Source organism: Hydra vulgaris, chromosome 08 (genome assembly GCF_038396675.1).
Source record: "Hydra vulgaris chromosome 08, alternate assembly HydraT2T_AEP".
NCBI classification, from domain to species: Eukaryota; Metazoa; Cnidaria; class Hydrozoa; order Anthoathecata; family Hydridae; genus Hydra; species Hydra vulgaris.
This window is the reverse complement of record NC_088927.1, coordinates 8,671,995-8,744,083: the sequence shown is the minus strand read 5'-3', so window position 1 is coordinate 8,744,083 and position 72,089 is coordinate 8,671,995. Positions and strand designations below refer to the sequence as shown.

Below are 72,089 nucleotides of genomic sequence, written 5' to 3'. Positions count from 1 at the left end.
TTTAAGGTAAAATCATATATATGAACTAAATAAAATAAAATAATATATAAATCATATATTATAAATAAGTAAGAACTGTTACGGACTGTTTCCTTTTAATAACGCCATAAAGATAAAAACCAAACCAAATGTTCTTTAAATGAGGAACAGTTTTCAACCATTTTTTTTATACTTTAACGTAATTTATACTAAAAAGCAAGTATCCAGCAGCCGTGTCGGTAAAACTCAGTGATGCGATTAATTAAGTATTTTTGGCTTAATGTACAAAAATTTTGACCTTATAATTTACAAACGCGTTTTAAAAAAAGAAAGTTTAATTATTGCAAAAAAAAAAGTGCTTCATATTGTTTTTTAAAAAACGGTTTAATTAAACTTCTCATATATTTTAAAGTTTTTCAATTAAAATATTCCACGTAATCTTTCAAGTTCCACGTAATCTTTCGAGTTCACGTAATCTTTCGAGTTACACGTAAATTTTCGAGTTAACTTAAGAGTCTTTTTTATCTTTTGCGGTATAAGTATATATTTTAGAAGATCTAAAAAATATAAAGTTTGATATAGGATTTTTTGATTCATGTTTTTATGTTTATAGATACCAACTGTGTTTCTTTGTGAACATTAAAATTCTTTTTGATTTTGGTGGAAGTTCTCAATTTGTCAATATCACACCGGGTTATTCGCTCATTCAAAATTAATTAAGATGGTGTTTAATGTCAAAAAATGGCTTTTAAGCGAGTTTAAAAAGTTTAACCTCCGTTTTGTTTTAATTTTCAAATGAAATTTTAAGGACTTAAAAATAAATTTTAAATGTAAAATTTTTTTTTTTTTATTTATTTATTTATTTCGTCATTAAAAAGAAATAAGCTTTTACAATGTTTTTACAACATAAAAATATAACGACCGGAGCCGGCAGAAGACATGGTCTAATCATCCAGCCCCGTTAATATAACTAAAAAATTCAGCCGATAAAAATGAAAAAGGAAAGTAGAAACTAAAGAGAAAACTGATTTAACAATCAATTTACTATTTGCAGAAAAAAAAGAAGAAAAAAAAAAAAAAATTTTAATTATTTTTTGAAATTATTATTATTTTTAATTCTCTATTTTATTCTACTTTTATTTTTATTATACACGCACACACACACACACACACACACACACACACACACACACACACACACACACACACACACACACAAACACACACACACATACATGCAAATATAAGTCCGTTCATATATACATACAAAACCAAATAAATTCTGTTTTATATTCCATCTACAAATGGCGTAAGTTATAATAAATATTGCATTTACAAATTGCGTTATTATTATAATATAGAATAATATCAAACATGTTTTAAGTACCATACAATATAATTAACATGTTGCGTCAATCTATTAGATATTAATTAAATAACATTATCAAAATTTTTAATAAAAGGATAGTAATTGCTTTGTATCAAAATCAAATAAGTGTTGTTTTGTTGCACGTTTAAATTGTTGAGTTGAGGTTAAAGTTTTTATATTACTCGTTAAAACCAAGTTCCATAACCGCGGCCCTCGGCAAGATATCAAAAAATCAGCTTGTTTTAATAATGTTTTATTAAAACAAATATTTCAAAAGCAAATGTTAAGTTTTTCCGAAAAGTCCTTACGGTCTTATAACGGAGCACCGCGGGAGAGCCTTTAACTAGAAGTTTACGCCTCCTTCCTTACCGCTTATTGGGCTAGAGCCGGCGTCGAACCCGGGGTCTTTAGCTTCTAAGCTAGAACTCTAACCACTGCGCCATTGCTGCTCAATTTAAATAAGTGTTACCTGATTAGTAGTTTATCAGTCGAGATATTTCGGCTTTGGCGTGATACTATGTCGGGAAACTATGTCAAGATGTGTTATCAAGTACGCCATTTCTAGCACATTTTAAAAAATTAAATAAAGTGTGTTTGCAGCTTATTTTTCCCTTCAAAGTTGTAAAAGTCTTTGAAATTGTAATAGTGGTTAAAAGTTTTCGTAGGAATTTTATAGGTTATGCATAATCGATACATAGTTAAAAGTTATACATTAAAATTAGTTCCAGGAAAAATTCCCCTTTGGAAAAAATCCCCTGGAAATACTATCCCCGAAAAAATCCCCCAAGAAAAAATCCCCGGAAAAAATAATTTTTTTAACACATTATTAAAAAATTTTTTAACACGTTGAAATTGATAGTTTGCTTGCCCAAACCACAACCGTCCGTAAATTTAGTGTCACCCTTTGCATGTTCTACCTATATGTCAGTCGATGTATGTATACTTCTTGCATGCTCTACCTATTTGTCGGTCGAATTATGAAAAATAAAGGATTAAGGTCTTGCTCGAAACATAATATGTATGTATAAAATATTTATATTATAAACAACTACTATATTCACATATCGTTTATTTTATGCGCTGTAAAAAAAAATCCTGGCGGACTTTTTTCCGTGGGGATTTTTACCTACTAACATAAAAGATAATAAAGCACTTAAAAACTGAAAAATATTTATAGTATTATTAATTCTTATAAAACTTAACCGCGAACAAGTGCTGGACACTAGTTGTACTGCGCATTTAAAAGGAAGGGCACTAGTTGTACTGCACACTTTTTAAGTGACAATTAATCTTTTCAAAATAAAGTTTTAAGTGAATGTGACGCAAATTTTTAACTTTATTTTTCTTTAACCCCTCGCTCCTTTCAAATATATAAATTTAAAATTAGATAAGGATTAAGGGTTTTCTGGATTTTTTTTTTTTTTTTCATCAAGTACAGCATAATGTCATTTTCTTAAACGTGTTTTTTATTTTAAGTTCATTTTTAAAAAAAAATTATTCAGTTTAGGGTTTTTAATATCGTTTTATTTAAAAAAATCACGGTCATATTAAAAACGGGCATACTAAAAAAAATCACGGTCATATTAAAAACGGACATACTAAAAAAAATCACGGTCATATTAAAAAAAGGTATAAAATCAAAACTATTTCATGACGTTGTCATCCTACGTCATTAATTCAATCAACATTTGTCAATGCCCTTAATATAAATCAATATCACAAAGTACGTAAAAAAATACGTTAATGTCGCCAAGGTAGATGAGGAGATTTGCAAAACGAGTTTATAAAAAAAAGAATTTTTTGGTTACAAAATCTAATTAACATTAAAACAAAAGACTTATTCGTCAAGATTATCCAATGCGATTGTTCATTTCCAGCATTTTCTTTTCCAGTACTTAAGTGTAGACGGTACTGTCAATATTTGCTTATTTCTGGTAGATTATTATTTTAAGCATGCCACGATTGGTTTTGAATAAAATAGCAACAAAATTTGTATTACATATTGTAGAAAAAATTGTAAAAAGATGGTAAATAAATAAATACCTTCAAAAGACGTTACTGAAGTATATTAAATCGTAAGTCTTTACGCATCTATATGCAAACGCACATTACACACATACACACACACACACACACACACACACACATACACACACACATACACACACACACACTTACACACACACACATATACACATACACACATACATACACACACACATACACACACACACACACACACACACACACACACACACACACACACACACACACACACACATACACATACACATACACACACACGCACACGCACCTTTGTTGGTGCGTGTGCGTGTATATATTTTTAAACATCAAACGAATTATCTTAGACGTTTTCTTTTAATTGCATGTTTATATATATATATATATATATATATATATATATATATATATATATATATATATATATATATATATGTACATATATACATATATACATATATATATATATATATATATATATATATATATATATATATATATATATATATATATATATATATATATATATATTTATATATACATGTAATATATAAAATAAAACTGCTTTTCAGTTAAAAACAAACTACAACATTTGTACAAAAATTCTATTGTTTAATAATTACCATAAATATAAAACACGAAACAAATAAATAGTGTCACTACCATTATTAAACATTTATTATAGGATATTTATAGATCAATGAAACAAACTGAACAAAAGTATAAAGTATATATATATATATATACATGTAATATATAAAATAAAACTGCTTTTCAGTTAAAAACAAACTACAACATTTGTACAATAATTCTATTGTTTAATAATTACCATAAATATAAAACACGAAACAAATAAATAGTGTCACTACCATTATTAAACATTTATTATAGGATATTTATAGATCAATGAAACCAACTCAACAATAGTATAATAAAACACAAAGGCAGTGTTATGAGTTTAATTTATTATATAAGTAATATTTTAAAAACAATATCAAAAAATTGTCTCAGTTACTGAAATAAGGTTTGAAACACTATTTTAAAAAACAGTAGTTTTGTAGTTTAAAATTTACATAAACAAAAATTTCTTTAAGTAAAATAAAGATGTCAAAATTTAAGTTTACAAAAGTTTTTGGAAAAAATGTTTTTGATTTACAAATATTTTTGTGTACCTCAAGAAACGTTTATTCAAAATTTAAAGTAAATTTTTGACATGAATCGTGTCGCGTGATAATCTCATTAAAAGAAAAAAAAGGTTTTAAAATTGATTGAATTAGCGCGGATTTATTACTAATAAGAATTGTTTTTTACTTTTTTTAGAATCAAAGAATTTAAAGTAAGCCAAAAACAAATATTCGGTTTTTTTAATATGGCAAAAGATATTCAAACAGCTATTTTGACAAGCTTGAACTCTTTCATTGTTGTTGGTGGCGTTATTGGAAATATGTTCATTGTTGTTTTGATTGCTCAAAAGAAGAAACTTCAGAACATTACCAATATTTTAGTTACCAACCTTGCAGTAGCAAGTATTGCCATATCTGCTATTGTTATACCGTTTTCAATGGCAATGGGTTTAAAATACTGGACACCAAATAAGCTTAAATGCAAAATATTGATGCCAATTTTCGAACATTTTGCAGGTGTTTGTGTTTTGACACACACTGCAATAAGTATTTCTCGGTATATGATAGTTAATCAATTGAGAATCATTCAAGAAATAAAAGTTCGGTCTGTTGCCTTGATTATTGCCCTCCTCTGGGCAATATCATTTATAATTATATCTGTTCCATTGATGGGATTATTAGGTGAATTTACTAATATCAATGGTCTGAAATTTAATAATACAACGCATGCATCTCAGGAAAGTGGAACCTGCGAACTTGATTTTCCTAAAAATACTGACAACGAACAAATTTATGCCGTGATGATATTTTCACTAACCTATCTAATACCAATGGTATGTACGGGCTTTTCATATCTTAAAATACAGAGAGTAGTTGCCGATAATGCAAAGAGTCTTAAAGGACATGTCCCTGGAGATTTAATTGCTTTAAGGAAACGTAGCTCTAAACGCCTAAATCGTACTCTTTTGACAATGTATTTATTTTTTGGATTAACAACGTTACCCATTCAAGCTTTGTACCTTGTAAATGCCTTTATAAAAGACAAATTTTTTAATCGTATGTGGAATATATCATTTACGCTTTTCTATTTGCAAGTTGTAACAAACCCTCTTGTTTTTTTATACAAGGGTGCCATGTATCGAAAAGAACTATACAAACTATCTGTGTGCTTTTTTTTACCTAAGCGTGTGCATAATGCTTCAAGAAAACTGAAAGGTAGTTTAAGAATCTCAGGGGGTAAGTATTTTAGAAAAACGTCAATGAACGATATTAAAAAACTTTTAAATGACAGAGGAAGTCCTATAGCAAGAAATTCTTATGAAAATAGAAACAAAAATAAAAACTATCCATTGAAACCTGAACTGAATATATCAGAAAAGCTAAATCCCAAAGCACCTGCAAATAACAATATTTTCTCTACTTTAAACGTATACCAATCTCAAAGTAAAGATATGAAGAGCAACTTGAGTCTTGATTTCCCAAACTATTATTCACCAATTTTAGAAAGTCATAGTTCTTCGCTGTCTTTTAATCAAAATCAATTTTATTCAAGTAAGACTTCAATCAAAAATAAAGAAATAAGTGATACAGTTTGCGAAGAACAACGTATTAATGAACTTTTAATTTTTATTGAATCATTAAGCAATGAAGAAAATAGCTATTTAGAAAATATTGAAAGTGTTCTGCGTAAAGAAGACTCTTTAAAAAGAGAAACTGTTTTGTAAAATGCTTTAGTAATATCAATTTTGTTAATATGTAGAAATATTTTGTACATATATTATATAATTTGAATGAAAGAAATTTAAATATAAAATAAAAAAAAGCCACGTTCCATTTGCGGATTAAATAATAATTTGTCTTCTGAGAAAATCTTTTATTACGGAGACGCTAATATGAGTTTCACGTCAACCGGAACCTAATGTTTTTCTCTTTAAATTTAAAACTTTAGGGTAGTTAATTTAAATTTATATTTTACTCTATTTTTAAAAAAAATTTTAAAAATGAGTTTTCTCGAAACATTAAAATTCTTGTTTAAAAGTTATAAATAATGAACGAAGAAAATGTCCACTTTAAACAATAAAAAAATGTTAAACTTTCATTAAATTTGTTAAGAAATCTATTATTTAGATTTGTGATTTAAATTGCTAATTTTAAAAAATGTTGGTTGAAAAAAATCTCAATATGTAAAATAATAATACTATAGTATAATTAAAGTTTTTGTAATGTTTTAAAGCCAATCCGTTAAATGACAAGTAATAAAGATTTGCAAAAAAAGAAAAAAAAAAGTTTTTCAAAATTTGATTTTGATGTTTTTATCATCATCATGCTTCTCTTATTCCCATGCGAATCGCTTCCCAATTTTTAGTTTTAATCACATTCTCTCTCTCTTCTTATTATATGTTCAACAATTATTCCCACCGCAATATTCTATATCTGTTCTTGGCAGCAAGCATCCAACATTTAAGACGAGATAATTATCAGAAAGCAAAAAATTAAAAAACGGTAATTTCTATGATGATATAATCACAAGACTTACAGTTTATACCAAAGTGTCTAAAATGTTGTTTATTTTTTTAATTATAAGAAAATTATAATATTGTTTAATCAACGAAATAATAAGTTATAATAATAATAAAATAGTGATTTAGAAAAGCAAGAAGATAGAAGAGAATTTCAAAGCATTGATGTTTCAGAAAAAAACTAAGTAAATAAAAATCTTTTAAACATGGAGAAACAATAACATTTAAATAGAACATTTTTTAAACAAGAGATAAAAGCTTGCTTAAGCAGCGTCGATGAACTACTGATTTAAACAGTAATATATGTAAGAACTAATGATGTACCAGAATTCGCGGTTCCCATATGGGTATACCCGACAGGATCTTGTATGGGTCCGAGTCAAATTTCGTATTTTAGAACCGTAAGGGGCCATTTGTAAACATTGTAAATTTGTATCAGTTATATAGAATCAACAACATTGTGAAGATAAAAGAACAAAAAAAAAAAAAAAAACTTGGGTGAGCAACTGGGACACATATGGATCTTAGCCGCGTTTTTCGTCAGGGTCCCATATGGATATGCCCGCCGGCTATCCTGTATGGTTCCCACGAGGTTTATTTATTTAAACCCTGCAAAACTACTTTTAAAATGTTTAAAATTTACAAAAAAAGCAAATTTATATATAACTTGATTGGTTAATTTCAAACGAAATTATTAAAGTTACCCTGTTGAAATTAAGCAAACTTTTAAAAGATTCTTTAATCGTGTATCAAATACTTTCACGGTTATCTCGCAAATTGGAAGATTTTCCATTGATGTTAAAACGTCTTTTTTGAAAACCTCTTTCTTTACACAAATTCTCGTAAATATAATTTGTTTACCGATCATATCTTTAATGAGCTGTCAACAAATTAAATTTAATTGTTTGACTTAATTTTTATCGGTAACGTATACATTAATTCTAATACTTTATAAAACTCTTATGAATTAACCCCAACACTCTTCAAATAAAAAATGTAATTTGCACCATGGAAAGTAGAAAAATTTGACTCTTAATTTTATATTCGTCATTAATTTTGACGTTTTAAAATGTACTTGTAATAAATAAGCACACGGTTGTGATTCATATAGTAAATTTTTAACATTCTTTAGTTGCTGATAAATAAATTAAATAAAACTATTATATAAATAAAATTTTATATTCATATTGTATATAATTTTATATTTATATTGGATATTTATACTTATAAGACACACTTTTTTGTGTACCTATTATTTTTTTAATTTTTTATCCCCGTAAGCATCCTTTTATACAAAGCAAAAAGTACATACATCTACTATCAAATAGCCTGACGCGTAAGGGAGTGCTGCTACATCAACTGAGCGTTTGGTTAGGGTCAGCATCAAGGTCAGACTAAGGGTTAAGGTTATGGCAAGGTTTTAATATGGTTATATTACTGTAATTAATCGTTTTTGAAAAAAAAAGGAAAAAAATAAAAGAATTATAATATATAATAAATCTATAAAAATAACATAAAAAAAAATAACTTTAAAAATGTATAAATAAAAATAGTAATAAAATAAAAATTTAAAAAATATGTTAAAAATAGTCGAAAAAAATCAAAAAAAAAAAAAAAAAATGCGTAAAGAAAACAAAAATACGTATTCCCGTAAAGGCCGACAAGGAGTGTATTCATACGCGTATATATATATATATATATATATATATATATATATATATCTATATTATATATATATATATATATATACACTCCAACTCCCCAAAAGAAGGCGATTTTCAAGTAATAGTCGGTTTTTTTACGAATATAATTAGCTTTATTAGACTCAATTCATTCGGGTAAATTTTAGTATATATATTTTTTATGTGTGTGTATATATATATATATATATATATATATATATATATATATATATATATATATATATATATATATATATATATATATATATATATATATATATATATATATATATATATATATATATATATATATATATATATATATATATATAAAAGAATATTGATTCAGGCTGTAAGATAGTCGATGAAGAAACACTCCGTCGCGAGTCAGGCTATTTGTCAGTCGATGTAACAGCACATGGTTGCGAGTCAGGCTATAAGATAGTCGATGTAGCAACACTCCGTTGCAAGTCACGCTATTTTTCAGTCGATGTAGCAGCACTCTGTTGCGAGTCAGGCTGTTTATCAGTCGATGTAGCAGCATTTTGTTGCGAGTCAGGCTATAAGATAGTTGAGTAGCAACACTCCGCGCATGATTTGCAGTAAAAAAAATAAAATAAAAACATTTTATTAAAAAAAATAAAAATAAAAACATTGTTTATTTTATTAAAAACATTCATAATCAGAAAATTCAAAAATTCAAAAACAGCATAATAGTTGAAAACAGCTATATATAAAAATTAAAGATGAGGTCAGGCCCGTACGGTGAGAATATTTAAGAGAAGGGGAGGGAGGAGTTAAATATAAAGGCACTTTTAAAATGCCAATTTAAATAAATATCATGCTAGATTGCCATTATAAAAACTCCGTGTAAACATAATTAAACTTGCGCAAAATATAGATTGATCTATTGCATCATAAATCCAATTTTGTTTAAAACTAATTTATAACTTATGCCCATATTTAATGTCATCTTTATACCTTGTATAGTTAAATTATGGGTACAAAAAGTACTATTTGTAAAATCTTTTTACATTTTTTACTCAAAAACAAAGCTTTTTTCATGCAATTTTTTAGGATGTAAAGAAAAGAATCATTTTGAGACATGTTTAAAATCAACTATTTTGTTGTTGTTGATTATTCATAATTGCTAATAAACCAAATCTTTCTGCAGTCAGACAGGTTCTTGACCATGTTCATAATCATTACATCGCAGGAAAACGGCGCTCGCATTAGGAAGACGTTACTGGCAGTGTGCTTCAAATCCTTAGGAGCTCAAAGAGATTAGGGTATATATTGCATTTTTCGATGGTGTCGAAAAAAATGATGGCGTCGAAAAAATGATGGTGTCAAGAAAATGATGCTGTCAAGAAAATGATGATGTAATGAAAAGACATGACTATACCTCTCTTGTAGTATTTATGGAGATTTTCTTCTGGTAAGTTTTCTTCACGCCTACCTCATAGCAATTCTGGGAATCATTGGGTCCGCAAATAATTTTTCTTGCCTTACGTGTAGCTTGTTGATATGCTACATTGGTTTTTTTTTTCCACATTTCCCTTTAAATGTTTCAAACCATTAATTGTCTCTTGATTGCTTCAGTATGCATAACTGCGTCTTGTTCTGTACGTCTTATTTTAAACTTCCCAATCAAAATCTTTTTTCTTTTGGTTAATTAACAAATGAGCTCTGCAACATGTTCCAGTAACTGCTTACTTATCAGAGAGGTAGTGGAAGAAATTCATATACTTTTGTAGACCTCAAAAATGATGACAACAATTAACTTTTTTGAAAATTTTAAATTGATAAATTTAAATTATGAGAGCTACAACTTGTTATTATTGCTTTTGATGATTCTTTTGAAATGTTGCTTACATTACCTTTTTTAACTTTAAAGATTGCATGCTTGCGACACCATCGTAATACTGATCTCTATGTGAAGTTACACCAATTCTGCTTTTCCAATATAATTTTATCAAACTTTTGCCAATATTACTATACAGTTATTTCAATATACAGTTATTTCTAACAGATTCAAGTCTACTTAAACTTAACTTCTCTAATCTCTTTTTCTGCACTTATCTCATACTTCCGGATAGTACATCCGGACATCATACTTCAGGATTATATTGGTTTAAACTTGTTACCTCGTCTATTGAAATTGAGTGGTACTTTGCAGCTTCGATTTCATTAATTAGTATTTCATGTATGCTTTTTTTTTCCGATGACTTAATTCATTTTGACTTTTGGGCCAAGGTAGCTGACATCTTTAAGTAATGATGTTTGTGTATTTTTCTAAGTTCCGGATAAAAGAGAGCTATTTCTCGCATAATTGCAAGTTTCCTGGGTTACCTCTTTGGGCTGATTTTTTCATTCACTTTTCAGAGTTTCACGAAATGCTAGCCTTTGTTTCCCTATCAAGTGCATTGCTCTATTTAATGTTGCAACAATATACGGGTATATCTTATGTCGGTTTGTGATGGGATTACCTAACTTGGGTCTTCAAACGACAACAGTGTGAGTTATTTGTTCTGTGGCTTCTTTATGGTATATATTGTCTATATGTATTTTTTGTTTTTCTAAAATACTATGCCATTCATTAAATCAACGGCTAACAAATGCTCCCTGGGATTTTTTATGTATTCTGCCTTAAAATTAAAGTGCATTATATGCAGAACGTTGCTTCTTCGCTTTCGCTGTAAATAAATACATTTTGTAGATTCGGCCTTTACAAGCACGTTTGCAAGCATGTTTTAATGTTTTTAGAAAATGAAACTTCATCTTCTGTTTTAGTTCTGATCTTAAATTTTTCGTATTTTTTATGTGGAGATAATTCTTAATTTTTACATAAATGTTCGTCAACATCATATCGTTTTTTTTCTTCATAAAGATCTTTTCTTTTTAGAAGCCCCATATCCTTACAGACTTACCACTGAGCACCGCGGAAGAGAATTTAATAAGAAGTTTACGCCTCCTTCCTAATATTCTATAATTTTTGTAATATTAAACAAAAACTATAAAAAATTAGGCAGGAGGAGGGCGCATGAAACCGCATGATAAACTTCTTATTCACATTCTCCATCGTTATTGACTTTCTCTTTTTTTTCTATTTTGGACAACGTTTTTCATATTATGAATGCTGAGATAAAAAAAAACTTGAAAAACATAAAATTATTAATAAACATTATGCTCTTAAACTCAAAAAACTCTTTAAAACCAATTTTTAAAGAAAGTTTGAATTTTTAAGAACTTAAGTCGAACCCTTTAAGAACTTTTATGTCATAAACATTTAAGGTAAAAAATATTACAAAATGATTTAAACAAAGATTTAAATGTAATAAAAAACAGTAAAGATTTCAATTATAAACGTAAAAACTTTAAAAAAAACAACACCAAGAGTACTTTTTTTATCCAAAATATCAAGCTTGTGGTTTGCTTGTGGTTTGCATTTCTTTGCGGCATTTTAAAGCTCTTTTATTTCAACTACTTTTATTTTGAATTAATATTTTATTTTATTTTGCACCTAGCTTATTTAAAATAGTGTATTAAATTATTTACTTAAAAATTTTGTGAATCAACTGATATACTTACACATTTTTAGTTTAAAAAATTTTTTGAATTTAATTTTTGTTGTCAAATTAAATAAGGCACATAATACATAAGTTTGATTGGTTACACCCAAAAACTCCCTTCCTTCCTTATATAATACGCTCCAAGAAATGCATATCTCAATCAGGCTGCATGGCAAAATCAAATCATCGCTATATTTCTTTGTATTTAAAAATAAAAAATCATGAACCTTCTATTCATCTTCTCGGAAAAAGCAGAGATATCGAAATCAATAATGAATTACCCTGATATGTATATAAAAGAGATAAAAATTAATCTTGTTATGCTTTTAGATATTTAGCAACAAACCCTATATCTAATAGAGATAACATCAAACCTATCTATTAGAGATAACCATCAAACCTATCTATTAGAGATAACACCAAACCTATCTATTAGAGATAACACCAAACCTATCTAATAGAGATAACATCAAACCTATCTATTAGAGATAACCATCAAACTTATCCACTAGAGATAACACCAAACCTATCTATTAGAGATGACCATCAAACCTATCTATTAGAGATAACCACCAAGCCTATCTAATAGAGATAACCATCAAACCTATCTATTAGAGATAACAACTACCTGTTTTTAAAGTTAATGGCAACTCAGAGAAGTTTTCTTTAACAATCAATTAAAAACTCAATTAGATTTCTTGGCTATAAACTTTGATTTCGTATTTTATACTCAGTTTACAGTTTTTTATAAATTAAAATGATTTATAACTTATTGAATTTTCGATAAAAAGTTATTTTTAACTAATTGATTGTATATTTAACTCATTTTGTAGCAGAACTTGCAGCTTTTGGTTATGACAGCAAAAGATAAGCTTTTCACTTCTTTTTTAAAAACATTTACAAAAATATATATATGAATATATATATACATATATATATATATATATATATATATATATATATATATATATATATATATATATATAATATATATATATATATATATATATGAATATATATACATATATATATATATATATATATATATATATATATATATATATATATATATATATATATATATATATATATATATATATATATATATATATATGTACATATTCGCATTTGCCATAAATGTGTATGGATAAAGTTTAAAACAATTTTTTAATCCTTATTTTTTACAAATGAAGTTATTTTTTAGTTTTTAAGCATTAAACAGTTGATTATTTCATCATAACATTCTAAATTATAAATAAATGTAAAATTATAAACTTAAATAACAATTATACAAGTACAAAAAGTCACTGTGTATACCAAAAAATGTTGTGTAGTATTCAGCTTAATTTTTTATTATTTAAAAAATGTTGTGTAGTATTCAGCCTTTTTCTTATAAATTTTTAATATTATGGTATTAAAAGCTGACTCAGTTTTAGAAAAAGCAATCAAAGCTAAAGACGACCAATTAATTGAAAAAAACCAACAAAAAAAAGAATTAATAAAAAAGTTAGAAGATAAAAACTGTAATGATGAAAAAGGTAACTAGGAACTTTGGACTGATGATGTAAAAGGTAAACAGAAGAGAAAATCAATAAATCAACTCAACCTGATTAATGCAGTAGCCAAAGAATCAAAAGAACGAAAAATGCGAGAAAAGAATGTAATTATTTTTGGTTTAGCAGCATCTACGAATAAAAATAAAGATAATGCATTTGACGAGGATAAAAAAAATGTGATAACTATTTTTAACAAAATTGATACAAATGTTAATATAGAACAAATTATCAAGTTAAAAACAAGGAACGAAAATCAACCAGCTTTTATCGTTGTCTTAAAAGATAAACATGAAAGAAATAAAGTTTTAAAGTCTTCAAAATTGTTAAAAGACGATGACTCGTTCTCGAAAGTATTCATAAATCCTGATCTTACAGAAGCAGAAAGACATGAAGCAAACCTCTTAAGAGAAGAATGTCACCGATTGAACACTGAAAGAAAACAAAGAAATGAAAATAATTATTATTTCAGTATCAGATATGATCGAGTAGTGAAAATCACTGTATAGTAATTACCAAAAAACAATAAGAATAACAAAATCGAATATCATAAATCAACGAACAGGAACAAAAAAATCATCAATGAAGTATTTAAAAAAATAAACTACGAGTCAAAATCAATTGAGTCAATAAACATATTATCTGAAAATACAAAAAAACTAACAATTAATAATAACGACGTAATAGAAAATTTTTTATCATGTTGGTATACAAATGCTACATCATTAAATTGTAAATACAATGAATTTATTGCTGAAATAGCCACATCTTACCCACAAATACTTTTTATAAGTGAAACATGGTTTAATGAAAAGTCATTAAGTAATGTTCCTGGTTATAATATATTTCGCAAAGATCGAGTAGGTAAACGAGGAGGGGGAGTATGCATATATATCAAAGAAAATATTAAATCTGTTACAGTTTCTGATAAAATGTTAAATGATGACGACTTAGAGCAAGTTTGGACATCACTGCATATTGGCAATGAAAAGATACTTTGCGGATGCATTTATAGACCAGGCACAATTGACTATGAATCTAATCTAAAAATAATAAATTCAATTAAACGAAGTTACAATCTATTGATAAAAAGTAAGTATTCCGGCCTATTGATATGTGGATATTTTAACTACTTTTCAATTAAATGGAATAAAGAAAACATCGGTGAACTTATTAATAATTCAGATATTTCTGCTAAAGAGTTCTTAAAATGTTTAAATGATTGTTTTATAACACAAAACGTAATTAAACCAACTTTTCAAATTAATGAATTTAAATCCACTAATGTTCTTGACCTAATATTAACAGAGTCAAACAAAAGAATAGTTGATTTGAATCATTTTGATAATTTGGGTGCACTTAGTCACGGTCAGATCCTAAGGTTTTTGTATTGCTTTAGAAATAATTTAAAAAAAACGGAAACAGAAAAAAAATATAACTCTGTACAAATACGGCAATTATAATGGCTTTTCAGTTAATTAGAAAGAAAAGAAACCTCTAGAGAAAATGTTTACATAATCGTTTTTTAAACAAAGGAAATGTATTAGAATACAAATCAATTAGAAATAAAGTAAAAAAAGAAATTAAGAGCCATTGTCTGAGAAATCTAAGCAAAGTCTGGAAGTGATGTCTTCAAATTGTACTCATTTTCAAAAAATTTTATTAATTACGGAGATATTGGGTCCCAAAATTTGGCCCGTTTTAAGAAAATTTTGCGCGTGGAGTGCAATTGCTACTTTGAGGAGTAGTTTTAGCAACATGAATATGACAGAAACATTTCTTTTTAATTTTTTTACTTATCTGGGTAGGTTTCTACAGTAAAAGTAAAAATTCAACATGATTACATTTTCAGTTGTCTAGAAATCGTGGTTTGAAACCACAACATTTGAAATTTTACCCTAACTTTGAGTTCTAATATCTTTTAAGGCCAATACTTGCACGTAGTTTTTTAGGTGTTTTTGAAAGACACTAAGACATACATTGATTTTTTCAAACAAAAACCATGTGCATGCACGGACCTAGGAAGGAGTAACCTGCCAAAAATCACTTTTGCGTTCAACGCGCTTTGATAGATTACCCATAACAACTGTGGCCTTAGGTCCACCATAAACAGTATAAGTTATTTATTTTCCTTAAATATGCATCTTCCAATATATGAAAAAAAATCCATGTGCTCTGGTGATAAAAAGCCTACAGAAGTCCTAGAAGTAGCCTTATTTTGCCAATTTTTTAACTAAAAAAATACCCTAGCAACGGTATAGATATACTTAGCAACGGCTACTTTAAAGCCTTATTAATTAGTACTGCTATTAAAAATTTTAACTTGATACTTTTTTATAAAGGAACTGTACAAGAGAACTTGAAAAAAAAATTTTTTTTTAACTTTATCAATCAAAGAAAGAACCATTAAACTTCAAGATCGTTTTTTCCGTTTAAAACTGATGGGAAATACAGTTTTCTAAGAATTAAGAAAAATATATAACAAATTTATTAATGGCCGATCTGAATCTCCACGTTGTCAATATCGTCTTTGGAGAGTGAATAATCACCTTTTTCATTAGTTGGTGTTGGTGCATCAATCTTACAAACAACGTCAAGAGACAAACATTGGAGAATATTTTCTTTGGTTGGCCACTTGAAGCAGTTCTTTTCAGGTGTAACAGAATATTCCATACAAGAAACATATATATCATCATCATTGACCTAATGGTTAAGGTAAAGTAACGTCTAATTATTGCTGCTTCCTAAATATTCCTTGAAATTAGTTAATATGGTTAATAAACCAATAATTTTGTAATAGATCTCAATACACAAAAATACAATATCATAGTGTTAAAACTTCTTACATTTTTAATTTTTGCAGGATACCATTGCATAAAGTATGGAACAACAATCCAATCACCAATTTGAAAATCAACTGCTAACTCCTTTGCAATCAACTGAATATCATTGTTTAAATCATCTTCTTCGTTTTCAAGTGCGTCTTTCATATCAACAGTTTCATCAATCACATCATCAGTTAAGTTAACCTCTTCACAAAAAGTGGTTGCCAACCTTCCTGTTCTTTTTTGCTTACTCCATCTAAAAAATTACACTTGAAGGATAAAGGAAATTGCTAAATATTTATCTCAAGTCCCAAGAAAAGAAAAAAGTAACATTTTTTAGCATACATACTTTGGGTATTTGTAAATATACAAGTTAATTTACTTGCCTACAGAATAATGATCGAATTTGTTGAGTTGTCACATATTCACATGGCTTTAACATTGTCCTCAGCTGTTGGTGAACTTGCTCTGGATTCATTTTCTTCCCACATTCTTCTCCAGCCATAAACATCTGCATTAGCAATGTTTTTTGCTTTGAAGAATATCTAAATACTTTTCTTTTTGGTAATGCCCATCCAGTGATGCTTGTGAAGTTTTCAATCCCTTGTTTAATGATAGAATGGGATAATAGCAGGTGATCAGAAGAATTAAGGTTCGAATTTAGGTTCATTTTGTTGACATAGGAAAATCTTGCTCTGTCTACCATAGATTTTGCCACAGATTGAGAAGTGTGGTTTTCTGAAAGTATATGCTCTGCTAATAATTCAGTATCATAAAATGATTCAGCACAAGCAATTTGTGTACAAAACTTAAGAGTATTAACACTTCTATCAACACGTTTTTTTTTGGAAACTGATGGCGCAGTATAACTTTTGCAAGTTGAACTATAGGGCTTAACAATTTGAACTGAAGAATGGAATGTCACATTAGTATAGTTCCATTTTTTACCTTTTCCAATTCGGAAGTATCTCCACATTATCATGTGATCAGAGACAAACTGAAAAGAATGATAGCTATTAATGCTGGGAATCAGATTTGTTCCTGATAAAGTAGAAGCTTTGGAGTCTATTGTAATTACAGCGACATCAGCATTTTGAATTCCATTGCCATAATGAAGAGCCTCATAAATATCTTCTGCAGTCAACATATTGTTTCCAGCATTAATAAAACTCCTTATGACACATTTCGCTCCTGCTGACTCTCTGTCACATTGATCTTTTCCACGTGACGGCTCATTATAATCATACCTTTTAAGAAAGAATTGTTTTGCTTTGCAAACTTGGTAAAGAGCTTCTAAGTAGAAGTTGCCATGATAAGATGATGCATTATCTGACTTAGCATAAAGGTTTTTTAAACAAGGAAAATCATTTCGAACTTTGGTTAAAACAACATCAGCTAAACAGAGTACATCAACAAGGCTTTGCTGACATCTATAGACAGCAGTGAAATAGACTTTTTTTTTCATTTGACCATTTTCATGGAAGAAGAAGACATCAACATGTAGAGTCATTCCTTTCTTTCCGAAATAATCCTTTTGGCTTTCACGGAATTTAGCTGGCAAAATTTTCTGAAAAAAAATTTTCAGCCAAAAACCAGTTTCCTCATCAAGTTGCTCAAAAGCCATTATTTTGGCCATTTTTTGTTGTGCATCACGTATTTGATGCTTCATATAGGCTTCAACATCTTCAGTAGCCACATTTAAATCATATAGAAGATCTTCATCTTTTCTTTCTATAACTAACTCACGAACCTGGTTGATTGCTGAAATGAGGTTTGCACAGTCAAAATATTGTTCATTTTCAGCAGCTATAAAGGGTTGATTCAAGTCTGGATCTATATCTGAAAGAGCAAAAGAAGTAAAGTGACTATGCAAAGTGGAACTTTTACTACACTTGAAAGGATAATTACTCTTCAAATACCTTTTACCCTTTTCAAGGAACTTAGTATTATTTTTATACTTCCACTTTTCAGAAATAGCAATCAAAGTTTGAAACCCATCCATGCCAGCTGCCGTGACATCAACAAGACCAGCCTAAGCTTTCCTTTGAGAAGGTTTTATTCCACGAAGAATTCTCCATAATGAAGTATCTGACATAGGGAGATAATTAGTTTCTTGGCAAACTTCTTTATAAAATGTGATTGTATGGCTAAACTTCATCATTAAAATGGCATTAGCCACTTTTTTTTCCTCTCCATTGTCAAACTTTATTTTATTTACACCATAAGCTACATCTTGCAGCAAACCTCGACAAAACATAAATTCTAAAAAATGTTCTATTTTTTCCTGTGGCATTCGGCATATGTTTACCTTTTCCTTTTTTGGTATGGAAAATTCTCTGTTTTGTTTTTGCAACTTGCGTGCTTTTTCAATTTGATGTTTTTTGCAATTAAAGATTTTCATTAATGCTTCTTTAGTGTACTTTTAATGGTTAATAACTGAAAGCAAAAAAATTTGTCCTACAGAATCGCTTTCTTGAAACATCTTAACTGGTACAACAAGGTCTTCTGGAACCAATTGTGTTGAACCATCTTCATCCTCATTGTGTAACACTTGAGAAATTAGTACCTCTGATTGACCTGGTGCAATTGCTTCAGCAAATATCTTCTCAAGCTGCATTTAAAATTTTTCAAATTTCTTCTTAACTTTCTGTTTGGTTCCTGGGGTTAAGTCTTCTATTCGCTTTTGCTTTATCTGAGAGGACAGTGGACTTGCTCTAAACGATTCACACAAAGAGCTAGCTGCTGTTTTTGATTCTTCGATAGTTTCATCTGAAATGATTGTTATATCTGGAACATATATGTCATCAGCAGGAAAGCAAGACTTTATTGGTGTTGGAGCTGGTTCTAACATGTCAATACTGTTACCTGTAGAAATACTTTTTAGGTGGCTGAAGCAAAATACGGCTCCAACAGGAAGTGATAAATTCTTTTCATTATAAGCAGCAAGGGTGTTCAAAGGGATGGATCTAATTTTTGGTGCTTTTTTACCGATTTGAAATTCATGTCTTGGGTGTTGACAACTGTTTGGCTGCTTCCAGCCAATACCAAAAGAAAAACGATGGTACGCACATAATGAGTCATAGCGTGAAAGATAAGCTTGTAGTCGGCTTTCAATCAAGGTTTTTTCATTCTACTGGTTTGTCGGTAGAAGCTATAAAACAGTAACGTTAGATTTTCCACCTATGGAGAAAGAAATCCTGTTTCTTTTAATAAAAAAGCAAATAATACTCTAATATTATTCATACCTTTAAAGCATGTAAATAATTAGTTATGTCAACAGTTAATTCATTAACTTGAAAGATTCCATCTTTGTTCCAACGCTTAAAGGGACCACAAGAAGTCTTCTCTTTATTAAAATATATGCATTTCTCATAAGGACTGACTTTATTCTTGCTCTCTGACATATTTTGTTTATTGATAATTATTTATTAACTAATATTAAAATAATGCAGTTTTTACTAACAAATTTTAATTCTTCTACTGAAAACTGCTGAAAAAAAATTATGTTATGTAATTCAAGTAAACCATGGTATGTACCAAGTAGTCATTAACAAAAATGTCATACTAAGTCGGCAGTAATTTCGTCCCCGCAGTATTATCTCGTTCTATCTACAAATGAAATAAATAAAATGTTCTGTTTAATATATAAAATAAACACAAATATAAATATATATATATATATATATATATATATATATATATATATATATATATATATATATATATATATATATATATATATATATATATATATATATATATATATATATATATACAATGTTCCACCTGATATAATATATTATATTAGATAGAACATTGTATTTATTTATATATAGTTTTTATTTGTTTTTATTTTAAGTGCTATATGTATTTTTTTCAATTTCTCTTGTACAGTTTCTTTATAAAAAAGTATTATATTAAAATTTTCAATAGCAGCACTAATTGATATGGCTGTAAAGTAGCCGTTGCTAAGTATATCTATACCGTTGCTAGGGTATTTTTTTAGTTAAAAAATTGGCAAAATAAGGCTACTTCTAGGACTTCTTTTTATCACCAGAGCACATGGATTTTTTTTCATATATTGGAAGATGCATATTTAAGGAAAATAAATAACTTATACTGTTTATGGTGGACCTAAGGCCACAGTTGTTATGGGTAATCTATCAAAGCGCGTTGAACGCAAAAGTGATTTTTGGCAGGTTACTACTTCCCAGGTCCTTGCATGCACATGGTTTTTGTTTGAAAAAATCAATGTTGTGGTTTCGGACCACAATTTCTAGACAACTGAAAATGTAATCATGTTGAATTTTTACTTTTACTGTAGAAACCTACCCAGATAAGTAAAAAAATTAAAAAGAAATGTTTCTGTCATATTCATGTTGCTAAAACTACTCCTCAAAGTAGCAATTGCACTCCACGCACAAAATTTTCTCAAAACGGGCCAAATTTTGGGACCCAAAATCTCGGTAACTAATAAAAATTTTTGAAAAAAAAATTACCAGTGGCCCATTTTCATTGTATTTTACAAAATATCTAAAATTGAGTACAATTTGAAAACATCACTTCCAAAATTTGCTTATTTTGCCTACATTTCTCAGACAATGGCTCTTAAGAACCAAATTAAATTATATGAAACAACCATCGCCTTAAACGTTAAAAATAACCCAAAAGCAATTTATGCATATATAAACAAAAAATCAAAAGTTAAAGAAGGAATTAACGCATTAAATGTAAACGGCAAACATGAAACAAATTATTTATCAATAGCGCATTCATTAAATAACAATTTTAGCTCTGTTTTCACCAATGAAACTAGTGACAATATGCCATTCTTTAAAAATAGGACAAACATTATTTGTGATAACCCTACATTTTCACCGGACACAGTTTATATAATCTTGAAGTCACTAAATCCAAATAAATGTACAGGAGTAGATGGAGTTCACCCATTTCCTTTAATGTGTTGCGCAGATGCGTTCTCACTTCCTTTATCACTTATTTTTAATAAATCGTATGACACTGGAATAACTCCATCGATGTGGTTAAATGCTAATATAACACCATTATTTAAAAGTGGAGATAAATCGGAACCATCAAGTTATCGACCAGTATCACTTAATTCACTTATAACGTATCTTAAAAGCTACATTTATGTCGCACTTAGAAAATAACAATCTCTTGACTAAGAAACAACATGGATTTTCTAAAAAAAAAAACTGTTGTACAAACCTTATAGAATTTATGGATCTAATAACTCAAGCAATGGAAGATAATTTACCAGTAGATATCATTTTCCTAGATATGAAAAAAGCTTTCGATTCCGTGCCTCACAACAGATTGTGTCTTAAACTAAAAAGTTATGGATTTAACAAAAAAGCAGTTAGATGGTGCAAAAATTTCGTAAGTAACAGAGTGCAACGTGTCGTCTGCAACAGCGGATTTTCAAATTGGTCTCCAGTTACAAGTGGGGTACCGAAAGGGTCTGTCTTGGGTCCGTTTATGTTTATTGTTTACATAAACGACTTACCGAATGAGTTATCAACGAACTGTAAAATGTATGCTGATGATATTAAACTAATTAACATAATTAGATCATCTTCTTACATAGAAAAGACTCAAACAGATCTAAACAACTTAATAACATGATCACAATTATGGCTATTAAAATTTAATGTCAGCAAATGTAAACGCATGCATATAGGTAGCAAAAATACTAGGCATAAATACACAATATATGATTCAGTGCTAAATAGAGTTGAACTACCAGAAACAAAAATTGAAAAAGATTTAGGAATTATGATCTCAAACGACTTAAAATGGTCTAGTCAAGTTAGTTATGCGTATGGTAAAGCTAATAAAATGTTAGGAATAATAAAACATTCATTTAAAAACTTAGACATAAATGCATCTAAATTATTGTACACCTCTCTTGTAAGACCGCATCTAGACTACGCAAATTCAGTGTGGTGTCCTTACTTAGAACAAGATAAAAAAAAAATTGAATCGATACAACGTAAAGCAACACGAATAAAATGTCTTCAAGGGAAAAACTATGAAAGTAGACTAACCTACTTTAAATTAACGACTCTTGAAAAAAGACGCGAACGTAATGACTTAATCTAACTTTTCAAAATAGTAAAAAAAATAGATAACTTAACATTGGAATACCCACCAGATTTAATAACTTCAAATACGAGAGGTCACAATTTGAGGTTTCATAGACAGTTAATTAAAAATCCAAAGAGGTACTATTTCTTAACAAACCGTGTGATTAACAGCTGGAATAATTTAGATCAAAACATTGTAGATTCTAAAACACTTAAACAATGTAAATCAAAGTTGGACTTATTTTTAACATAAATTGGCTGTTAGAGCCTAGATTACCTAGGCTCCGTACATTGTCATTGTACATGTACACAGTTATTATTAAATTAAATTAAATTAATCAAAGCATAATATAAAGTTCCCATGCTTTGTTAAACATAATAAATCTAAGCTGGAGGTTTTCTTTCTTTTTACAGATGTCAAAAAGATCCTGAAGAAACTTGATTGTTGATCTGCACACTTAAAGGAAGTCTAGTCTAGATGGTTCCTAATTCCAAATATTTTCATTGAGTTTAACGCTTTTTCGTGAACGTGCAAGATACTATATAGCTTCCGATAATAATCTGCATTGTACACTTGGTACGTAAACCGTTGGTTCTCCTATCGGCAAGAGATGACTCTATAAATTGTCAAATAGTGAGTTTCTTTTCTCTGGTAGTAAAATAAATTCCAAAAGAGCAAGTATTGCTCGGGAACTCCATCTTGCATTAATTAGTTTAAGTATTTTTTGAAACTTCACATTAGGTAATACTTCAGATTCTTCAAAAAAGTGGAGTTAGGAGATAAAATAGAGATTTCATGACATCATCTTATCCTATTGTTTCAGTAATCACTTCTTTACCATTCTTAGAATTTTTCCTTAGCTGTTCATAGTTCTTTACTAGTTCCGGGATAAACGGATATTTGATATTAGGCGACATTTTTTTCCTCCAAGTTGTTCATTCATTACTACGCAAAGGACTCGGTCAAAAAAGTATTGTTGAAAAACAATAAATTTTTTCCAGTTTCTTTTTAGTAAATCGTCTTTGTAACTGACTGACAACATCATTCTTTCTTCCAGTGTTTACATTCTTAATTTCCGCTACTGTTCCATAAGCTGTAATCATAAAGAAAAGCTGTTTTATACTTTTAACAACAGTACCTGATTTTCTGCCTGGTTGTTCTAGTACTTGTAACTTAACTTTTTTTTTTATTCTTTATTACTAACACTTGATATTCTTGATGACTAATACCTTTTCCATCAAAGTACAGTGACCAACTTTTTAAATTTTAACAGCTTCTTTAATAGTTAATTTGAATATACCAGACTGTTAAGTTACTAATTTAGACGCAGGTTTGGTTTTAATGTAGTTCTTGCTGGTACTTGCGGACTGCGTTTCTGAATCTTCAGACTCTTAAGATCTTTGTGCTTCTTTTCAGAAATGAATTATAAAATTGTATAAGATAAAATCTTATATTTTCCAGATTATTTGGTTTCTTTCAGTAGTTAATTCACTTTTATAGGACATATTAATTCGGTCCTGTAAGATCAGTACCGTCGGTCCTGTCCTTACGACTACATAAAATAAGATTTTTGATATTTTACTTAGTGGGCATAAGACCTAAAAAAAGACGTATTGAACGTTCAAAAGACGTTCAAAAAAAGTTTTAAGACGTCTTTTCAACTTTTTTTACGTTCCGTCAATACTTTATAGCAATCCATGATATATCAATATAACTGCTACTTTTTGTAGCAAATTGAACAGGGTCTTGATCCAAGAAAATCAACTATAGATGGTAAAAATGCAAGTATTTTTATTTAACATAATATCGCATTATACTTTTTATAATACTTGTAATCATTATAAGATAAAAATGAAATGAGACACCTGATGAAATTTGAAATTATAAATGACAACGTCTCATTTATATTTTCTATTAAGTAAAGAAGGCTTTTAATAAAAAATAGTCGCTGCACAGTCTTTAGAAATGTTACTAAGTAAAAAAAAGGTTTGATGTCATCAATAACCAACGTTTATAGGGAAGAAGACATGAACTTTTTGGAAAAATGCTTCTCCGCGGTGTTCTGTGTGAAAACCTTTAAGGCTTTTTGAAGCAACTAAACTATAAAAAAAATGTATTTTCTAAATTATTTTTATTATTTAAATTCTGATACATAAATAAGTTTTAACAAAGAGCATACCCTGGATAAGCAATCCTTTGTTTGAATCTTTTCAAGTGAGTACTGCAGACAGGGCTGCCGAGAGCCGTCACGCCGCCTGGAACAGCATCCCTGATTAGCGCCCTTATTTATTAAAAATTTTTCTATATGATAGATAAAGGACCTTTTTATTTTTTTTATTTTTTTAGGTAACTTCATTTCATTTGGCGCCCCTTAGATATCTGCCGCTCGGATCAAACTGTCCCTCTCGCCCCCTCCCCTCCCCTCCTTCTCTCACCTCGGCGGTCCTGACTGCAGATATAATTATTAATTTATAACCGATGTTATAAAACTTGTCCTGTCGTTGAACCACAGTTCTCTAGCTTATTAGGATAGTGCGCTAACCACTGCGTTACGGTTGCTCCAAAATGCCACCATCTCTATCAACTCAAAGTTTTTAATAATTAAATTTCACTGTTCGTTCATAAAGAAAATGATCAGTCAGATTTGCAAGGATAATGTGGTAAACAACAACATTATTAGTTCCATTTTTCCAATCTTGTAAACTAGGTTTAAGTTGATTTGGACTGGGAACAAGGTCTTCAGTAAACAATCTTAGTTCACTAAAAAGCCCCTGCGTGTTTAATTTTCCTGCAACTAAATATTGTATAAAAGCATTTGTATAAAAATGTATCTATGTAATGAAATCTATAAACAAATACATTGTTTAGATATTCTGATAAAACTGCACATTTGAGAAAACATTGAAATTTTTAAACTTAAACTTTTTTTATTTTTATTTTTAACACAACTTATGTTTAGGAAACTACATTAAAGTTTTAACATTTTTAGAAACAAAAAAATTTAATTCCAACTGTATATTTCCTTGGTAAACATGTTTCTTTGCACAGCCGTTCCCGACACATCGAATTTTTTGCATTGCAACATTTCTGTGTGTAGCTGTACTCTACACTTTTTACATTTTGCAACTTTTATTCGTTTGGCTGCCGGTACGTGTACTTCATTATTGTTTTGCTAAGATTGCTCAGCATTGTTATGCTCAGGCATTTGAGTACTTGGCATAGGGAGCCTACGCTTTGCGTCAAGTTTAACAACCTACACGGCTTCCTTTTTTGCTTTTTCTTCATCTTTTTGATTGAGGAACTTGATCACATTTTCTTCGATAATACATTTTCCGCTCAACACTGCAGCGGCTGTTGAAGATGATTAAGCTCTGTCTGAGCAAGATCGTGTAGGTGTTGTGAAGGCTGCTAAAGTTGATGAAGGTAGATTAAACGTTTGTGTGATTGCTAACGCCTTATGGTTTATGTTATTTTGATTAAGTGGAAATAAGCCAGTGTACTGGAAACCAGCGATTGCATGCAAGCGTGTAAAACATTTATTACTCTTGTACAGCAGTTTAAGCAACAGTGAAAAATTGTGTTTATCTAAATTCTAACATTTTGAGTCTTTGTAATACTTTGTAAGAATTTTTTTCCATGCTTGTTTGACATGACAATAGACGCCTCAATCCAATGGTTGTAGAATATGTAAAAAATGCTCTGGCATACAAATTGAGATAATATTGTGTTTTTTGCACAGCAATACCGTTTCCAAAGCTATGTGAGTTGTATAACCATCTGATACTAAAATATGAATATTATCAATTTGTTCAGTTATGGGTATAAATACTTCTTTCAGCCATTCAATAAACGTATCGTGCTTTACCCGATCTGATTTTGAAATTAAATATTTGGTGTCAACTGGACTACCTCTTACCCAGGAAGGATGAAAATTTTTTTTGGCAGTGTATAACACAAATAATGGTGCAAAATTTCTATCAGCGTTGCAGCAATTGCTTAGAGTGTAATGCATTTTTTTCATTGTTGCCAGTAAGTTTAAATGCACGTCTTGTCCCTTTTCGACACACTACGGTTGCTTTGCCTTTATCACCCGAAAAAACCTGTTTCATCACAATTCCAAATATGCAACCCAGAAGTTATACCAGTCTGTTGATACTACTTGGCGACGCATTCAAAATAACAATCAATTATTTCTAACGTACAAGAAGCGGCTCTTTTTGATGCTAAGTTATCGGCTTTTCTTGTTGAAATTTCTCTTGACCATCTCTTCATAAAGGCATAAAACCAGTCTTTACCAGGTTTGCCATTTTTGAATAAGTGCTATTGATCTTCGCGTTTAAGGTAGCCACATACAAATTCTAGGATTTCATTTCGGTTTAAACCATAACCCCAGTCACCAAGTAATTGGAACGCATGCACCATCAATCTTTCTGTTTTGAGAAAGATTGATAGTTCATTTGAGAGTACCGTTGTTGTACCTGAGCCATGGAAGCCTTTGTTGTTGTTATTTTTGCAATCTTTGAGCGTTGAGAATGGAACGTCATGTTTGAATGCAGCTTTTCTCAGTGATGTTTTATTTTCTTTCGTATCAGTTAATGCGGCTAGTATATCGTCTTCCTTGAATACTTTTGTTTTTTTAGTTGACATGTTATAGTGAGTTAAATTGAATTGAGTGAGTGATGATTATATTGAGAAATAATATAATAATTGGTTTTTAATGAGTAAGAGATGATTATATTAACAAATAACATTATATTTTATTCATAGTTAAACTGGAGTTAACACTATGTTAATTAGATATAGGTAGGCGCTTTGTCACTTGCGAAAAACTAAACTAAGTAATTAATCGAGTGTGCGGTGTTACCTGAAAAAAGAGTTTTTTTTACTTTTTTTATTTTTTATGTAACTTTGTTCTAGCTGCATAAAAATTATACTATCAGTATTAAAATTAAAATTCCAACAAGACAGTGCTAAAATCCTTTTTATATCAGTTTCGGTTCAAGCGCTATTTTGTTCGCAATGATAAAAAGTGTATTAAAAATTTTGATTCCCCGTTAAAGTTGCGAAAAAAAGAAAAAAATGGAGTTGAATCGGCATATAATTGTATCAACTCGAATAGAGGAAATAAAATTATATGCCGAGGAGAGTTCTGTATTCCAATCTATTTTTATTTTCTTCATAGCCATACCCGTTTAGTTTTTATTTGATAATTTCGATCAGTGTGCGGAATGATATGGTGTGCAGTTTGACCCGGTTTTACTCAAGTTTTTCTTAGAATTTTTTTTAATTTCAAACAAGTTTTTACAATTAATTCGAAATTAAATATCCGAGAAATACTTAACTATTCGTTGTCTTTTTTACGGTTACCGCAGATCTATTATTAGGGTATTGACCAATTTCTGGCCACTTAGCATTTATTGTGTAGGAAAATAAATTTGTATCGCGTAATATTAACAAACCAATTTGAATTTAAATAAGACACTTAATGATGAATACAATTATATAAAGTTTTTAACAAAATTAAAGTTAACTTGTGTTTAGGCATCATTTTTTTAGATGCTAGCGAAAAGGCCGTTTGAATTTAATTCTGATTGTATAAAGAAATTCACAAATTAAAAGAATTAATGATAATATAGTTTTATACTGATAATAAACTTTTAACTAAATTATTTTCTAATATTATTTGTGATTCGAGCAATTTACAAACGTTTAAGAATATAAATGTAATCATAAAATCTTTGAATATACCGAACATTGAGTTAGAAAATACCGGACATTGAATTTAAAAATACCGAACATTGAGTTTGAAAATAACGAACATTGAGTTTAACAATACGGAACATTGAGTTTACGGAGACAAAAAGTTTATTAAATACTTCAAGTATGTTTTTGAAGCATTGGAAAATCTTCGTATATTTTAAATTAAATGTTTAAAAATTAGCTTAAATACTATATTTTATTTATATCTGAACAATCCCACTCATTATTAAAGAATTTTGTGCTTTTGAAAATCGGCTAGAATTAGGACGTGGCCAGAAATAGGTCAATTCACCATAAACCATATATTTCGGCATTTCGGCTTTTCGGCGTTTTAGAATTCGGTTTTTTAGGCTGTCCCCTAAAATTATTTAAAAAAAAAAAAACATCAAGTAAATGTTTATTTATAAAAACTAATAATTTTTATTTTAAAGTTAAACAATGAACAACAATATATTCCTTGAAAGGTAATAAAAATTTATCAGCACTATTTTGCTTGGAAACCTTGCTTAAAAGACCCCGTGAGCATTAAGAAACGCGTTGAAAAAATGACGTCAGACGACGTTAAACGTTAAATGGTAAACTTTGACTGGAGGATTGATATTTAAATAAGATTTAGAATATAACGTTATGGTAAATAAAAAAATGAACAAAAAATGACAAGTTCAAAAAAACTTTGATCAAAATCTGACAATTTATTGATTTTTTTTACTCAGAGCACGAAAGTAAAATTTACAATTTTTAACTTTTGTTTTGAAAATTAAACTACTAATTTCGATAGTTAAAGAAAATTTTTTTTGAAATAGTCAAAGGTTTGACAATAAACCAACGTAACAATCTCAAGTTTTTTAAATTTTTGTTAACTTAAAAACAAAGTTTTAAGTGAAAATCTTTTTTCTTTACTTCTAATATATGAATTTTCAGAAAAAAAAAAACATGTATGATTTAAGAAACTAATCATAGAAGTATATAAGTATTTTTAGTTTTAGTAAATTTTATTTATAATGAAAAAAAAAAAAAAATTAAATTAAAAAAATTATTTCATTGAGTTTGTTACAAATGTATAACAATTAATCTTTTTGTTAAATGATAAGAAAAACTTTTTAAATATATTGTTTAATAAAATGATAAATTTTGAAGATTAAGCTAAAGTATTTAAAATATTTTAAAAAGTTTAAACTATATGTTGTATTTGCGTTAATAAGGTTTAAAAATTCACAACAAGAGGTAATCTACTTTTATTCAGGGTAGTAATCCTTTAAGCTAGTATTTTTTAATTTAACAGTCAGAGGTAATTTGATGTAATTCAAGGTGGTAAATTGTTCATTAATGACGAAACAAACAAAAAGCGATTTAGGGTGGAATGCAAGAAGCGAACTTGAGTCAAGTTCGACTTGAACTTTACATTGTAACCAATAGCGACAGAGTATGGGCTTCCCACTATGAAAAATACTCTGCCGCTATTGTTTGCAAAGAAAAGTTCAAGTCGAACTTGACTCAAGTTCGCTTCTTGCATTCCACCCTAAAACGTAATTTGACTTCTGTTTTAATAAACGGACAAAAATGACTTATCAGTTATCAGTGACGACTATAAGGCTCAAGAGCTGGTTTCAGTCGATTGAAACAACAATTGGATTTTTTCTGAAAAAATATCAGCACCTGAAATGGAAAATTTTAAACTTGAATTGCAATAATTTAATGAACATCAAATAGTAAGGGTGGAATGCAAGAGGCAAACTTGAGTCAAGTTCGATTTGAACTTTACATTGTAAACAATAGCGGCAGAGAATGGGTTTTTCCCTCAAAAATACTCTGCCTCTATTGCTTACAATGTAAAGTTTAGGTCGAACTTGAATAAAGTATGCTTCTTGCATTCCACCCTAAGAATTGTTTCATAAAGGTGAAGCAATTGTTATTGTTTCGACAAATTTGCTAAGACTATCGCGAGGGTAATTTAAAAAAACAATAATATACAAAGCATTATAATAAAATGATTTGCATAAATGATATGCAAATCATTTAGTCATTTATTGTCTTTCTAGCACAAAAAATCATTATGACATTACGACGAAGTGACCGTAACCACTCAATGAATTATTTTCCATTTAAAGACGCAGAAACAAGAAGCAAGAAGCAGTATAATTGTTGCTGCATAAAACAAGTTCCTTTAAACAAACAAAAAACAGAAAAAACAACCTAAATTAAATTAAAAAAAAAATTTTTAATTGATCAAAAAACTAAATTAAAATGCATTGAAAATATTTAAATAAATGATGCTTTATTTTTCTTTCATTTTATCAACCATATGCAGCATAATTAGCGGAGATTCGGGCAACTTGAGCATCTTGCTAATATGAGCACATCAAAAAATTTTCAAATGTGATTAATGAAATGTGATTCAAATGTGATTCAGGTTGTTTTGTTCTTTTCTAACTGACTTTATGCGTGATAACAGAAAGCAGGATAAGTAGCGCATATTTATACGCAGTAATTAGCGGCCCTCATTTACATTTACGCAATTACATTTTGATTTTTTAAAATATTATTACACATGAAAGAATCTGTGGCGCAAAATCTTGACGTTGAAATATAGATGTTTACTTTTTCATAAAGAAAAACATGTTAGCTAAAAATCCATTCCAAATTTGTTCGGAAAACACTGCACTGAAACATTTATTTTTGACTTGATTTAAATATTTAATAACTAATATTTAAATTTAATAACTTTTTAGTAAAAAAAAATTGTTTCTAATTGCTTTTTGAATAAAAGTAAAAAATGTTAATATTATAGCAATTTTAAGTATCTTATCTGTTTAATTTAAAAAAAATTTGTATTTTATCGTTAAAAAGTTGGAGTTAAAATTGAAATAAAATCGGAAAAAAAACGAATTAACTTTCTTTTTTTTTTTTGCGTAAAAACAAAGCAGAATTGTTTCAATAAAAAGTAAAATTTGACCTTTTAATGAAGAGTATTGTTAATAAAGAACCATTATATTCAACAAATTAGTTCTAAATGTCAAGTTGGTATTTCTTTACTCAATTAATATTATTTTTTTGAGCTAATTTAAAGTGCTCATGTTACCATGTAGACTGGTTAAATGAGCACTTCTCCAACATTTTTAAAGTCTTTGTGTATTTAAGGAAAACTTCTGGTACTCAAATATTTAAATGCATCATGGTAGCGAGTCTAAAAACTATTTATTCGCAATTACTTTGGATCACGCATAATTGTTTTTGAAAACGATTTCAATTTTTGTCTATGGCGCTCAAAATAACCTTATCTACTCTATGTCAACTTTTTTTTATCAGAAAATAGTTGTTAATGATCTACTTTTTTAATTTTTTTTATTTATTTGTCAGAATAACATGTAGAAGGCAATGTTAAAACGCATATATTACTGGCAGGACTTCTAAAAGATCGAAGGATCATTCTAAAAAGAACTAAAATTCTAAAAGATCGTTCTAAAAGATTTAAAGTTTTAAAATATTAAAAGATCATACTAAAAGATCAAAGGATCTAATCGTAAAGCTCTTTAAAAGAAGAAGTTTTCTTTAAAAATTTAATTTTCAATTAATAGGTCAGGCACGATATTTTTATTTTTATTTTAAGAAGTTGGATAAAAAAGTGTCCATTTTGATTAATCGGTATGTAAAGACAATCTTTTTTTTCAGACCAGTATGAAATTTTTTTTTTTGGTTCATAAGTCATATTATCAAAAAGTATGGTTATGGGAAAATATATTAAACAAGTGACTTCAGTCACTTGTTTTATATATTTTAATCCATGGAATAAATTCGTGTCATCACTTTTTAAAAAATACCGTTTGCAAAGGTTTTGGTCATTAATTTGGAAGCTATTTACCAGGCTTCTAATTTAAAGACCATAACTTTTGTTAATGGTATAAATTTATTCCATTTACAAGTAGACATAAACATACTTTTTAATAATGTAATGGATAAATTAAAAAAATCCTCAAGGATTCATTCTTGGGTCACTCTTATTTTTGATATACATAAATGATCTTTGTAACAATAAAGATCATTTATATATTTAAAAAAAAAGAGTGACCGTTGTAAGAATATTTTTTATAATATTATTTAGATTTATTATATTTAGATATAATATTATATTTATTATTTTTAGATATAATATTATATTTAGATATTTAGATATAATATTATATTTATTATTTTTAATAATATTATTAAGAATATTATTTATGTCATATTTTTTAATAATTGTAACGAAGATTTTTTGTTATTAACAAAATGTTTACGTTTACTAAGATAACGTTTGATCCAATTTAGGATTTAACACTGAGTTTTAAATATTTTTGTTTTCAGACCTTGCAGAATACAAGTTACAATAGTTTTAAATAGATACCGTTTAAAGAACAGCATCATCGTTTCTGCTCATTTTGAAATAATTTTGACATCATTAAACTCCTTAAAGCATCATTAAATTCCCTAAAGATGAATTTTTAACTTTACAAAACATGGCAGTATTTTAGCAATTGGCATGACAAATCAACAAGCACAAATAATCCTCTTATAATGATTTCGTCATAAAATCTCTAAATTTCTCATAATAATAATATGAGTCTAAATTTTGGACAATTTGTACCAAGCTATAAAAAATTGTAGTTACTTTGATATCTATAGGTAATATACTTCTGATATCAAGCATTTTTCTTAATCCAAGTCCGAACTACACCTTTATAATCTTTTACAAAAATATCCTGATGTAGTAAAATCAAGACTAGGATCAATTGCAATAATAGGTTTGGCTTTTTAATACCAGCTTTCTCTTGTATTTATTGTACAGCAACAAAATATATAGTATACCAAAGTATACCAAAGAATCGTAGACGAGAGAAACTTTGACAAATCCACAACGCCAATACAAGTATGATCGAGACAATTTAAGTATGATCGTGACTTTGAAAAGTATCTTTATTGAAGCTTTAAAAACGAACTTTAGATACAAAAATACAGCCCAGATTACTAAATAATCGATTTTGATTATTTTTTAAAAAGATTATTTACGGATATTATTTACGATTTCTAAAATGTTAATGACACGAATCGTAATATTTATTCAGAGAGTTATAACAATTATTCACAGAAACTAACCTTTCAAAAAAACTAAATAGTTTAATTACTAACCTTCCTATCACTAAAAATAAATCAATCAGAAGAAAAGTTTACTTAGAATATCAAATAGCCATATTTTTAAATAATTTAAATTCAAATAGTTTTAGTTTTATCAGTAAACTAATACTTATTATCAGTTTTAAACCAAATAATTCTCGGCTCTCGGTTATACGACCATATTGTCTTCGAGTTTCTGCGTTCTTTATTCTTTAGTTTTTATTTTTAACGATATATTTATTTGTAAATTTTCTCTTTTTTATATATGTATCGCCCATAGGAAAAAGTTGCTCATTCATTAATTATTTTTTTTTACTGTTTATCCGATGTTTAGAAAATAAGCTGCTTCTTCAATACGTGACCATTTATTCAATATGGTAGTTTAAAAAATTAAAAATGGTATTCATGTTCTGTGAGACTGAGCTTATAAAACAGTAAAAAGATTCACAGTGGCAATTATTGTTTGTTCAACTTCATTAAAGTTGCAGTTTGTTGTGGTTGTTTTTAGACCATTAAAAACTAAATCTTTTAAATTAAAAGCAATTTGTTAGATTGAACAACATGTTTTTGCCACTAATCTTGAGGTAGATTCATGGTAAAATAAATGCAAAAAAATGATTTTTTTGTTATTATTATTTTATTTGATAAACTACCTATCTTTCAGAAAAAAGTGATTTTTATTCATTGTTTACATTAATTGCAATAGTAATAGTAGTTAAACTGTTGCTGCATAAACAGCGAATGAGTTAAAAACTCACTTTGACAGCTTTTTATAATAGGGTAAATTAGGGTAAAATGAGCACCTTTAACGAAAATTGGAATATTTTCAAAAATAATTATGCTGGGTCCAATGTTTTTGCGAAAAAATATTGGACCCAGCATAATTGAAACAATTTTTAGGGATTCCGACTCATGATCCACTATGATATTTGGGCAACCGAAATTTTTTCTAAAAAACACAGAGGTTTTAAAAAAGTAGCAAAATTGCCCATATTACCCAGACCACTTAATATGAGCATTTTAAATTAGCTCAAAAAAATAATATTAATTTATGAAAAAAGTACCAACCTGAAAATTACAACTAATTTTTGGAATATAATGATTCGTTATTAACAAAGCTTAATTAAAACTCATTAAAAGATCAAATTTTATGCCACTTTTTATTGAAATATTTTTTTTGTTGTTGAAAATTGGTTTGTTTTGTTTTTTTAATTTTATATTTTTTGTGAACTCTTAATACCTCTAAACAAAATTTCTAAGAAATGTGAAACGTTATCTTCATATAAATATTGCATACAGAGAGCACAAAAGATGGTGGAGATTGCAATAGCAATATTCGTAATAATTGCTATTGCTCCGTGGTATTTACCAGCATTGCAACTGTTTGTATTCAGATTAACTGTAAAAACACTATCTACATAACCATAGTATTGACAAAATTTTAAAAACTTTTTTACCTATGTAATATGCATTTCCCTTTGAATTTTTATTTTTGTGGACACTTAACAGAACGACTTCTGAATTTGGAGCATCTGAAGGGATAATATATTACTTTTTTGTTTCTAAACATCTTAAAATTGTCATATTTTAATAATAATGTTTCTTATATGATACCGTTTCTATTGGGGCTAGACGATAAGGCTAATTTATGCCTTCTTCTTATTCTAGCCATTTTTGTTTTTTTTTATATTTTTGCACATTGTAAACATTTTTAAACGGTAAAATTAAAGCTAAGGCTAAATCGCAGATTTTTTAACAATTCCCATATTTGTTTTCTGTTTTTCATTTTTTGTTTTAAGGCCACATTTTATTTGTTATTTGTTTATTTACACCTTTTGAGTACAAATTTTAATATCCATTAAGTTTTTTTTTCATTAATAACAATATTTACCAAATCCGTGAGATCCGTGGTACAAGACCACCATTGGGCAAGTTTTATGACATTTTTTTTTTTTTTTTTTTTTTTTTTTTTGTTATCTCACCTCCCCAAGGCCCAGAAGGCCACTACAGATAAGGAGGCTACTTAATTGTGGTTATAACCCTCTCTCAACTCTATAACTCCGAAACACAAACCTTGACGAACAAGGCCGCTGCGCGGAGAAACAAGTTGTAAGAAAGAAGGCGTACTTTCATTCGAATGCTTTTCCGCGGTGCTTTGTGATCGTAAGACCGTAAGGACTTCTTGGGTCAAGTAAAACAAAAAAATAAGAAAAAAAAAAGTTAGAAGAAAAGCACCTAATTTCTTGTTGACCTCTAAATCAATATGTTAATGTTGCCGTTGTAAGAGATTTTTTGCAAAAACAATCTATTATTTAATTCGCAAACAGAACATGGTTATGTTTTATTTTATTAGATATACTTATAAAAACTTTTTTTATATACAAAATATTTCTACGTATCAACAAAACTAATATTACTAAAGCCTTTTTGCGCAGAAAATTTTTAACATTTTATAAATCTGAAAGACACATGCATAGGTTTAAAAAAAAGCACGTAGTTTTTACTATTTTTTAGATAAAAGGCACCTTTGTATTAAAAAACAAGAGGATTTATTACAACTTGCAAATAGAAAAGCGTAAATGATATATTCCACAAATGATTAAAAAACTTGTCTTTTATAAATGCATTTAGAAGGTTCAAAGCTTAAATGGGTAATGTTGTTAATCCAAAAAATAAATACATAGTCAAAAGAGTACGATTTAGGCGTTTAGAGCTACGTTTCCTTAAAGCAATTAAATCTCCAGGGACATGGCCTTTAATATTTTTTGCATTATCGGCAACTTCTCCTAGTATTTTAAAATAAGACAAGCCCGTTCATACCATTGGTATTAGAAAGGTTAGTGAAAATATCATCACCGCTTATATATTCGTTCGTTGCCAGTATTTTTATTAAAAGTAAGTTTGCAGATGCATACGTTGTATTATTAAATTTCAGACCATTTAGTAAATTCACCGAATAATCCCCTGTTCCATGGAACAGATATAATTATAAACGATATTGCCCAGAGAAAGCAATCAAATTTTTATTTTTTGAATGACTCTCGATTGATTAACTATCATATAGAAATTCTTATTGCAGAAATTCTTATTGCAGTCAAAACCTCAAAAACAAAATGTTCAAAAATTGGCATCAATATTTTGCATTTGTAATTTGCTTATTTGGTGTCCAGTATTTTAAATCCATTGCCATTGAAAACGGCATAACAATAGAAGATATGGTAATACTTGCTACTGCAAGGTTCGTAACAAAAAATTTTGGTAATGTTTTGAAGTTTCTTCTTTTGACCAATCAAGACAACAATAAAAATATTTCCAATAACACCACCAACAACAACGAAAAAGCTCAAACTTGTCAAAACAATTTTTTAAATAATATCTTTTGCCATACACAAAAAATATTTGTTTTTAGCTTTTTTAAAAATTATTTAATTCCAAAAAAAGTAAACATATTTCTATTAGTATTAAATCCCCCGCTAATTCAAACAACAATTAAAACTGATTTTTGTTTAATGAGATTATCACGCCACACAGATGCTTGTAAAAGTTTACGTTTCAATTTTGAATAAAATTTTTTGAGAGTATATATAAAGCTTTGTGACTTAAAACATTTTTCCAAAAAATTTTTGTAAATTTCAGTTTCGATATCTTTATTATTATTATTTTTATAAAGATGAAACTTTAAAAATAATTTTGATAAAATAGTCATACCTTTTTTCTGTAACTAGCCAATTTATTTGACATTGTTTAGCAATTTTTGTTTATGTAACTAATTGAACTCTTAAATCTGCTTATGTTTACTTTTGCTTTTTTCATTGCTTTTATGAATATATAATAATAGGCCTATAAATATTGTCAAGTAATTATTTGAAATCAATTATAATACTAATTAATTTTATTATGTTTTATTTTATTGTAATTATTGAACAATAGTATTATTGGATAAATTTTGTAGTAGTAAGTTTTATTTCTGATCATATTGACCAAGCCCTCTCTTTTTATCCATTAGCCAATATTGTAGTTGTTGGTGATTTTAATGCTTATCACACGGAATAGCTTGGCTCTAAAGTCAGTGATTCTGCAGGCGTTAAAACCCACAACTTTTGCCTTTCTCAATCTCCGATGTAGGTAGTTAACTTTTAAATTCGCTTTCCAGACAACCCGAATCATTTACCTTCTCTACTTGACTTATGTCTTATTTCTGAGTCAGTGCTCAGTCTCTCCACATTCACCTATAGGTGCTTCTGATCACGGTTTGATCTCTCTAAAACTATTATCTCATTCTTCTTCATCATCTGAACCCCTCTACCATTGTACCTCTAACAACTACCTTAAAGCTGACTGGGGCTCCGTGATTTTCTTCGTGATAGAAATCTTTCGTCTCCTGCTGACAAATGTGCTTATTACATAACTTAGTGATTCAGGCTGACATGAAATTTTTTATTCCGTCTCAACAATTCCAGGTCAAGCCTTTTTCTTCTCCATAGTTTTTCTCACATTTGGCTGCTGCAACTTCCAATTGAAACCGTTACTACCATATATATCAGCAAAACAATTCTCCAGAAAACAGACGTCTGTTAATAACTGCTGGAAACCATTGTAAAAAGGTTTTGTCTAACACCAATGCCCGCTATTCTTAGGTTTTGAAATTTCGTATTTCATCACAAAAATTAGGCTCTCGCGACTTCTGGAGAATCTTTAATAGTATCAATAATAAGGGCAGATCTGTTGTTCCACCTCTCTTGTATGGTTCAGACTTTGTCAATTCACCTAAAGACAAAGCTGAATTGTTTACTAAAAACTTTTCATCAATATCATCTCTTGACTCCACTAGTTGCGTTCTACCTAAGTTAGTCGTCAAACAAGTTGATCCATTGCTTGACATTCGTATCACTCCAGCTTTTGTATCTAAAGTGATTTCCTGCTTTGACTCTTCTACAGCTTGTGGTCCGGACAATATAACTGTTATAGTCTTGCAAAAGTGTTCTCCGGAGCTGTCGTTTATACTTTTAAAACTATTTAACAAGTGCTTATCAGAGTCTTGTTTTCCAGCCTGCTGGAAAGCGGCATTTGCTATCCCTATATTCAAAAGTTCTGGAGAGCGATCTAATTTGTCTAACTACCGTCCCATAAGCCTTCTTCTTATCATAAGTAAGGTTTTTAAATTACTTTAATTAACTAATTAATTAATTAATCTAATGTCTCATCTTGAATCTAATAACTTACTTTTTGATCATCAATATGGATTTCGATCTTTTCATTTTACAGCTGATTTGCTAGAGTAACAAATGATAGGTTTTATCGTGCATTAGATAAAGGTGGAGAGGTTAAGGCCATCGCTTTTGACATTTCTAAAGCTTTTGATAAAGTTTGGCATGCTGGTCTTTTCCATAAGCTTTTTTCTTACGGTGTATCTGGTAATATCTTTAAGATTATTGAATCCTTCCTTTCCAATTGTAGTATAAAAGTTGTCCTCAATGAACAGCACTCTTCTTCATATTCGTAACTTCAGGGGTTCCTCAAGATTCAACCTATGGCCCCATACTGTTTTTAATTTACATTAACAATCTTCCAGATATTTTCACATCTAAAGTGGCATTGTTCGCTGATGATGCTACCATTTATTCTATTTATGATAAGAAGCCAACACTCTCTGATTGCTTGGAGGGGGCATTTAAGCTCGAAAAGGATCTCACTTCTGCTACAGCATGGGGTTCACAGTGGCTGGTGAACTTTAATTAAGATAAAACTCAAATATTTTTAGCCAATCGTTATTGCAGTAATTTAGATCTTCCTATATTTCAGAACGATAATATAGTCGATGAGTGTTCTACTATTCATCTTCTAGAATTAAATCTTACTTCCGATCTTTCTTGGAAACCGTATATCAAATCAATTGCAAAGTTATCATCCGCTAAGATTGCATCGCTTTATTGAGCTTGACACTTTCTTACTCTGGATTCTATTCTTTATCTCTATAAATCTCAAATCCGGTCTTGTGTGGAATAGCGTTGCCATATCTGGGGCGGATCTTCTAATGATGTCTTTTATCTTTTAGTCAAGGTGAAAAAGCGCATAGTAAACATAGTTAAACCTGCTTTTGCAGCCAACCTTCAACCATTATCGTGCTGTCATAATGTTGCTTCTCTTTCTTTTTTCTACAAATACTAGATTGGGCACTGCTCAAATGAGCTCACGTCTCTTGTGCCATCTACTAAAATTCATTCTCGTGTTACTCGTCATTCAATTAAGTCTCATCCTTTTTCTGTAATTGTTCCTAAATGCTCCATTAACTCTTATTATGTAGCTTCCCTTCTACAAATCAAAACCTATAACAATTGTCTCAAGACTAGTTCTTAAACTTTCAACTACTTCCAGCTCATCACCAGACAACCTGAGTTTTTCTAAACTGAAATCCATCAGAGATTTACCAACTGCTTTTGAAACTTTAATAGATCTTTTAATCATGGCCAGCATTGAGTTCCAACGAGTTTATAAATCTAAAATATATCCTAGCTCTTGTCCATATTCACTTTTAGAATAACGTTTCAAAGTATGCAGATCTTTTAAAAGTTAAAACAATTTTACGAACTCTAATCAGAACCTCATGAAGCTCAGGAGCAAGATCAGATGAGCTTGGTAACTAATTTCATTTTCATCCTTATTTTTATTTTCGTCATCAAAATCATTTTCAATATCTTCTTCATTAGATATCTGATTATTTTCAACTTTTTTTTTATAAATAACATCAACTGAATGTATTGCATAGAGAAAACAAAGTTGAAATTCAGCAGGAGAAAAATTTATAAATTTTTCCATAATGGATCTGTTGTGGATCACTATCTGTTTTTATGCAAACTACATCACTGGAAAGTATTACATTAAGCATACCTCATTTTTTAATAAGTAGTTTAAGGCAATCATTTGCATTAAAGATCCTATTATTCTCTCTAATCCAAGATTTATAAAACCACTATTAAAGCGAATATTTATATTTATAAACCTTCTGCCATATTTTAAATGCTCCTCAAGATTTATGATAAACTTGAATTTTATTTTTTTTTATTTTCAAGTATTTTTTTTTTTTCTTTACCTATTTCAATATAATATTTATAGATAAGGTTCATGGCATTAAGGTTCAGACTCACATATTTGATTTAATTCAGCTAATACACTTATGGAAATCCATATTTGAAATTTGTCACATGTGCGATTAAATTTTAATAATTATTATAAAAATGTTCTTAAGTCGTAAAATTTCAAAGGGTTTGGAATTATTTTGATTTCAAATAGAATGACGAGACAAAATAATTCCAAACCCTTTATTTGAAAATAAAAATGGAAAATCAATCAATAGCAGAAAATTTAGCCAATCTCCTAACAAAAAATTTTTTGATTATAAAATCAATTGCAAATTAGTTATAATGTTTTTTGTTTGGCGGTTCACCTTTGCATTCTTTATTTAAAATAATATTGTGGGTTTTATTTTCAAATAAAGGGTTTGGAATTATTTTGTCTCGTCATTCTTTTTGAAATCAAAATAATTCCAAACCCTTTGAAATTTTACGACTTAAGAATATTTTTATAATAATTATTAAAATTTAATCGCACATGTGACAAATTTCAACAAGTGTACAATAGCATTAGGTGATTTTCTGATGGTCCAGGAAATAAAAAATTCTATTTTTGCCGGGAAAGTTAAACGATTTAGTATTAAAATACATGGGTAACAAAAAAAGAAATCCCGGGATCCCGGAAAAAATTTCGCAGGATTTCAGAATTTTGGGTAATTATTTTCCCCAGGAACAATCTTTATTTATAATTCAAATTTAAATACCCCACGCTTTTATCTAGATATGGACCGACTTCGATTCTCCCGATTCCAGCAATTTTCAAGGAATCGTAAGAAACTCAATTCTCTACCTTTTTTAACAATTCCGATTCTTTCTAAAATAACTTATTTAGGACTTCACTTCTTTTATTAATACTCCCTTGAAAATTGAAAAAAAATATCTACTCTTTGCCGTTAATATACACTCAATTAAATTACACAAAATATACACTCGTTACGGAATAATTTTTTTTTCCTGAAGTCTTTGAAAAAGAGTATTTGGTTTTAATTATATTTAAGGATAGTTTATTCGACTTGAACCATTCAGTTAAATATGTGAGTTCCTTATTGACTGTTTCAAATAAGAAGTCGATGTTACTATTATAGTAAAACAAGTTTGTGTCACCAGCGAATAAAATTGAAGTTAAAATATTAGAAAATCTATGTAAGTCGTTTATATAAACAAGCAAGAGTAGTGGTCCAAGTATTGATCCTTGAGGAACACCGCATGTGACTGTCGTATATTTTGATTTTCCTTCGTTATACGATATATATTGCTTTTTATTTGTTAAGTAACTTTTAAACCCAATCAATGTTTAAGTTTTTTATGCCATAATGTTTTAGTCTAGCTAGAAAAATGTTATGATCAACTGTGTCAAACGCTTTGCTGTATATTTATATACAGCAAAGCGCTTGACACAGTTGATCATAACATTCTTCTATTCTATCTTCAGTTTATATCAAACTCCTACTGTGTATTTTTTTTTCATCAAACGCTTTAAGTCATGTCATGAATAAGGTGAATAATAGCATGGTCAGTGGAATGTCTTGACTTAAATCCGAATATATATAATTATAATACATTATATATATATATATATATATATAAATATATATATATATATATATATATATATATATATATACATCTATACAAACATATATATATTTATACATATATTATGCATATATTAGTAAAATACCAATTAACAAAATTTTTTCCCGTTAGAGACTGTGTTTTATCAACAGAGAATTATCAGAAATGATTTCTGATGAATCTTTGTTGATAAAACACAGTTGTTAAATGGAAATATTTTTTGTTAAGTGATTTTTTACTACTATATAATTGCTCTGTTCTTTTAAGAACATTGAGCTTTCTATTGTGTAGAATACTCTTTAAAGTTGTTTAAATATATATATATATATATATATATATATATATATATATATATATATATATATATATATATATATATATATATATATATAATGTATTATAACTTTGGTCTTTCAAAAACACTAAATTATCATCGACAAGATATTACAAAAGAATATAATTGATAAAATATTTTAAGGTGTTTATCAATGCAGGTTTAAATTTAACTAAAATTAAAACACAGTGAGTTTAACAATGAGAAATACTTGACTCCTAGCAATCAAGAACTGAAAATGCTGAGTTAACTGAAAAAGAGTAATTAGATACTGTGCGTTCATTAAAACTAAACAAAGCACAAGGATTTCATAATGTGAGCGGTAATATTAATTAAATGTTTTTTTTATGTTAAAAAAAAATTCTTTTGCATATATTTAATCTTTCGTTTAAACAAGGAATCTTTCCAAATAAACATTCATGTAAATTGCAAAGGTAATACCAGTTCTGGAGATCTGTAATAGTAATAATAGATCTATTCTATTATTACTATTATTATAATAGAATAGATCTATTATTACTCTATGATGTAATTGATGAGATGTTATAATCGGGTTTTATTTTTTTCATCATTATTATCATGAAAATTGCGCCCTAAGAACGTGATTGGTTGTAATGGTTCTCACATGACCGAAAAGGTGGACTGACCAAAAAAGTGGCGTTAAATGGGGCGTCAATGGGTGTGACATGGTGACAAGTGGTGACACGGTGACAAGTGGTGACATGGTGACAAGTGACATGGTGACAAATGGTGACAAGTAACATGGTGACATGGTGACATGGTGACAAGTGACATGGTGACAAGTGGTGACAAGTGACATGGTGACATGGTGACATGGTGACAAGTGACATGGCGACAAGTGACATGGTGACATAGTGACAAGTGGTGACAAGTGACACGGTGACAAGTGGTGACATGGTGACAAGTGACACGGTGACAAGTGGTGACATGGTGACATGGTGACAAGTGGTGACATGGCGACAAGTGGTGACATGGTGACATGGTGACAAGTGAAAATGACGCATGCGTGACAGGGTCATTCTTGTCACAGTGTGCATGTTGTGACATGGTGATTTATAAAAGAATAAAAAAAATTGCGTTTATATTATTGAATTTATTAAAAAAAAAACAACGGTTTATAATCTCGATAGGGTCGTTTGTCATAAATGAAGCGGTTAAAAAAGAAAAAAAAAATGTTTTTATATTATTTCTTCACAGTTGTAAGATAATTCAGAACTGAACGCTTCTTCTGCAATAAAATCTTTTTCTTTTTGTGTCAATGATGGCGAATAGTTTGGCATTTTTATTCTAATCTAAAAAAAATATTTTTAAACGGGTTATTCTTTAAGGAAAAAAATTTTCAAGTTTATAAATTTGAATCTGTTAATAAAAAGGTGTTGAAAAAATGGTATAAAAAAAAACGCAAGAAAACGATAAAAATAATCGATAAAAACTCGGCATTGACATTATTTTTAGATGGAGAAAAATAAACCGTTGCAACAGTTTAAGCAGCCGAAAAAGTATTAGTCGTGAAACCGTACAACCCTCAAGACGATAGCACGATCAAGTATCATAATGGTATTCCGTACGATAGCACGCACTATAGTTTCCCTGTGTATTAAATTAAAGAGAGTCATGGTGGAAAAAAGGTTTTTTAAAAAATCTAAAAACTTTTTTGTTATTCGACCGCTTCAGACATTATATAAAAGAATACAGCTATAAAAAATACTAATTTTGCAATAAAAAAGTAAATAATCTTGAAAATTGACTTGTTGTAAAAAGAAAAAGTATTAAAATATGAAATAAAAATGTATTATAATAAAGTCTATTTACAGTTTAAAAAAACATCTTGTTTTAAATGTGGGATGCAAAAATGACATCCCGCACATTGTTCGTCTATATCCCATATAAACGAGCATTCTTTCCAGCAGCATGGTTTTTCTGGCCAACTGCATAAACAGCAACCAGAGCAAAAATATCTTTTTTCCGGTTTGTCAAAGTCTTTTTTAATTTTCTCAAGCTCTTTCATTTTTTTTCTTTTCATATCTTTCTCCTTTTCGTTTTTTGTTTTTTTGTAGGCATAATTTATTTCTAAAAAAGAAAAAAAAGTGATTAGGTTGTGCTCAAGTTTGACATGTTTATAAATGTAACTGTATACATACCTTCAGTTGAGATTGTGTTTTCCGTTTCTTTTTTTTTGCAATACCTGTTTCTTTTTCCTGTTCTTCCTTTTTTCATAATTTTTTTATCCATCTAAAAAAATTATACAAAATATTCGTAATTTATTTTATGGTTAAGAAAATAATTTGCATTTATAAATTCCTATTGATTTTTTAACCAATAAATAGTTTTTAAAATAATATTAAATATATTGTCAAGATATTTTTTGCATTGGTTAACCAAACAAGGTTTAAAATTTATTTCTGCAAAAATACAACTAAAAATACTTTGAAGTCCTTTTATTAAAGCTTTTTGTATAATAAAAAAAGACAAATCTGTAGAAGTTCTCCATAGCCAATACGGCCCGCGAGTATAGTTTAAATTTTTTATAAATATTCTATGTGTCCTATATTCAGAAAAACCATATTCGTCATGAAATCTCCGCAAGATTTTGTCAAAATTAAATTTGAAATTGACCAAAATAGATTCAATTTCATCCATGACTGCTTCCATTTTATTTTTTAACTTTTTTATTGATAATTTTCTTAAACAGAGTTGTTTTAATGACAAATCAATTTCTCCATTGGGGTAACATTTTATTTCTTTCATGATTTGATCGTAAATGTCAATATTAAACCAAATTCTTGTGTTTTGTGCCACCTCTTTTAAATAGTAAGAATAAGGAATAAACTTGTTTTCTCGTTTTGCTTTTTTCCGTTTAATTATTTCTTCCCAGACTATATTTTCTTCTAAATCTCGATGAAAAACACAAAAAAAATCAACATTAGGTTCTTCATAATTTTCCGTGTCACCAATTTCTTGAGTGTATTTTTTAATGTTTTTCATTCTGAAAAAAAAAAACTGTTATTAAAGATAATCGAGTATACTATTATTACAAATAAATTTTTCATAAATGACAAAGTTATATTGATCGGTAAACCATTCAATAGTTTTTAAAATAATTTTAAAAAAATGGTGCAGATAATCTTTATTCAAGTGATAATATTTTTTTTTTGAATATTCAGTTTCATAATATACTTGTGCAAATAAATAAACTAAATTTATTAAAACATTATGCTGCAAAATAAAAAATTTTAAATGAGGTTTTATAAACTTTTCCAAGTTTTTTGTTGATACTTTATCAGTTTTTAGTATATATTTGGCAACTTTTTTTTTCATCGAATTTTCTTTTCTTTTTTCGAGGTAGTAAAGAAGAGTTTTTTTATCAAAATGTTTTTCGAGCACACAAAGTATATTTTGAGTTAAATTTGTCATTTCTTTTTTTATTCGAATAAATACCATTTTGCGTTTACATAAATCTAATAAAGAAAGTATCGGTTTGTCGGTATAAAGTTCTTGAAACGTGCGAGAAAGATTATCTTTATCAAGCCATATCTGAGCTTTAATAATAAACATTTTAGTGTAGTATGTGTATCGTCTCAACTCTGGATTAAATGAACTATGTTCTCCATTTTCCATTATCATTCGAGGACGTTTGTGTTTGATAACAAATAAATTGCTGCTGTATTTTCTTTTAAGAGTCTTCCTTTCTTTCTCCGTCATATTTTCTTTTTTGGTTTTTTTCTTTGTTCAATTTTGATTTAAATTTGCTAATCTCAGCGTTGGCAAAGAATCTTCGAGCAGTTTGATAACTTATCTTTGAAATTTTCTGAAAACGTTTAAATGTCTTTGTAAATTTACCTTATTTTTGTGAGCATTTTTTTTAGTTGGTTCTAAAACAAAAAAAAATGACAAAAATAATTATAATATATATTATACTGTGTGTGAATAACAACAAAAATTAAAGTTAATATTTATTCTTAATATTATAAAGTATCATTTGCTATAAATATTTAAAAGTTCTTTTTGTTTTGCGACCACAACTTCGACCGGATAATTGCTTTTGTTTGGTTGACCGTCAATTATCGCTGCTTTTGGCGTCTGACCATTTGATAAATTTATGCAGTCTTCATATGTTGGCAATTGAGGAATTTTCTTCTTATATTTTATATATAAATCCGTTCTTCCGATTATTGCTAACATTTCTAATAAAAGATTGAATTTGCTTTCAGGTGATATGAATTCTTTGTTGTCGTGATAAATGGAATATGTGTTAAAGTGTTCCATTAAATCAATGCCATCTTTTATTTGTTCCTTCAAACGGAGCGGTATAGATAGACAAAATTTTAAACTACGTGTGTTGTCGCTCGTAAGATGATCTGCAAGTTCTCTGAAATATTTTTCAATCATTTTTTTTGCTAAAGAATAAAAAAGTTTTAATATCAATTATTTAATACAATTTAAAAAAAATATTTAAATGTGATTTTCAATAGACACATTAATAAACAGCATGTTGTTTACAATAAAATTTTTCAAATGTTCGTGATTTATAAATTCTGTATATCCGATAGCCGGATTATATTCATGAACAGGTTGGTAAAAGTATCGACAATATCCGGCATTTTCAAGTTGACCTTGGTTATAATTACCAAATGATATTTCCTTTTTCATTTCGTGAACATTATTTCGCAGAGTAACAATAACTCTTCTTTTAAACGGCCATTTTAAAACGTGATCATGTGGAGATTGCAAAAGTTGAAAGTAAATGGCCATTTTTTTTTCAGCAATTTTGTACCCATACATTTTTATTCGATAAAAATAACCGTCTGTGGTGTAAGCAGGGTCGGAATAAAACGGTTCATTGGACAGTAATCTGAGATCCATTTGGTCACATTTGATAATTTGATTATCAGTGATTGGAAAATTTTCTTTTGATATTTTCATATCGCAAACAAGAGATTTTAAATTTGCAATTTCTTCATTTTTTTCGTTTATCAAATTTGTCAAGTATTCTGTTGAGCTTTTGACATGATTTTCAAATTCTTTATTTTTGCAAGTGACCAAACTTGACAGTCGAGCAATTTGTTTGTTTGAATTGGAAAGTGAAAGCATACAGTTATTGATTATTTTGTTAAAGACATTTGTATTTGATTTTATGGTTTCGTTTATATTTTCAGTTGCCTTTATTATAAATCTTTCTTCTAAATGTGATAAACAATCTGTGACATGGTTTGCCATTATTTCAGTTGGTATTTGATGGAGGCATAAAAAACACAAAAAGGTGCTTGGTTGAATTTCTTCATATCGGCATTCGTGCGTTTCTAAATTATTTACATTGATTCCACAGCAAAAGCAAGAAGTCGAATTAATTTTTTCCAAACAGTTTTGTTGATGATCAAGCAGGTTCTCGATATTTTGCAACATTCCACAATAACAGCAGCATATTTTTTCAGTGTTTTTGCGACTAAAGAATTAATTTATGAGTCCATTTTTGAAAAAGAAAATACAAAAAAAAAAAACATTTTTTAAAAACAAAACTTACTTGATAAACGGTTCCATTTTTTTTAATTGAAAATTTCAAGTGTGAAATATTTTTTTTTCTAAACTTTAAACTTATATAAAAAAAGTAAATATTTATTAAACAAGTGTGAAACGACAAAATTAAATGATCGGATTAAAAAAAAAAACGACAGTAAACTGTAAAAACAAATTTAAAGAGAAAATGATTTTCATTGATAAAATTCTGAGAAAATATTAAAGGTGTTTTTCGAAAAAAAAAAATTTAGAAAGATATTTTCCGAGAAAATTTACAAAATTTTATTAATAATCTATTAATTATTAATTATCAACTTTAATAATCAAAGCGTTTAAATTGCTTATAAACAGTTCGTCGCGTTCAAGACGGTTTTTTTCATCGTTTAGCCATATTTTTAAACTGTTTACAATGTTTATGATTGCCCATTCGTGTTGTTCGCGTTGAAATAATAATTGAAATACTCTTGAAAATTTATCGTAAATACGCAAGTAATCGTCATCAATGATTTCTATGGTATTATCAGCAAATCCAAAATACTTGGCCATTTCTTTCCACCGAGCACCCACAACATTTTCAATACTTTTTTCCAATTCTCTTCTCGAATTTATACTCATTTTTATATTCTAAACAAAGCAAGTTATATTGTTACTGCCAAAAATATATATATATATATATAAAAGAAAAAATTTTTAAATAGTTTTATTGATGGCAAAAATAAGATATACGCCTAGAACTAAAGAAACAGCCGGTAACTTTTTTTATTTTGAAAAAAAAAACAGTTTGAATATTTTTTAAATAAAATAAAAAATTTATTTTTAGAATATATGGCGCGATCAAAAGCTACGGTGCCACGCTTAAAGTTTTCAAAATTAACACAAACAAATAATCCGATTACTCTTCAACAAAATCTTCCTAGCAACTGTAAAAACATAGTTATGTGCAAACGTAATACAAATAAAAAATATAAAGATAACAAAACAAATCGAAAACTGGGAAGAGTCGGTAAAAAAATAAAACGTTGGCGACAAACAGAAGATAATTATATACATGGAAAATTAAATAAAAAACTAAATATATTCTCAAAAAAATTGTAAAAAAAAAATATTTATAATGTTACACGCTGTATTTTTTTAAAAGATATAAAATTTTTCTTTTATTGTTCCGCGCTTTATAGCTTTTGCTTCTTCTTTTCTTTTTTTTTCTCTAAAAAAAGTGAAAGAAAATTAAAAAAAAATAAAAAAAAAGCAAAACTTATTTTTATGGTTAAAAAATATTTACCTCTGTAACTTTAAAGTCGATTGATTCTTCATCTTCAACTTTTTCAACGTTATCTTTGACTTGCGTATCATTTTCTTCGACTGTTAAATCAATCACATTAACTTCTTTTACTTTCATTGAACCCATGACCAAATCATAAGCCGCAATAAAATCCTCAATAGGTACTCCGTCTGGTTTTAACACCCTTTCATAGAATTCCATATCCTTATCATCGAATTTAGTGATAACTTCTGTTGTGTTCATTGTGGCGAATTGATATTTTTTCAAAACAACCTGCTATTTATCTGAAAAAAACAAGTAATGTTTGCTCAGCTATATTTACTTTTTTATAAATTATTACAAAAGAATTATGTAGTTGAAAGAAATATTAAATATATGTTATAACAGACATTTTTTTTATTTCTGATCAAAATAATTAAAAAAAACTTTAATAAACTTTAATGTTTGTTCAGCTTTATAAACCCTTTTTCTTTTTCTATTCATTCTCTTCAAAGAGTAATGATTTCTGAGAAAAGTGTTTAGAAAAACAAAGAACTGTTCTCTTTCTTAGAGCGAAACAATAATTTAAAAGATTTCAAAGTACATAAACACATCACGTATACGTAGCATAGTGCGTTCGCATTCTGCACTATGTTGTAATCGCCATTCATGAACCGTTCGTGGGTTCAAATCTCAGCTTCGCCCTTAAACTTCGATCTTTATCATGTCATTAAATGTAAAAACACTATAACCGTATGGTTTAGTGAACACTATAACCGTATGGTTTAGTGATGTATTGTCTAGAAAGTTATGTGTAAAAAACACTATAACCGTACGGTTTAGTGATGTAATGTCTAGAAAGTTATATGTCAAAACACTATAGTCATAGTGAGTGCACTAGACTTAGTGATGTCCGTCTAGAAAGTTATATGTTAACACTAAAGTTCTGGTGAATACACGAGACTTGGTGATGTCTGTCTAGAAAGTTATAAGTAAGCAGGCAAAAAATAAGCATGCAAAAATAAAAATAAGTAAGAAATAAATTAAGTTAGTAAGCAGGAAAATAAGTAAGCAAGTTAACCGCGGTTAAATAAAAAAAAGTAGGCCTACTCATAAGTAAGACAATAAGTAAGTAAGATGAATAAGTAAGGCTAAGTAAGACAGTGTCGGGGACACAAAATTTTTTACAAAAAAAAAAACAAGTCACTAAGCAAGAAAAATAAGTCAGTTAAAATGTCTGTCTTGGAAGTTATAAGTAAGCAGGCAAAAATTAAGCATGCAAAAAAAAAATTAAGTAAGAAATAAAAATAAGTTAGTAAGCAGGAAAATAAGTAAGCAAGTTAATACTCATAAGTAAGACAATACTACTCCTAAGTAAGACAATAAGTATGTAAGATGATTAGTAAGGTCAAGTAAGGCAGTGTCGGGGACACAAAACTTTTTTATAAAAACAAAACAAGTCAGTAAGCAGGAAAAATAAGCAAGTTAAAATGAAGAAAAAAATACTCGAAAAGTAAAGTAGGTCTACTAAGTAAGATATACAAGTAAGACAAATAAGGTGTAAAAGTAAGGTAGTGTTGGGAGGCACAAAATATTATTTTAAATAATTATTACAATTGTGTAAAAAAGTAAAGTTAATTAAACGTGTATATAGAAGAAAAAATACAGCGTAAAATTAAATATTTTTATAAATTTCGTATAAATATATTTTAACAAAATGTACACAATTTATGAAAAAAATGTCAAGAACAAGGTCAATAGCATCTAGGCGAGAAATTGATTTTAGAGTATTTCCTGCCAGTCCTCCACCAGTAAATTTATTAAATTTAGGAATGGGAATGAAAGATCTACAAGTAGTTGTAGATCAATTGGATTGTAAAAAAATTCTTTATTGCAAGCGAAAAACAAAGGCAACGTATAAAAGAAATAGACAAAACATCAAAAATGGACGTGCAGGACAGCCGATATATAAATGGGTCTTGACAAAAAAACATTAGATAAATGTTTACATAAATTTTATATTAACAAAATATTTTATCAACAAAACCAAATAATCCTCCATGAAGAACTTGAAGTAAGATAAAAAATAAAGTATTGAATATGTCAAAAAGACTTGATTTGAAATAGAAAAATAAAAAAGCAAGTATAAAAAGACAAAAGAAAGTTAAAGATTAAATTTAGTCGGAAAACGTGTTTTAAAAAAAAAAAAATGAAAAAATCGCGACAATATCATGGAAGGAGGAGATTTAAAAAACGAGGAAGAGTAAACACTCAAAAACACTATAAAAAACGCGGACAAGGCATTTTAGGAAGCGTACTTGGTAGTATACCATTGCTTGGACCACTGTTTAACACTATATTTTAAAAAAAAAATGTATAAACGCTGTCATCGAATTGGCACTATTCATTATCAGAAACAAAAATGTTCAACTTGTTTTTTAAACGCATTTTTTACTATTGTGCAAAATGACGTAAAAACATTTTCTCTGTTGGTAAAAGACATGAAACGCGATGTTAAAGGATACATCAGAAATATCAGAATGGATGTTTCGAATCGCGGAGAATATATTGTTTTATTTTCATATTTAAACGGTCATTTGGTCGAGATGATATGTGGTAATGTAAATGAAGGTGATTCGAGTTTAACTTCTTTTTTAGGCGGATTCGAACTTGAATATGTTGTAGCATTAAATATGTACATTGTAAAATATAATGATAGAGTTTTATATGAAGGAAAGAAATTGCCTTTATTATAAGAAAACAAAATTGTATTTTTTTAAAATTAAACAGTGTTTGAATTTTAATTTTTTTTTTAATCAATAACGCGACTTTTAAAATTCTTTAATAAATAACGCGACTTTTAAAAAAAATAACAAGTATTAATCATGGATTTCAAAACATGTTTGACCGAGTTTTACAATAATTTTTCCTCGCCTTCGCCTGTTTCGGATTTACAACAGTTAGATTCTTCATATAGCACGTTAAAATCTTTAAATAAAAATTTTAAATTGTTTTTCCGAGTAGACGCAAGCAATCAAATGAAAATAATCCGTTCATCTGATATGGCTATTATTACATTTATAATTCGGCAAAAAGAAAATAAATTTGAAATGCTATATAATGACTTTATTGAAGTGATAAAAGATACATTTCAAATATGGCTACTCGAAAGCGAATGAGAAAAACAAGCGCTAAAAATAAAAGACATTTTTTGAGACGAAAAATGAAGAAAACTCGGGGACACGGATTAGCCGATTACATAACTCCGAAAAACGTGTCAAACGCTTTGCAAGTCGGTTCTCTTTTGTATAGTTTAAAAAAAGCGTGGAAAGGAAAAAAACCAAACACGGTAAATTTAACAAAAGCTGTCGAACCTTATATGCAAGATTACTCTTTTGAAGTACGATAAAGAAAAAAATTATAACTTGTATTTTATTTTTTATTTAAATAAAATGTATATACAAAAATAAATGTTTTTTTATTTTTTGAAAACTTTGGTTTCTGTTGCGTTTAATAAAGACTTTTTTTTTGCCGTTGCAATAATCACAAGTTATGTTAATCTTTGGTAACTTAAACATCTTTTTCTCGTATGTAACATATAATATATCGTCCTTGATAACGCCAAGACATTTGTTAAATTCTTCCAAAATTGCTTTTTGATTTTCTTTTGCCAAAATACAATATAATTGACCGTAACCATCACACGTATTGCACAATTGTTCTTCGATAGTGTCGCGTAAAGGACATATAGCTTGTCTTTGCATTTTTTTTTATAACAAGTTGAGATCAAAAAGCCTTTTTAAATGTTCTTTTGTGATGACGTCATCCCAAGGTCTGTCTAAAAATCTGTCTATTGTTTGTAATCGAGAAAAATTATTCAAGTATATTTGTTTTTTTTCTTCGTTTTGCATTAAATAAATATTTTCTTCATTCATTATAGAAGGTATAGCTAATAAATCCTGCATTGAGATTTTGTTCCATTGTGTTTCATTATTTGTTCTAAGCAAATTGTGACTTTTTAAAATGTTGCGTACAGTATTATCAGACAATATTTGTGCTTCATATATATCACGATTAATTGTTTTGTCTTTGGATTTAGCCGACAGCGAGTCTCGTTCCAGTTTTTCTTGTTTTTTGAAATATAAAGGTAACAAGACGTCTTTTTCAAACAGTCGTTTGGCTGTTGCATCAAGATAAGGAAAGAATTCTTTTTTTACAAATTTAAAGAATGGAGCCATCTTTAGCAGAATTTGTTCAGAATTATGAAGCTCAGAAATTTCAAAAAAATGACGGTTTAACAAAGTGTCAAGTAAAGGTATGTAAAATGATGAACTATATCTGTAATCAGGTATGTTAAATAAAATTGTTAAAAAATATGCCGCGAAAGCGCCACACAAACTACTGTTATTCCATTGATAGCAATTTTTGTTGTAAGATAACATGACATTTTGTTGTCCAGTTTCTGCGCTAAATTTCAAGATGAAATGTGTAAACCAATAAAATTCTTTATTATGAAGTGTCCACTCGTACGGAAAATGTTTTGTGTTTTTTATATAAGAATTAATTTCAATTTCGTTATAATTTATATTCAAGGTATTAATTTTTAAATTTGTTTGAACTTCGTCTACAGATTCAAACAAATGTCTGTTATATCTTAGATGAAAAGGAATTTGACGAAGAACGCTTTCTGGACCTAAACTGTCAAAGCAAAAAAAATGACCGTCATCCAATTTTATCAGCGCTCGCCAGTGTTGACCATCTTCTTTACTTGTTTCATTGTTATAAATAATAAAAGAACCGTTTTTGTTCATGCGTTTAATAATGTCGATATGGGCTGTGGATCGACTTAATTCGTTAAAGCCATACACACCTTTAAAATAATTCTTATACGCAGGTTGAGAAAAATACGAAATTAAAGACTCATTTGAGCACATTATTCTTCAATACTAAAAAAACTTGAAATAAATATTGTTACAACAGCATGTAAAATATTAACAAATAAAGTTTTTTTATCCGTCGGTTCTTCTTTTATTATTCCGTCAATGCTTCTTTTAACAGTTTGTTTTCGCAAAATTGCCTCGAGTTTTTTAATTAGAGTTGAAGCGGCTGGCAGCACTTTTGTACTAAACGTATCTATAAAACCGTCTGTTTGATCACCTTCTGCTTCAAACTGGCTTTTATTAGGTTGTGATTCCATGACCAAAACTACAAGTTTTGAATGATAATATTTTGCTATACAGTCTTTTTGATCCATATAGTCTTTTTTTAATTTTTCAAAATGATTCTGATGGTCAAAGCAAAGCTGAGGCTCGTTTAAAAGGTGTTTAAAATTGCTATTATTGAAACATTTTTCAATTGAGCTAGAATCAAGATTTGCTCGTTTGGAGTTTAATATTTTTTGAAGCAATTCGTTAGAGTATTCATCTTTTGTATGTTCATCATCTGATATAGGAGAATGTGGAGAGGAGTTGCCAGATTTATTAAACTGGCTGTATCTTTTACTCACTTCGTCTAAAGCGCATACAACGCAGTTGTTGTGAATTCTTTTAATTATACTGTCTACTCTTTCCATTTTTTTAAATTAAAATTTAAACACATTTTACATTTTTATACTTGTAAAAGTAATTTTCAAAGAAACAGAGGTTATTTATGATTTACAACTCTTTTTTTTTTTAGATATGGTTTATGGATGTCGAATATATTGAAAATACAGAACGACATATATGGGGGAAAAGATGTCTAAGAGAGTTGTGTTTGCGAATGTTTAATGGAAACAAAATTTATCACGTTCAAATTTGGCCATGTGTACCTTTTGATAAATTAAGTTTCAAGGAACAAAGTACTTTTAACTTTTGCAATCGTAATATTCACGGATTAACTTATCAACCTGATAATTCCTTTTCTGGCGAACATATCTTTTGTTGTAATACTGACGAATATTTGACTCTTATTTTTAAAAATTATGCAAACAATTTAATATTGTTTAAAGGAGGAGACATGGAAAAAAGTATTCTAAAATCTTTAAATCTCAATTTATATTTCTTTGACTTGAATTATTTAAAATTTCCAAAAGTGCAAAATATGCGTTATTGGTATGGAGAACAAAAATGTGAATATCATTATACTCATTTGACATTTCAAATTTGTCGTTTACATCACTGTTCAAAATATGAAACCAAAATGTTGTTATTATACATGCAAGATTTACTTTATTTTAATATAGATGAAAATTCATCAAACAATTTTCGAGAATTTTTAAACTTTTTAAAGGATAACAACTGTAAAAATAAGAATACGTGTACATGTTTTGAAAATGTATTTTTTTTTAATGAAAATTTTTCCAAATATAATATAATTAAAAAATAACAAATGTTTCTTTTTATGAGTGAAAGACAATTTTCAACTCTTCCTTGTTTGCAATATTTCTTTCTTTATGCTTCAAGTAATCGTAAAGTTTGTCGTCTTTCTTGTAAAGAATAGCAGATATTGTAAAATTTCTTTTGAAAAAATAAAACCAGTTTGCTTGCGGAAACAATTCAATTGGCGAATTGTGGTAAAAATTACATTGATTAATAGCTTTGTAAATTAAAACTTTATCTTGCACTATTTTGTATTTTTAAGTTTTTGAAAAATAATCATAAATGCGAATAGGCGTGTATATAGTATAATAACCATTGTGAAAGAGTTTGTCATTAAAACTAAAACGGGTATAATTGGCTTGAAGAGTAAACTTTGAAGGTATGTACTTTTTTCGCAATTCTTCATAATCGCGGTAATGGTTATTCAAATAATCGCCATGATTATTAATCAAATAAGGAAACAAAAAGTAATATTTGAGAGAAAGTTTTAATTTGTTTTTCCACGTGTTAAACGAAGCTCGATTAAAGTATTTAAAATTTGCAATAAATTCATCCAGCTTATCTTTGTACAATTTATATATCGGGTGTGTTGATTCCTTTTTGATAATTTCTAAAAAAGTTTCATTTATTAGAGCGCAAACTTGATACATTTCCCAGTCCAATTAAGCGTTTGTTCTTCAAATGACATGCATTCTCTAAAAGATTTTGCAAACAAGTCTATATTGTTATTATAATCTTTCATTATAAAAACATGATAAAGAACCGAATATTGTTCTTCGGGTAAATTTAATTGAAGATTCCATTTTGTTAAATATTCTTTTATAATATTAAGCCAATCTTTATACGTGTGATCCAAATGATGAAATTCTTGAAGTATAGGATGTAGTTCATTATTTGGATAAAACAGTTGTAAGGCTTTCTCTACAGATTGATCGACTTGCTTGCTCGTCATTCTTTTAAAACTGACTGTAATTTAACATTTTCAAAGTATTTATACCCATTGAAATTACCTTTTAAGAGAATAAAAAAAACAATGTTTCTGGTAATAAACTGGTTTTTTTCAAGTTTTTATTAACAATACATTTAAATATCTCAAAAAAAAAAAAATTAAATAATATTTAAAATTAAGCTTCTTCTTCTTCAGTTTCTTTTTTCAATTTTTTATTGCCAGTTTCTTGAATGGCATTTTCTTTCGCAGCTCTTTTTAAATTTTGATTAAAATTACGATAACCTTTTTCTTTCAAAATGACGTTCATCATGGGAGGTTCAATTGCGGCCAATCTTTCGTATTCTGAATAATGAAACATTTCGTCGTCTTTTGCAAGTCGAATTGCAAAATTGGCAAACTTAACTTCTTTATAAATTTTCGTAACGTTGAACGCGTACACATAAGCTTTATTTTGAATAATTTCCAAATCGCTCATTAAATTTTCCAAAAATTTCTTTGTCACTTTACTTTGCGCATGATGTATAAACGCTTGATAGTTGTTTTCGCCGCCTTTTTTATTTAAAAAACTTTTGTCGTCTTTACTCGTTTTTATTTCTGCTCTATACAGAAAATGAATTTTTTCTCTGTTTTTGCATTGCTGCCTGTATTTTTCAGGAAGCAATATCCATTCTTCGTCGTTATGATTAGAATAAACCACTTCGTTTTTTGTAAAATCGAATTGAGCGACAGGTTTTACCGGGCATTTTGAATATTGCCAAGCAATGACATCTTTCTCTCGTTGAATGTCACATAGCCACAATGTATTTGCAGCCAAATCACCAAATTTCAAATAACTTTTGTCGTTGCAAAATGTAATTTCAAAATCAACGCTAGCCATTTTTTTTTTGTCGAATGAAAAAAAATTTTAAACAACTTCCTTTTATACGTTTTTTTTTTCATTGTTTTTCTTTTTTTTTTTTTAAACAAATAAAATTCAAGATTAAAAAACAAGAATAAAACAAGTTTTTTTCGAACAATAAGCAACGTACGATTGTTGAACTTTGAACTCGATGACGTTTTTTTTGTGCACTTTTCGCTTTAAAAAAGAGTATAAAAGGAACTGTTTAGTTTAAAAAAAAACAGAGTGCAAGTTAGCTTGAAAGGTATGTATGCGCTAAAAGTTTAAATGTTTTTTTAAATGTAATTCTTTAGATACATTGTTTTTTAAATGTTTTTTTAGATGTCAGTTTTGATTGAAGATTTGGAAAACCATTCTTTTTATGCTACTTCGGGTAGCGCCGGTCTTGATTTGAGAAGTACGCAAGAAGTTATTCTTGAACCATTTGAAAAAAAACTTGTTTCGACTAGAGTTTCTATATTTAAAATGGATAACCATATTCAAGGTTTTATAACTGCAAAATCAGGTCTTGCTTTAAAATATGGATTAGTGGTATTCAACTCGCCTGCCATCATTGATTCTGATTATACTCGAGAGATAAAAGTCATGCTTTTTAATAACAGTAAAGAACCTTATAAAGTCGAAAAAAAAAGTTTTATTGCTCAAATCACATTTGTACCATTTGTTCGAGCTCAAAAGGTTGAAGTTGAATTTGAAGGTTGTCAATCTTTGTTTCATGTAGCATCAGCCGTTATTGAAAATAAAAGAGTTGGAGGATTTGGATCGACTGGACAATAAATATCATATAAAACTTTTTTGATTTTTAGAACACAAAATTTTCAAGCATTGCTTATTTTTTTTATTCGTTAACTTTTTTTTTTTGAAATTGACAGTTGTTTTTAATTTTGAAATAAAAAATTTTTAAAAAAAAAAGTCGGCAGGTATAAAAAAAAGTAACTGAATGTCAAAACTTTGTGACAATTTAAAGGAATCGACTTGTAATATGCAAATTTCTGACGAAATAAACGAATGTTTGTTACAATTTTATAAAGAATAAATTTTTTTCAGGATATAAAAAAATGAAATGCAACAGTAGAAACAACTCTGGCAAAGAATGTAGTTTTAATAAAAACGTGGAATGGGCAAAACATAAATGTGAACGTTTGTATATATGGAACCGCGTTTTCGATGAAAATCCAAAACATTATGAACATTTCAAAACAATTAGAAAAATTTTAAAATATGACAAAGACGACTGGGAAACAAAATGGAGCTCTGGTACAATAACAAAAATTTTAATGGAGTTAAAACACGATATTGAGAGCATTGATAAAAATTTATTAAGTTTATTGTACATGGATTGCATTTTCAAAATAATTAAAAAAAGTCACAAAGCCATTTTGGAACTGGAAATTTTAATAAATGAAGAAAATAAATTTATTAAAGAGAGGGATGTTGCCATTTCAAAATATTTAGAACTATGTTTTCAATACGACTTTAAAGGACAAATCTTGCAAGATTTTAATTATGTAACACGCAAAGAAAAACTTTTAGTTCATAAAAAAATAATAAAATCTGTATTTGGATCAATTATAAAACTTTTTTTCTAATTGTTTTTAGAATGTCACAATATAATTTAGTATACAAATCTAAATCTTGGAGAAATCTTGCTTGGTTAAACTTTGAACTATATGAATCGTTTGTCCGTTTGTTCGAGTGTAAAGGCAATGGTGAAGAAGAAAGCGATAATAGAGAATTATATGTCCGTGTAAAAGGTCATATTCAATCTGAAGTGCAAAAGCACTTTGACCACGACGGAATATCTTTAATAAATATTATTTTAACAAGTCTAAACGATGTTATTGTGGAATATAATCAAAGTATTAAATTAAATCAAGATTTACTCCAAAACTATTCTTTGTATGCTTACGAAAAAATGTTTGCTTTTTTAAAGAATAATATTCCAGAAGAGAAAATTGACGAGTTTAAAAACTCGTGTCGAGAATATCGCAAAATGATTGAAGAAAATAGTAAACTCGAGTTTGAAAAATTTGTTAGAAATGATTTGTATTTAATGTATTGTAAAATTATGAACGATATTATTAATCTTTAATATATGTATCTATAAAAAAAATTTTTTTTTAGTCAAGTAAAAATAAAAGTTATCAATTGTTCTCTAAACACAAAAGAAAGAATATGTTTTGAAAACGAAAAAGGATTTCAAGATTGTGAAAAGTTAATAGAAAATGGCTATACTAATAATTATTTTTCCATCAAAGTGCAATTTTAATAATACACCTGTCGGTCGCCAATTCATAAAAGATATTGATATGACATGATTGGTTTGTTTGTTTATGTCTTTGTCAGTGTCGAAAAATGATCGCTTTGAAACAGTTGGACAGTTTTGTTGAAATGATTTGGAAATTTAATAAAGTTTGTTCTTTAAAATTTATTCAACCGGCGGCTTTGAAATGTTTACAAGAAAATTATAGCACGGACATTTATCAAGTTTCTATTTCAAATTTTGACGACTGGGTTAAATTATTTACTCTCGAAATGAAATGTTTAAATTTGACAAATGTTGAAATTTTGATATTATTACAACACTTTAAAAACTGTTGTCCGTTTTATTATTGTCAAAGTTTTGATGCTTTTTATTTTTATTATAACAATTATAAAAATAAAGAAAAATGGTTGACTGAAATAAATGAAATAATAAAAGATGTTGAAAATATTGAATGGTATGATGATTAAATTTTTTGATTATTTTATTTAGTTATAAAAATAATGTGTCTTCTCCATATCATGTCGGAAGAAAAATTGAACGATTTTTTGCGACTCTTATACGAACAAAATTGTTTTTGTCCAGCTACATTAAACGAAATTCGAGTTTCCATGCTGTTGTGTGAAGACAATGAAGACACGTGGCAAAGTTTTTTCATGCACGTTGTTGATTTTAACGAATATCCGCAAAATTTAAGAAGGATTGTTTTTCAAACAATAAAAGAAAATTTTGGCAATTATTTTAATGAAAACTTTGACAATTTTTATACGTTTTATAATTCGGAAATGTTTGAAAAATGTAATTTTTTAACCAAGATGAACGATAATATCGCCAATTGGAACAAACAACTAAGTTCATTTGTATATTGTTATTTAGCTTATAATTATTTAAATAATTTTTAATTTTTTTTAGATAATTAACAAACAAATAATTATTGAAAATGTAATCAATTGTCAAACAAAGGAAGAATTTGAAACTTATACAAAAAGTCTAAATCCAGAAGAAATAATATTTTTGACTGCTTATTTGTCTTCTTTAAATAATAAAAGTTTTTTTTGCAACGATAAAATCATGTATTTTTTATGGTTTGTAAAATTTTTATTTTTGATTACATTTTCAGAATAAATTATTTTTAGTCAACTAAAAAAAAATGAAACTATCAAGTGAACAAAAATTAGCTTTTAAATGGCTAGATGACGGAGAAAATTTTTTCATAACAGGCGGAGCCGGCTGTGGAAAAAGTTATTTAATAGACGCGATTGCCAAAAGTGAGCAAATTTATAAACAAATGACAGTCACAGCAAGTACAGGCATAGCCGCCTGTTTATTAAACGGGAGTACCGTTCATTCTTTTGCTGGAATTGAAACTGGCACCAAAAGTGATGACTATTATATTCGGTACATGCATCCAGAAGTATACAAAAATATGGTTACAAACAGATGTCCTTATTATTGACGAAATATCAATGATAAACGCTGAAACTTTTGATTTATTGCACCGATTAGGTTGTAAAATTAGAAAATGCAAAGACGAGTTATTTGGAGGGATCCAAGTCATTGTGTGCGGTGATTTTTATCAATTAAAACCCATTGTCGGAAATTATGCTTTTCAGTCTTCCATTTGGAAACAGTATATTGTAAAAGTGCTCAATTTAACAACGTGTTTTAGACAGAAAGACGACTTGCAATTTTTCAATGTGCTCAACGAGTTACGTTTAGGTCAAGTGTCTGCCGACTCGATAGAATATTTGACAAAAAGGCATTTTATTGACGAGGATTCAATCAACGACGAATATACGCGTTTGTTTTTTAGAAATTTATCTGTTCAATTTTATAATCATAAGAAAATGAAAGATATTAAATATAAAGAATTTACTTTTTATTCCAAAGATGTCATAAGAGATCCAAAAGCGACGGCGTTATTTCGAATTCCTCAAGTTCTCACAGTTAAAGTCAATGCGATTGTTATGCTGATTAAAAATATAAATGTCGAAGAAGGTTTGTGTAATGGTGCAATTGGAAAAGTCATTCAAATTGAAAATGACGAAGTTTGGATATTGATGAACAATCGTGAAATTAAAATTGAAGCGGTGAATGAAGATATTTTAGACAATGTCCATTCGACCATTGCTTCTCGTGTTGGAATTCCGCTGCAATTAGCCTTTTCGTTAACCGTACACAAAGCGCAAGGAAGCACCATGAAAAAATAGTTTTGGATTTTAATGAAAACGCATTTAACCCTACTCTTTATTACGTTTCGTTATCGAGAGTTTGCAATATAAACGATGTTTATATTTTGCATAAAAATAAAGATCAACTTGAAAAAAATTTTAAAAATATAAAGATTAATCAACTTGTTAACGATTATTATCAACAATTTGTAAAATAATTTTTTTTTTTTTAGATATAAACAATGAATTTCAAAGAAACTAAAAATGAAGAAACCTTAAAAAATGGAAACATTTATAGCGAATACTTTTATTACATCATGGACAACTATAAAAACGAAGATGTCATTGAAGAAAAAGAATTGAATTATCAACTTCAATCACCTGATGACATTGTTTTTCATATCAACGAAAAAACCCAACACGGTTTTGAAATTGAACTTGACAAATGCAAATCTTTATTAGAAGTATTTCAAAATTTTCTTATCGCTTTTAATATTGTGACATTATGTGCCAAAACTATCGATAACGGTTGGTCCAAAATAATAAAAAGGTGTTACAATTCTCCTATTTCATTAAGCCGTTAAGAGGACTTGTAAATTTACAGTATATTAAAGATAACAATATCCGTTCTGTATTTAATATTTTAGAGAATGACAGTCAATGGCGCATCATCAGATTATGCAATTTTAAAGTCAAAAGTCTAAGTCGATTGACCGAAACTTCAATGTCAAACTTAAGGAATTTTAATTTATCTGGAAAAAGAAAAATAAATGAAGAAGACAATGATGAAAAGAAGTTTTGCAAATATCGAAAAAACAAAATTGCAGATGTATGCCATAAATATTATAAAAAAGATAAAGACAAAATTGCAAAAAAACAGCCTGAATATTATGAAAAAAATAAAGACAAAATTGCAAACAAACGGCTTGAATATTATGAAAAAAATAAAGACAAAATTGCAAAAAAACAGCTTGAATATTATGAAAAAAATAAAGACAAAATTGCAAAAAAACAGCTTGAATATAATGAAAAAAATAAAGATAAAATTGCAAAAGCTAGACTTGAATATTATGAAAAAAATAAAAACAAAATTTCAGAAAAACGTCTTGAACACTATGAAAAAATAAAAGTCCATATTTCAGAAAAATATCATGAAAAAAATAAAGACAAAACATTGGACGAATGGGAAGGAGAATGGAATCGTCCACATGACGGCAATGTTCGTCGTCCGACAACGTGGACAGTTTTAAATTATAATCAGAAAAAAAAAATGTTTTTAGATTACAGCGGTTTATTTGATTCGGGTCTTTGTTTTTATGCTGCTTTAATGATCGGTTTGTTAATTCGAAAATGGAAAACCAACACCTTAAAAAAATGGAATCTTAAATTATTGGAAAACAACTTGTCGGATTTTAGTTCTGAAGACGAAATATATCAAATTTTATTTGAAAACACCGAAGATGGTCACTTGTATACGACCTTGCAATCTTTAAAAAATAAATGTTACAATATGACATATGAACATCTTTTAGAATTTTGCGAAATATTTTACGAACCTCCTTTTGACAAATTAAATTTTAAAATATTTAGTTTGAGAAAACAAACAAAAAGAGTTCGGCTTTTACATCCTCGATTAAAATCGCAATACAAAAAAAAATTGGAATTATTACTTGAAATTATTTACGAAAGTGCAAATATAACAAGAGAAGACCAAAATCCCTACAAAGACTTTCTTTCAGAAATAGAACGTCAAAAAGCAAACGAAAGAAAAAATGCTGACAACACCATTAAAATTTGCATAGTTCAAAAACAAGATAACTTTCACGCACTAAGTATGCTTAACGAAAATTATACCGTTTTCCATGAAAAAGGAATTTATCACTGTGAGAAGTGCGGACAAAAATTTACAGCAAAAAATTCGCATAAAAAATTTGCCAAGGTTTTTACGTTTCTGACAAGTTTATTTATAATGACAAAAGGACTTATTACGAGCCACAAGATCAATTTATTAGAGAAAGTCGAAACTGTTTTCCGTTTTTCATTACTTATGATTGTGAAACGGCTATTTTACAAAGTAATAACATTGCTTCAGATACAATAACGCCGTTATCAGAATTAAGTTATTATTGCCACAGCGTTGTTATTCAGTGTGTAAATGAAAGTTTAGCAAGAGAATGTTTTGGCTTGGATATTTTTGGAAATATTATCACACAGTGGGTGTTTTATTACGAAAACACAATAGACAGTCTTCAAAAAAATCCTTCAAACGAATTGCCTCTTTGTTTTGAAAATGCCATCTCGATTTTACAAAAGACTCATAGAGACAATTTGTGGGAAAAATTAAATAACACAAGAGATACTTGTGAAAATATAGAACAGTTAAAATTAGAGTTGCGAGTCTTTGATATTATTATTTTAGCAGATACTTTGGTGAGATTTTCATATCAAATTTTGAAACCTCGCTTTGAATTTTTAAATATTTCAAAGGAAGATAGAAATTTAATATGGGAAAAAGAAAATCAGTTGTGCAGTATCTGTCGACTCCCGATAGATAAAATATCATATATAGATATATATAACAAACCGCTGACTCTTCAAGAATTTGAAATGCAAAACCATAACAATATTAAAATTTTTTCTGATCACCGTATTCGAGTTGTCAATTTTATATTTAAAAAAATATCCAAGTTAGAATTGTTTATGACTACTAAAAAAGTTCAAAATTACTTGATATCGAACAAAGCTGAAAAAATTAAAACTGATCTCTATCAAATATCTTTATGTTTTTATATATGTTGCAAATGGTGGACTTGCTTTCGTTCTTACAGAGTAAAAAACGGATTATTAAGTCAGTCGGTCCGAATAACAGCTTATGATATTATATCTCATCTTAAACTTTTATGTACGCTCATAATGGATGAAGAAAAAATAAAAATATGGTTTGAAGGTGACGAAGTTGATATTATTCATAATCAACCTTATTTTTTAAACAATCTCTTTCAAAAATGTGTGTCTGAATTTTCTGTCCCATCGATATATTTACAGAATAACGAAATTGATCCTGTCACATTTTTATATTTTATTTCAAAACTAAATTTTTCATATTCACAATTGTGGTTTCAATGCATGGTCGATATATATCGATATAAAAGAGTCGCGAGAAAAACTATTTGCTCGTTGTAATTTGTTACTTTCTACTTTTGAAGACTACGCCGTTATTGATCACGATCATTTTACTGGTGAAATTTACGGACTCGCGCATGATTTTTGTAACAAGAACTTGGGCAGAACTGATAATTATTTAGCTTGTCCCATTTTTGCCCATAACGCTTCCTTTGATAACCGGATAATGATTATGGAAGGGTTAAAAAAAATACTCGACATTCCTTTATATAATCATTGCGCTGATTCTGAAACAGAATCTTTCGACGCATTATTAAAATATAGCAACATGGAAAACGTATTTGTTATTGCAAAAAACAAAAGCAAACTGAATATGATATGTATAGGAAAACATATAAAATTTGTCGATACGTTAAGATTGCTCAATTGTTCGTTAGATCAAGCTAGTAGTATGATTTCCAAAAAAGCTCAGCGTGAAATTATAAATACAATGACACGTTATTTAGAACCGTTTTATCCACAAACTCAAAATTTAATTTTCGATGATGAATTTACAAATTGCTTTATAAAAAAAACTCCGTTTCCCTATTCACAAATTAATGACGAACTGTTAAACATTGAATACAAAAGTGTGCCTCCAATAGAACTTTTCGCCCAAAACGATCTAATGAAATCTAAAAATTTGGAAGAGGAAATAAAAAAAATTAAAGATTCGTACACGACAGTTTCAAAATTATGGAGTTTTTTAGAAATAAAAAATTTAAAATCGTTATTGCAAATATATACAGTTTTGGATACTGTCGCGCTTGCTTCTGTTATAATTGATTTTAATGAAAGAACTTTTAAAAATACCGATTTTCGTATATTGCCTCATCTAAGCATGTTTAGTTTTACAAGTAAATTAAACTCTACAAAGAGTTTAATTCAAATACAATACCCTCCAACAGCTCAACATCAACAAATGATTGAAAATAGTGTTCGAGGAGGAATGTCTAACAACGGAGCACAACGATACGCTTTAGACACTGATTATTTTGATTCGAAAATAAAAGAATTGAATTTAAATAATAACATAAGAGGTTGTTTATTATTTATGGACGAAAACGGACAATATGGAGGAGCTCAATTAAAATCTTTACCTTTTCAGATGAAGTATTCGCTCGATTATGAGTGTCGTACACTAGGCAATGTAATAAAAAAATATTATCGTAAAAACCCGAACGGTTTTTCTACTGGCGCATTGGTACATTGCAAAATTGCGATGGACCCTGCATATCAAGAAAAAGTAGGAGGTTTTTCTCCCATGGTTGAAAAAGATTGTATTCCGTTGGAAAATTATTCTCCGACAGAAATAATGGCAAAACGTTACTTGAAAGCAAACGGGTGTTACGGCATCGAAAAAGACAAAACTTTTAAATTATTAATGAAATTAGGTCCGCACGAAACATGCGAATTTTTAGACTACTTAATATGGTTAACAAAACCTTGCGGTTGCAAAATTTTAGAAAATTTATAAAGTTTTATCTCTATGGAGATATCCTATTGCTCGATCATGGTAAGGCAAAATATAGAACAAAGAAAAGAAGCTGTTAAAAATAATGATAAAGTCAAAGACGCCATTTCAAAATTAATGACAAATGGCCACTATGGTACTTTGTCAAAACAAATAATAACCAAATTAAATGTGGATTTTTTAGTTCACGAAGAAAAAGTTTTACAAGATTTAATAAATAATATACATGAAATTAGAAAAGTTTTATTAGTTAAAGGATTTTCAGATCAAGCTATTAAAAGTTTGCTGCCTCTTCATATTCAAAATTTATTATATAATGAAGAAAATTTTAACAATATAGAATCAAATCGTTATAAACTGGATATTTTTAAAAAAAAAATTATAATTGACCGATACGAAACTGAAGATTTTACTTATGACAATTATTTTAGAGATTTGTTAATCATTTCAAGCACAAATTACAACACCAAAAGCATCTTGATGTTAAATAACAACGGAGAAATGGGAGATTTATTCGATCTATTAAAATCTGACGATGATTCGATAAAATCATCTCTAATTATAAAATCGTCAGATAAATGCAACATGAAAAACAAATCATTAAGAATTGTCGCTTCACAAATTTTATCTTTTGCCAAACTCAATGTCGGTCGTTTTAGCTGGGATCTTGGAGAAGCTTTGCGGAAACACGGAGCAGAAAAACATTTAGTTATAACAGATACAGACTCTGGCTGCTTTTTTATTACTCAAAAAAAAGACGAAGAAGAAAAAACTTTTTTTCGACACAAAGTCGAAGAATGGTTAAACAACTCGAAAATTGGACAAAAATGGATGGACTATTCAAATTATCCAAAAGACCACCCCTATTATTCGATAGAATATGCAAAAGAAAGCGATCATTTTCAAAACGAAATTCCGCCACCACAGTTTATAGTTCAAACATTCGCTTTAGGGCCAAAATGCTACAGTGTTCATTCTGTTAACGAAAATATGGAAAATAAGCATAAAAACCGTGCAAAAGGAGTGCCAAATTATAAATTAGTGCCATCTAATTATATAAACGCGTACAATACATATCGAGTAGAAAAATATTTTAAAAATTTACCAGATCAACTTGATAACGAAATTCAACCTATTCAACAAAATAGAATGTCTGTCAATTTTAAAAACATTAGTATAAATCAACACACCATTGGTTTTCTAAAAAAATTTACTCAAAAAAACTACGTTTTTGATGATGGTATACTTACCGAAATTCGAGACTGTCATACCCTCTATCCCATTGTTGATGCAAATCTCAAAGTTTTACCCGACATTGAAAAATTTTGTAGTGATGAACATATTCAACATTTGCTAAACATTGAAAAAAATATAATTAAACAAACCGAGCGTTACAGTACAATGACAACGTTTAATAAAAATATTTTAATTCCAATATTATATAATTTAAAATCAGATATTTAAAAATTTTTTGTTATTATTAAAAATGGAGTGTGCTCTCTGTGATATTACTGAAAAATTGGCACACATTTCAAATCTGCAAATTAATAGAGATCTCGCAAAAGGAGAAACAAATTATAAAATTTTTAAAAAAAAATTAGAAAATGTATTGGAAGACTCCAAATTATTGACTTTTGTTACCTTTTGGAAAAGTATTCACGAGAAAATTGCAAATAAAAATAGATTATGTGAAACCCATGCACAAATGTGTGTGTCGACATCAAAAACCGTTGTTTTAATTTCAAACTATAGTGCAAAACGAATAAAATTTGAACGACAAATACAACCTTTAAAAAGAGAATTGTCGCATCTCAATAATGCTCTCGGTAATAGTTTACTTGCACTACATCTTGTCAACGATGGTATTGTAAGTCAAGAAAGTGACATCTTTGACAGCAAAAACAACGTTATTCGTATAATTGCAAGCACTGTCGAACAAATAAGAAACGGATTGGAAATAATGGTGAATGCCAGTTTTAGAAAAAAAGACGTTAACGACGATATTAAATTGAAGAACAAAAAAAAACTTTTATTTGGAAATTATTCTTAGTGTTTACAGTATTCTTTTGAGTTTTGTTAAAAAAAAAAAAGTTTAAAATAAATATTGTTTGAATATAAATACTTGATTTTTTTTAACTTTTATTTTTTTTAGAAAAAATAAATAATATTATGAACTCGACAGCATTTTACTGCTTAACAGTACGAGCAAAAATGCAACAAATGTTAACAGACATTTCACGAGGTATAGCGAGCGAATGGAAAAGATGTGCCAGTTATTTAAATGTAAGCGAACACGAAATTGAAATGATTGACAATGGTCATAATCGAGTAACGGACAAAGCTTACGGCATGCTCCAAAGATATATGCGAAAACAAAGCAATATAGATATGATCATGTCAGCTTTGGTTGCCATGGGAAGAAACGATTTAAAAAATTCAATTTTAACTCGATACTATTAACTTTTTTTGTACTATATTATAAATTGAGTTGAAATAAAAATGATTGAAAAAAAAAGTTTTTTTTTTTTTGTTTAACAAAAAAAATGGACAAGGAGACAGAAATTAAAATATCAGACACTCTAAATCAAGGTTCGAAAACGTTAACAGAAATTTTGAAAGAAAAAGGTTTTGACAGTTTTCAAATTAGAGGAAAATCCAAAGAGCCAAATTGTCCAAATGAAGCTCCAAAGTTTAACATTTTTAAACCATGCAAAGATGTTTATCCTGAAAATACAATTATAACTGGACCGACTAATAGCGGAAAATCGACCATGGCTCGCGATTTAATTCACTTAGGAAAATATCCTGATGCAGAAATGGTATTTCTAATTCAAATGAGAGAACCGAGCGAAGCACAGCACAAAATATGGCAAAACATTATAAATTCCCCAAAAAATAATTTACAAGCCTATGATATTTTAACAGTCGACGGTCCTGAAAAGTTAGACGAAATTGTTCAACGCGTTATCGGTTTTTCCAAAGACAAATTTGGAATTCAAAATAGTGACTACCGTTTATTAAAAACAATATTATTTTTTGACGATATTAGCACTTTTTGTTTAAAGAGTCAACAATATGTAAGCGCGTGCACAAGCGGATCACATCACGGTGTTGGAACGATAACAATTTTTCATTCGGTTCCTTTTAAACAAAGTTCGTCTCGGAATAATTTATTATCGCATTATAAATGCATCATCACCTTTGATAACAACAATGAAATTAAAAAAATATTTAAAAACGATTTTCCATCGTGTGGAAAAATGAATCACGCAATAAGTGATTTATTAAATAAAGAAACATCCAAACCTCTCGGTCATTTGGCTTTATTTAAAAAAAATTGCTCTTTTGCAAGATTGAGAACTAATATTACTAACATTAAAGAACAAAAAGTATTTATTCCGGTCGATATTCAGGGTCAATTAGATTTTGACTATAACGGAATGAGTGTCAATAAAAAAATTATAAGTTTTCAATCGTTTACGTATGCAAAAACTCCAAATTTTAAAAATTATTATTATTTAAAATCTTATCAAAATACTTTTCAAGGTGGAGAAAACAAAGAAGAAATTGAAAAACCTCGCGAAGAAGTGCAAAAACCAGACGAAGAAGTGAAAAAAATATAAATATCGAACAACCGATAAAAAGAAGGAAATGGAGTGAAAGCGAGAAAGCAGCGTATATTTTAAAAGAAATTAAAAGAAGAAAACGTTATGGAATTTACGACTCTTCAGACGAATCTTCAGAACGAGAATCTTCAGAATCAGAACGAGATTCTTCTGAATCAGAATGAAATTCAGACAATTGAATGGGACAGCGATGAATTTTTCAAACTATTACAAAGCGATTACGAACAATGTAACGTCATAAAAAAGAAAAAAACAACAAAACGACAAGACATGCGAAAAAAATTAGCTGTACGCGGTAAAATTTTTATTCCAAAAATGACAAGTCGAAAAGATATTGATGAAAACGAAATGAAAATATGGATAAAAGAAATTTTAACTCGATTTAACGCCGTAAAAATGCTCAAGTGTGAGTTATTATCTGACAATGAAAGATTACAAATCAAAAACGCTTTTCAAGATAACGTCTGTCTTGAAATTAAACTTTTTATGAAAGAGTCGTTATATCCGTACCCAAAATTTAACGAAAACGGGAAATTGGTTGTGAAAAAAGAAAAAATGAAGGAAAGAAATCAAGCGATATCTGATTTTGTTTCTGATAATTATAACGTATTAAAAGATTATTTCAACTCTACTCGTTTCAAACGTTTTCACGAAATAATAAATTATTACTCTAATAAATTAATATCATTTGATACCATACAACCTACAAAAACTGTTATCGATTTGTTAAGACAACAATTTGATTCGGATTACAATAAAGAACTTTATTATACTAAAGATAATTTATATTTTTTACATTATGAGTAGATATAAACCTTACGATTTTTCGTCTCCTTTACTTACTCTCCGTAAAATTTTATCTCAAAACGCTTTTCATACCGACATTTATAAAAAAAATAGAGCTTTAGAAGAACATCTAGAAAATAACACATCGGATAACGCAACAAGTGAACCGCAAGGCGAAAATGATCCGAATATTTCTTCGACATTGAATTTTTACGATTTGTCTCAATCTTATAATTATGCCGACAATGTAGATTTAGAAAATAGGCTCCATGGCGAAATTCAATTTCAGCAAAATATGAATAAAATTTTACCTGTGGAAAATTTACTTAATGGCGACGTAGCGAGCGGAATACTAGCAGATCAAGAAAAATGGAAACTCTATATAAACGTTGGACAAGATCCTTATGCTTTTAGTCAAATTTTATCCCAAAATAGACAAAACGAATTTAATTCGCAAGTCGATCAAAAAAATATAAGCGAGACTTTACGGTTGATGAGAAATTCGCAAAAATTTTCCAATTTTTCCGATAACAACAACCCGATCGAGTCACAACAAAAACACTCTTTGGTTCAAAACAGTTTAAACCGACTTCCTCACTCTGCTCTCACCAAAAATATTGAACAAACTCGCTCAAAAATTTACGTCTTGACACCGTTGGATAAATTTTTATTTGCAAACGAAATACCGAAAACGTCTGAAGTTGTTACATTATTAGCAAACAATCAAGATTTGAAACAGCAAGAACTCCAAAAGTATAATATCATTGATCACTTGATAGATATGTGTCAAAATCAAATAAATTATCAATACGGATCTCATCAAATAACTTTAAAAGTGTACAAACCTAGAACAGAAAAAGCTACTTTGAATAATTTAAAAATTTACATTATATATTTATCGAAAGTTG

At 28.5% G+C, this 72,089-nt stretch overlaps 6 protein-coding genes and 1 long non-coding RNA gene across 8 annotated transcripts in view; 5 read left to right on the top strand and 2 right to left on the bottom strand.

Moving 5' to 3' along the window:
- The window catches only part of LOC105846995 (prolactin-releasing peptide receptor), a 6,524-nt gene extending 208 nt beyond the window's left edge, over positions 1-6,316 (top strand). Inside the window, exons 1-2 of one of the 2 annotated variants that reach the window (XM_065803009.1) lie at positions 1-6; positions 4,691-6,316. The exon at positions 1-6 is cut by the window's left edge and continues 208 nt beyond it. In XM_065803009.1, the coding sequence (XP_065659081.1) occupies positions 4,740-6,218 (1,479 nt within the window). In that variant the 5' untranslated portion in view covers positions 1-6; positions 4,691-4,739 and the 3' untranslated portion in view covers positions 6,219-6,316. Of the gene's footprint in view, positions 7-3,083; positions 3,424-4,690 lie in introns of those variants that run through there. The other variant, XM_065803010.1, reaches the window with a different exon arrangement.
- A 14,930-nt stretch (positions 6,317-21,246) lies between these two features.
- On the top strand, positions 21,247-21,816 carry LOC136082982 (uncharacterized). The gene has a single exon (XM_065802396.1). It carries the CDS (start codon positions 21,247-21,249, stop codon positions 21,814-21,816), a length of 570 nt encoding a protein of 189 aa, XP_065658468.1.
- A 21,556-nt stretch (positions 21,817-43,372) lies between these two features.
- On the bottom strand, positions 43,373-43,768 carry LOC136082981 (putative keratin-associated protein 4-16). The gene has a single exon (XM_065802395.1). The coding sequence runs from the start codon at positions 43,766-43,768 to the stop codon at positions 43,373-43,375; it is 396 nt and encodes a 131-aa protein (XP_065658467.1).
- Positions 43,769-47,173: 3,405 nt separating this feature from the next.
- Positions 47,174-47,938, bottom strand: LOC136082980 (TNF receptor-associated factor 4-like). Its single transcript, XM_065802394.1, has one exon. It carries the CDS (start codon positions 47,936-47,938, stop codon positions 47,174-47,176), a length of 765 nt encoding a protein of 254 aa, XP_065658466.1.
- Positions 47,939-48,572: 634 nt separating this feature from the next.
- On the top strand, positions 48,573-49,252 carry LOC136084154 (uncharacterized). Its single transcript, XR_010640366.1, has 2 exons — positions 48,573-48,984; positions 49,056-49,252. It is a non-coding gene; the product is annotated as an uncharacterized LOC136084154 (long non-coding RNA).
- Positions 49,253-58,020: 8,768 nt separating this feature from the next.
- Positions 58,021-58,476, top strand: LOC136082979 (deoxyuridine 5'-triphosphate nucleotidohydrolase-like). The gene has a single exon (XM_065802393.1). The coding sequence runs from the start codon at positions 58,021-58,023 to the stop codon at positions 58,474-58,476; it is 456 nt and encodes a 151-aa protein (XP_065658465.1).
- A 2,868-nt stretch (positions 58,477-61,344) lies between these two features.
- LOC136082978 (ATP-dependent DNA helicase PIF1-like) lies at positions 61,345-62,172 on the top strand. The gene has a single exon (XM_065802392.1). It carries the CDS (start codon positions 61,345-61,347, stop codon positions 62,170-62,172), a length of 828 nt encoding a protein of 275 aa, XP_065658464.1.
- Positions 62,173-72,089: the final 9,917 nt, after the last annotated feature.

Bases quoted from the DNA above. Each gene is read 5' to 3' on its own strand.
- LOC136082981 (XM_065802395.1), bottom strand. From the start codon at position 43,768: ATGTCACAACATGCACACTGTGACAAGAATGACCCTGTCACGCATGCG.
- LOC136082982 (XM_065802396.1), top strand. From the start codon at position 21,247: ATGGCTCTTAAGAACCAAATTAAATTATATGAAACAACCATCGCCTTA.
- LOC136082978 (XM_065802392.1), top strand. From the start codon at position 61,345: ATGACTATTATATTCGGTACATGCATCCAGAAGTATACAAAAATATGG.
- LOC136082980 (XM_065802394.1), bottom strand. From the start codon at position 47,938: ATGGCAAACCATGTCACAGATTGTTTATCACATTTAGAAGAAAGATTT.
- LOC136082979 (XM_065802393.1), top strand. From the start codon at position 58,021: ATGTCAGTTTTGATTGAAGATTTGGAAAACCATTCTTTTTATGCTACT.